We start from the raw sequence: 72,089 nt of genomic DNA on the forward strand, positions 1-72,089 counted from the left end.
GCCCAGGGCCCCACTCCTCAGTGCGCCCTCAGAGAACAGTACCCAGTTACTCCCGTCTGCCTAACCTCCGGCCGTGCTCCGAGCCCACCGAGCCTGTGGCTGGTTCAAGGCAACACCGAGCTGTGAGCTTACTGTCAGCTCTGTCTCTGTAGCCGGCTTTCCTGTTCCAATACCCGCAAGCTCTGCAACACTCAGACACCCCCGATCCTTCTGTGACCCTGCAGGACCTGAGGCCACGCTGACCCCACGTGGGCTTCGCCCCGGTTTAGCCTCTGGAGCAATATCCCTCAGTGGAGCATACTTTTAAAAGTCCTGATTTTGTGCTCCGTTGCTCCGCCACTTGCCGGGAGCCGGACCCTCCCCCCGGGATCTATCTTCCTGTCGCTTTGGATTCACTTCTCTGCCGGTCCTACCTTTCAGAAAGTGGTTGTTTTTCTGTTTCCAGAATTGCTGTTCTTCTTCTCTTTGATCTGCCGATGGATTTGCAGGTGTTTGCCATCTTTAGATAACCTATCTAGCTGATCTCCTGCTAGCTGAAGTAGTCTCAGCCTGCTACTTCTCCGCCATCTTCCATACATCTCATCCCATGATGAGCCTTCTGACCGGCTCACACTTGAGATCTTCCTTGGTGAAAGCTATCTTTGTGGGAAATCTGGATCATTCATCTCTCTAGACACTCCAAGGCCACTGGAAGAGTTCTGGCTCAGTCCCAAGTACAGGGTACATACCAGTAAGTAATGTTGTTTCTTGCCACCAGTTCCTTGTAAAGTATACATCTGTAATAACATGGACAGTGCTTCAAGTGGGTTTGTGTCCCCAAGAATACACCGGTGACTGCTTATAAAGGAATACTACTTGGGAAGATGATTTTTTTTTAAATATTTTTTATTTATTTATTTGACAGAGAGAAATCACAAGTAGATAGAGAGGCAGGCAGAGAGGAAGAGAAGCAGGTTCCCTGCTGAGCAGAGAGCCCGATGCGGGACTCAATCCCAAGACCCTGAGATCATGACCTGAGCCGAAGGGAGCGGCTTAACCCACTGAGCCACCCAGGTGCCCCGGGAAGATGATTTTTAAGGCTCCATTTAAAAGCAACAGATTTGGGGCGCCAGGGTGGCTCAGTGGGTTAAAGCCTTTGCTTCCGGCTCAGATCATGATCCCAGGATCCTGGGATGGAGCCCCGCATCAAGCCCCACATTGAGCTTTGCATCGAGCCCCGCATTGAGCCTGGCATCAGGCTCTCTGCTCAGCAGGGAGCCTGCTTCCTCCTCTCTCTCTCTCTCTGCCTGCCTCTCTGCCTACTTGTGATCTCTGTCTGTCAAATAAATAAATAAAATCTTTAAAAGCAACAATTTTTAAAAAGCAACAATTTAAGATAACAAGAAAAATTTAAAGCTGCTTTATTTTGAAGGATTTTCAAAATTAAACATTGTAAAATTCTTCAAGAATTTGGTTGAAAATATTTTCTCTCATCAAAAATGCAAAACCTTCTGGAGGAAATGATACCCTGGGTTTTCTAGCACAAATCAATGCCAAATGAAGGCCATAAACCGTGTTTTGTTATGCATTTGGCACCAGCTCCAAATATCTTAAACAAACAATGTCACTGTACTCCAGACCCACAAAACTTACTTCTCTTGAAATTTCTGATTGTCAATTACAGAAAAGTAGAAATGCTAGGGATTAGCAAGTCCCTATCATGGTGGTAAGAGAAACAAATAAATTATGAAAAAACAGAAATCGTTTGAATATTCCAAGCACTTGTTTTCCCCAGCCACTGCTTAGGACAGCCGTTTTGCCTTGCCCGTGTGCTCAAAGGAACCTGTTTTGATTATCAATCTCAGACTAATGAAAGTGTTCAGAGCTGGCTTTGGCACGGGTAGTGTTGCAGAGGGTGGAGAGGGTAGGTCAAGAACCCTACAAATCCCAATAGTGGGAACAATAAAGAATTCTAGGCACCAAATCCTATGCCTTTATCAGAATACTTGTCACTTTTCAGTGTCACTGCCATTTCTAAATAAATACTAGTTTCCCCTATTGGTGGAGCTTTATGGGCTAAGAACATGGCGATGGGTTCCAGTCCTGTAGAATATACTTTCATGGTTGTTTCTGTGGTCAGAAAGTCAAAGGCCCTGTATATGACCATATTCCAATTCAACTCGAATTCAACTTGAAGTTCAATTCAAAGTCACAGGTTTAAAAAGCATGTTTAGAAATAATAAGCATCAAGAAAGCAATATTACCAAACTATCTTATACCATAAAAAGTCTCAAATGACTGATTTCTGACCTTTGCTCAGAAGAAACCTAACTCAAAAGAAAATATTTTTAAAGTAAATATTTCAATAATTGCCAGTGATAGAAATGAGTTATAATATAAAAACCTGACCTGAGAGTTTAATAATGCTATGCTCACTTCCTTTTGTCTATAATGCATGTGGCTACCTCTCTTCCAAGAATGTGCAAATTGAATAATGGTTCATGCGTAGCTTGTCTGAGCACTAATCACTGATGAACACCACTTCTTCCACCTGAACCTGAATTTGGACCCCAGCAGGGATGCCTGGCAACCCTGGAGATACTGTTAAGAATCAGTATGGCACCATCAGCAGGCAGGCTTTCTCCTCTGTGTGCCTGGGTTGAGCTGGATTATCTTTCTTTTGAAAGAAAACTCTGTCATTTATATACTAGTTTTACACTGCAGCTTTATATCTAGAAAGCTGAGATGTCTTCTTTTTAGCATACTGCACACCAGAAAGTCAGCCCTTTTTGCAAACGCCTGCCCCAGCAAGTGGGCCCACAATTATAATTGCAATGGCATGAATAGTAGAGTTCTGAGCAAAAGTGAGCGAAATTATTGGCCAAGGCTTATGGATTTCATTTGAGGCTTGTGTGGCACTTCAATTTTCCATTAAATTTTCCTTCTAGGAATGGCTTTGCTAAACATATTCAGGTTGTCTTCAGTGCTTAATATTACTATTTCTTAGTATTAAATGTTACTGATAATTAGCAGAAGTGACTGACCTCACTCTTAGAAATAACTGAAACTTGCAAGAAAGAGAGGGGTTTTGGGGGCGCCTGGGTGGCTCAGTGGGTTAAGCCTCTGCTTTCGGTTCAGGTCATGATCCCAGAGTCCTGGGATTGAGCCCCGCATCGGGCTCTCTACTTAGCAGGGAACCTGCTTCCCTTCCTCTCTCTGCCTGCCTCTCTGCCTACTTGTGATCTCTGTCCGTCAAATAAATAAATAAAATCTTAAAAAAAAAAAAAAGAGGGTTTTTTTTTCTCCTCATTTATGTTAAATATATAAATTCTGTTTGAAAACCTCTTTGCCAGGGCACCTGGGTGGCTCAGTGGGTTAAGCCTCTGCCTTCGGCTCAGGTTGTGATCTCAGGGTTCTGGGATCGAGTCCCGCATCGGGCTCTCTGCTCCGCAGGGAGCCTTCTTCCTCCTCTCTCTCTCTCTCTGCTTGCCTCTCTGTCCACTTGTGATCTCTCTCGGTCAAATAAATAAAATCTTATTAAAAAAAATTAAAAATTTAAAAAAAAACCTCTTTGCCTTCTGAGAGCATTGAGGAGCCAGCCAATCAGTGCATCCTCTGATTTGTTGACCTGTTTAGTATTCACTCATTCATTCAGTCATTCAGTAAATATGTAGGAAAGAACTACCAACCAAATGTTCTTAGGGAATGACTAAAAATCAAGACCTACTAATAAAATCTTGCTAGAAAGACAATGTTTGCACAATGGATTGCTGATCTGTTAGAAATAAAAAGGATTATTCTTGGTTTCAACACAGATTCCATGAGGGCATTATAAATCTAAATGTGAATACTAGTGGCCTTTACCATGTACTTTTTGATCAATATCCAAAGTCTCTTTAATTTGTACAGCCAGATTTTACGGATTGATCCTTAAAATTATCATAGGTAGATGATTAAATTTTCATTTCAAAGAAATATCACTTTGCTACTACTTCTATAGGTTTTGCAATAAAGAGAATCTTTTGAAATGAAAAAAGCAGCTGTTGGTTAGGTTTTCCTGGTATTCTTGTAATAAATTCTTAAGAACATATACTAAAACCAATGTGGATATCATATATATTCACCATATATGACTAAATCTATCAACTATCTCTTAGTAACTAGCAATAAAAATTCTGTTGTGGTCTCTTTAATCTGGAAGTGCTTACAGTTTTATGAAACTTACTGATTCAGACATTATTTTTAACAAATATATTCCGAGTGCTGGGAAAATTGGACAGTTATGTACAGAAGAATGAAACTTGACCATTCTCTTATACTATACACAAAGATAAACTCAAAATGGATGAAAGATCTCAATGTGAGGCAAGAATCCATCAAGATCCTAGAGAAGAACATAGGAAGTAACCTCTTTGACATCAGCCACAGCAACTTCTTTCAAGGCACGTCCCCAAAGGCAAGAGAAACAAAAGCAAAAATGAACTTTTGGGACTTCATCAAGATAAAAAGCTTCCACAGAGCAAAGGAAACAGTCAACAAAACAAAGAGGCAACCCACGGAATGGGAGAAGATATTCACAAATGACACTACAAAGGGCTGATATCCAAAATCTATAAAGAACTTCTGAAACTCAACACCCAGAAAACATAATCAAGTAAAAAAATAGGCAGAAGACATGAACACACATTTCTCCAATGAAGGCATACAAATGGCTAGCAGACACATGAAAAAATGTTCATCATTAACCATTAGGGAAACTCAAATCAAAACCACATCAAGATACCATCTTACACCAGTTAGAATGACAAAATTTAGCAAGGCAAGAAACAACAAATGTTGGAGAGGATGTGGAGAAAGGGGAAATTTCTTGCCTGTTCATGGGAATGCAAGTTGGTACAGTCATTTTCGAAAACAGTGTGGCGATTTCTCAAAAAATTAAAAATAGAGCTACCCTCTCACCTGGAAATTGCACTACTGGGTATTTACCCCAAAGATACAGAGGTAGTGAAAAGAAGGGCCATATGTACCCCAATGTTCATAGCAGCAATGTCCACAATAGCCAAACTATGGAAAGATCCGAGATGCCTTCAACAGATGAATGAATAAAGATGTGGTCCATATATACAATGGAATATTATGCAACCATCAGAAAGGAAGAATATCCAACTTTTGCATCAACATGGATGGGACTGGAGGAGATTATGCTGAGTGAAATAAGTCAAGCAGAGAAAGTCAATTATCATATGGTTTCACTTATTTGTGGAACATAAAGAATAACATGGAGGACATTAGGAGAAGGAAAGGAAAAGTGAAGTGGGGAAATCGGGGGGGGGATGAACTATGAAAGACTATGGACTCTGAGAAACAAACTTAGGCTTTTAGAGGGGAAGAGGGGTGGGGGAATGGGTGAGGCTGGTGGTGGGTATTAAGGAGGGCACATATTGCTTGGAGCACTGGGTAGGTACTGTACAGAAACAATGAATCTTGGAACACTACATCAAAAACTATTGATGTACTGTATGGTGACTAACATAACACAATAAAAAATATATATACCAAGGATGTGCTATGGGGCAGGCATTATATTAGCCCTGAGGATCTAATTCCAAACTACACAGCCATTTTCTCTGCCTTCATAGGACTTAGAATTCTGAGGGTTGTAAGCATAATTTTTTCCCTAATTTTCTCTCTATGAAAATAACCACAGAATAGTTTCCTTTTTAAGAAAACAAGAGAACCAACAATCAGGCGACTCTGAAAGTCACCTACAACTCTCATGTGCTTGGATATTCTGCTTTGGTCCTCTATACTGAGGACATTACTTCTAGTTTTATACAAGAGGACACTCAGAGAGATGATCTATAGGAAGAAGTCCTGGATCTTCAAACAAAAAAGAAAAAAAACAAAACCAAAACAGAAAACAAACAAAACAAAAACTTTATCACTCATGTTCTCTTGTAGTGTGAAGGACAATACCTTTGAAATTCAACTCTCCTTTCCTCTACCTCCATTCTCCATTATGTTCCCTTGATAAGTCATCCCTCTGAATGGGTTTTTTTTTTTTTTTCCAATTGTCAGGAGCATTCCTGCTGTGTCTGGGCACCAACCTTTTCTTTGGTATTTAATTAATTTCATGCATTTGACCTAACTAAGAAGCTGGACTGTACTTCTAGTGCACTTGAGTTGACAGAATTAAATAAAACCCTAGCCACAGAAGCACGAGAATGACGCTTCTATACCATGAAAGCCAAAGTTTCTCATTAGCATTGGCAGAAATTCATTGTCTAAATAAGAAACAGAACAAAAGTCCTCGCATGACGATGGTAGAGACCACAGTGCAAATGGAAGAAGAGAGGCTGCAGAGAGAATTCATACAGAGGGAGGCTGGGAAGACCAGCAGAATCTGAGCTGAGTCTGAAGAGAAGTCCAATGGGAAGGATTTTAATCATCCCAACTCATCATTATCACCCTATCACCACTTCGGAAATTTGTATAATTGCTCAGGCCGGCGTCCCTCTGAGTGAAGAGAGTAAAAAGAAATCAAGTTTATTTTGTAACTAAAGATCAGAAATAGCTTTGCAATTGTCCTTTCCCAAGTCACATGTAAATCACTCAACTGTGTATCCCCATTGCTTTGCCAGGATCTAACTTAGTTAAAATGACTAGGCATAAACACCAATTGAGATGGAAAAAAATCCTTTCCTCTCATGAAAATCAGCTTGGTCTGCTGGTCTCACTGTCTGAATCCGCTGCTTAGCTCACTCCAGGATGCTCAGCCTTTGAGAACACAATTAAAGCATGGCTGTCAATCTTTGTTCCCATAGAAACGAAGGAGGGGAAGGTAGATAGACCCTGACACTCTATAACATCCAGCTCCCAGCTGGTGACTTGAACACACTGTCCAGCAATGCAGGTTCTGTCCTTCCCATGGGGGCAGATTTGAGGAGCCTCGAGTTCTAGACCAGCATTCTTCCCACAACCCTGGGGTCTGCACCACCTCACACTCCAAGAGGAGTTTTGTTGTTGTTGGCAATTTCCTCTCACTTTCTACAGATAAAGCGACTCTTAACTGATGAATGGAAGTGAGTTTCCATTTCATTCTGTATTACTCCCTTGAGAGATTTGGCGACAGGCCTGGATTCTTCAGGTGGGCCGCCTGCTCTCTGCTTTGTGCCAGTGGCCCCAAATGAGCTAGAAAGATAAATAGGTAGTCATTCCCCCTTTCAGATATTCAGCATGACATGATACCACCATGGATAGCAAAGACTTTGACTCCCTGACCAATGGCAGAGATGTGTTTTGGGAATTTGGGAATGCTGCTTCCCTAGCCAAGGAGCACAAGAATTCAGGAATGTGGTGGTTGTTTTTAGTGGCTCATACATTTAAGCATTAAGCCTGTTTGTCCCTATACCAACTCTAAAACTGCTTTAGTTGCCTAACTCTGGAAATGAGAATTCTGTGCATTTCTATATGTGTCAGATTATATTTGGTTTCTTTTCCAACCACCGGATAAAGCGTTTCTTCAAAACGAGCTACTGGCCTTTTGCTTGTCTAGTGATTGAACTTCAGGGATAGAAGCTGCATTCATTCTTTTCCTTCCTTACCCAATAAATGTTTATTAAACAGCTCCTATGTGCCACATGCTAAAGAAAAGACTCTAAAAGAATGGGTCCTAAGGAGCCACCTCTTTAGAAAGGTCCAAGAAAGATGTTTGCTATTTAAGATCTACAAGAAATTCCACAAACTCTTGAACAACTGCTCTAGAAGTGATCCTACAAAGACTGAGAAATTCTTTCTATGGTCCAAAACTGTTCTTGATGCAAGACCCAACTTCCTGGCTTGAATGAAGATAGAGTGAGAGTTTCAGCATAATTTGTGGAACGGTCCTCTGTTTACTCCTAGGCATTCGGTCACCAATTCCCTTTCTTACATTGCTCAAAAACGTCTATAATACTTTTGCCTTTATTTATGGGACCATTCTCTTATTCCTTTAATCAGCTTGACTGCTCTTATTCAACAAACATTCAGTAAATGTTCAGGCAAGTCTGCAGAGAAGAGGAATAATTGTATCTTTAAAGAAGAGGAAAGATTTAAGCAGACTGCAAGGAATGGCCCTGTAGGAGAGGGGGCAGCATAGGCAGAGGCACAGAAGTAGGGGAGATTAATAAATTGAGTGAGGATGGGGTGAGCTGTGAAATGGAAGAAGAAAGACAAGTTAGGAGAACTCTGAGATAATCTACCTCTTCCCTGGAGACTCTTCATTTTCTTTCAAGACCTTCAGGTAGCTTTTGTCAAGGATCTTTTTTTTTTTTTTTTAAGATTTTATTTATTTATTTGACAGGATCTTTTAATTGTAAGCAAAAAAAGTTATATTTGTGCTCATGCAATAAAAGAAAATTTATGATAAAGAATCAGGGGTATTCGAGTGAACCTGAAGGTGGGATAAGAAAGAAAGAAAGAAAGAAAGAAAGAAAGAAAGAAAGAAAGAAAGGAAGGAAGGGAGAAAAAAGAAAAGAAAGAAAGTAGAGAGAGAGAAAGGGAGAAAGAACGAAAGAAAGGGAGGAAGAGAGAAAGAGAGAGAGGAAATAGTTATTCTCTCTTTCCCTCCCCCCACACCACACATTCTTCTCCTTATTCCTGCCCATCTAAGTCATCTTCCCTCTACAGTTCTTTCTCAGCTCTCCATGTGCTTGGCTGCCCCCACAGCTCCTAACCATACAGACCCCTATTCCCAGAAGAGAGCAGGTAGGGTCCCTATAACTTAATTCCAATCATCAGGACAGATAACTCAATCAACCCTGGAGCAGACAGGGCTAAGTTATGCAAAAGTGGCTCTACATCCAGATGTGGGTAAGTGGGCTCATTGTCAAAGAACACACGAGTGTGGCAATAGACACCAGATGGAAATACACATGTGTGAAAATACACATGTCCCCTGAAAAGGGGACTGAAGATGATGCACTCTTTCAATGCAATGTTCCAGTCACCTTGGCAAGGCAGCCTGGGTGGGCAAGATGCTTGTGTGAGGCTCAGTGAAGAAGAAACCAAACATAAGTGCCAGAAGTGTGAGGGCCCCAAACCATGAGAAACAATGGAAGGAAGTGTAGCTGCTTTCCTAGAGAAGCAAAGACTTCAGGAAGCTCTGCCACTGTTGCCTCTCTTCAAATGCCACACAGGCTCTGAAGAAGACAGATGTCTCTCCAGGAGAAAGAACCAGATCAGGGATGTAACATCCTGGAAATGGTACAGTGGCCCTGGAGTTAGTGAAGTCTCTATTAAGGAAGGGATTGCCAAAATGTGGACACACCATTTTACATGATATTCATAGAGATAATTTTAAGTTTCAAGTGGAGGATGAATTAGATAACCTGTTTTTACATGTAGACCTGTAATCGGGTGGCCTTCTAATCCTCCAACCGTATGATTTTTCTCATCAGTCAAGTCCTAATTGGGAATACACAAGAAAGAATTTTTCAACAAGAGACCCTGAAGAAGAGCTCTTAACACTGACAGGCAGGGATCTAGGTGACACATGCTAGTTCAACATTTGTCAGAGTCCCTGTGTGGAACTCTAGCACCCATGGGATGTTTATGAGAATTTATAAAAGGAGGGCTTCATTGTCAAATAAAATACTAGTTTAAACAAAGCAAAACAGGCTTCTTTACCTCAGGACATCCTAGACCCTTTATAGACTTAATGTTTTATGAACCTCCAACAAGTGAGATACATTAAACAATATTTCCCCAGCCTATCTGATCACATGACCACACCACATGGTCCATTCAGTCCCATGAAACAGAGTTGGGGTAATGGTAGTCTAGCTCTGTTGCTTGATTCTTACCCTTATTGAGGGTCATACCCCTTGGAGGACAAAACAAAATCTACTAGACACTCTTCTCACCAACAACAAAAAATGAGCGTACATACATACATGCACATCAAATTTTGCATATAACTTCAGGGGGTCATAGGTTTTCCTGGCCCCCAAGTGATATATCCCCATCCTAGATAATCCAATTTTCTGAATCATTTTCTCTTCATTCTTACACCCCACAATGTTCATAGGGTGGAGGCACAAATCTTTCTTATTGCATAGGATGTGTTAGTCTGATGCATTTCTCGCTGGATATGCCTCAGTGCTATTCTTTGGTGTGTATACCGGAAAGAAGGCATGACTCTTGCTCTTTCTGCCACACCTCAAAGTTTATCTTCCCTCAGCTGGACTCTCACTCAGTGTTCGAGGTCTTTCCAAACCAGAAGTCCTATTTAACTTGATAAATGGAGAGAATTTTAAAATAATGTCTCATGTTAGTAAAATTAATTTTCAACAACAACAAAAAAAAAACTAAAGAACTAAGTGTGAGTGCTTTTTTTATTCTACTATGCAGATCTTCAGGAATTTTATTCTTTATGAAAACATGATCTTAAGAGAGGAGAGGCCTCTCCTCATTTTTTTTTTTAAAGATTTTACTTATTTATTTGACACTCAGAGATCACAAGTAGACAGAGAGGCAGGCAGAGAGAGAGGAGAAAGCAGGCTCAGAGAGCGCAGTACGGGGCTCGATCCCAGGACCCTGGGATCAAGGCAGAGGCTTTAACCTACTGAGCCACTCAGGTGCCCCGGCCTCTCCTCATTTTTAATAAAAGACTGCTTCATGACCCCAGCTCTAGTGTCACTAGGAAAATAAAATATTTGGGGATAGATATAATATGAACAAGTAAAAGAGCAAAGAGCAAACATCAGATTAAATGAGCTAAATTATTATAAAACTTCCCAGGTGAAAAGAATAGGCTTATCATTTCTGTATTCAGTCCTATAAAAAAGGAAGTTTCAAAATGGGCACTTAAAAGGGCTGATTCCAGTGCATGCATGTGGAAGACAGATATATTACTTCTTGTGCATCTGTAATTAATTTTATAATTGAAGTTTATGAATATCCCATTTGAAAAACAAATGGTTTATATCAATGGAAATGATTTAGTTTTTATTTTTATCAAAGTTAATACATGTTAATAATTCTTTTTCAGAGTAATAGCTGTTTGCACATTATAAGCACATGTCTCAGGTTTTCCTTATAAGGATATCCGATGGAAAATTTTTTTTTCTCCTTGGCCCTCTTATAGTCAGCATATTTCCGTTCATACGAGAAGAAAGTAGTTATTTGAAGTCCATGAAGAAATGTCTGTTTGACTAACAGATGTCTGTGCTGGAGTAAGCAGGAAGTCTTAACAGTTCCTTCCCAACACAAAGGCCCACTCATGATAAAAGAAAAGACCAAACAGCTTGGAAATAAATAAGGCAATTTCTATTCCAATGAACATCTGTCCTAAGCCAGCCAGGAAGGTAGAACCAAGAAAATCCCTGGTATCCCATACTTAAGTACATTTCTTTTCTTTTACCCCTTTCCTACTCATTCAGCAACCATCTTCAACATTATTGAAAAATCAGCCAAAATATTGTTTTATTTTTTCCACCACCAATATTTTCATCTGGAATGCTTATCAGTCAGCCTCTACCTATAAGGAAGCAGGTTTTCTCTGAAAGAGATGAATGCTGTGAGCTGGAGATGAATCTAAAATCCAGTTTAGTCTTATGCGATATTATATGTCAAATATATCTCAATACAGCTGGAAGAAAAAAAAATAAAATAAAATCCAGATTAGCCACTGGTGTTTATTTAGCACCACTATCTGCTATTCACTGTCTACTCACTGCAAATACAAAGGTATGCATGGTGGGCATCCCTTTTCAGTAAAGACAACTAATAAATGTGTAATCAAAGAGGGAAGTGGGTTAATTTTAGAAAGTGATTTTTAAAAATAGGGTGTTTTGAAAGAAAGTGGCCAGGAGAACAAAGAGAGGAGGTTAATGTGCAGTGGATAACATGTGTGGGTGATGTGTGAGCAGCAGCAAGAATGGCACAGAATGGCCACCTTCCATAGATCTAGGGCACAGTGTTCCAGAAAGGGAAAACAGCAAGTACCAAGGACTTGAGGTGGAAACAGGCTTGGTCTTGCCCAAATGGCTGGAGTGTAGTGAACATGGGAAAGGTGAAAAGAGATGCCAAGTGGACAGTATAGCCTTAGCTTTTCCGCCATAAAGGAAAAAGACAAATTTGACCATAAATACAGTCAAATGATATCCCAAACCATTAGGTTAGTGAACAAAATAATTACCCCAGAGAGGGTATAAATTTGTCACCTACAAAAAATGCAAGCATATAATGGTGAGCTTTGAAGTAAATGTTCCAGAAAGGGACTTCATAATAAAGTGCAGACTAGACCAGTCTCCCATCAGCAGGTACTGTCTTCCTTTTTAGGGGTAAGTGCTGCCCAGAAAGTAACTCCCTCCATTCCTTTTCTCAGGTAGCAAATGCCCTTTCATCCATCACCTTCTTTGCACCCTGGAATCTGGGTGTTCTATATCACTAGAGTGATAAGAAGAACCAAGATCTGGCCTTGAAGGATTGTTCTGGAAGTCTGCCAAACCACTGGATCATTTCCCAGTGTTCTGCAGAATGATCACATTGTTTCCAGGTACAGCCAACATGGGTTATTATGGGAGAGCCAGTTCACCCTAGATGAATTAATGAATTCTGACACCATACTTCAGGTTACTGTCTTTTGCTAACCTTTCTGTAGTCTCTGAAAAATTGATATGAGATAAAATCTGGTATTCTCCTCCTCTGTATTAGACCAGGCTCTGTTCCACTCCAAGTGGCAACCGCCAGAGGGAAGAAAAACTACCAGATGACCAAAGAATAAAGAGGGAGATTTCTACCAAGGAAACATCTACAATTTCCACAGAACAAATATATGTAAACATAAGTAAAAGCAGGCAATGTGTGTGTAACATAGTCTAGTTCAATAGTCTAGAACTGATTCAATAGTCTAGTTCAAATATATATTTTTATATAATTTACATATAAACATATGTAGAAATTATGTGTAATGCACGTGTATGTATGTGTGTATCTCTGTGTGTGTATATATATATTTTTTTCCTACAACATAAAATTTAAAATAGGAGAATAAGACGGTCTTAAAAATTTTTTTCCAGAATCAGTGTATAAAAGTCTAGTTTTCTTTATCTAACTAGTAAAGTGATTTTACATGTCATTAGGTCCATAAATCGAACTCATTTCCATTCTTAAACAAAATAAAAAACTCTCTTCAACTTGTCTGCTGCTGTTTCTGTTCCATTGTTCATTTGGATCTGTGTTACTCATTTCAGGCAAACAGCACTTACAGAGCAGTAATCATATCTGTTTAACACAAATGTGTTAATGAATATCTTCAGACATTGCTTTGTTTTCACACTTACGACTCTTTTAATTATGAAAATAGGCCAATATTATTGTGACATTTGATTTATTCAAGATAAAAAGAAATACCAAGCTGATTATCTTTGGAGCAGAGTTTAGTGGTTGTCACTATAGTTGTTTACTTTTTCTTTCATTAATTAAATATTATTTAGGAATGGAATAATTAAAGCCCAGACAATAAATTTCCCATAGACTAGCAATTTGTAGGCAAAAACCTGTAAGAATCTAAATTTTATGATGTTCCAATTTATTTTCATCATTAGATTTGCTCCTTTTTTCCAAAAAGGGGGCAATAAAATAATGGGCTTTAACCCAGTTTCTATGATTTCACTATTGCTTTAGATTATGCCTTAATTCATGAGCCTCGATTAAAAAATTAGCACCTTTAAAGATATTTTTGATAGTGTGAGTGGTATATCAGTTGAGCAAAGAAATATTTAATGAGTTACAAGACAGAAATTCATACAACTTGAATACCAACCATTAGAAAGACTAAACCACTGGCTTACAGGCTTCAAGACTGCATTAGTTCTGGAATAACTAACTTGCTATCGAAGGCCTCTAATTAACAACTGGTGTGTTCCTTGACTCAATTAAGTTCACAGATACTTGGTCTTTCATTATCTTTTAAACAAATACCGATATTTCTCAGTTACCAAGTTTCCTTGTAAAATTAGTCATTTTAATGCCCTAAAACAAAGTTTCCTTAATACCTTTAATAAACTGTACATCAAAATAATTTTACAGAATAGAAGCCTCTTTAGATCCTTGTTCTGGATAGATAATACACAAATAATGGTAATTAATCTGAATAGAGAAAAGTTTAAAAAAAATAGCACTGTCCCTGAGAACTACCATGCAATAGTGTGTATGGGAAAAAAACCACCTCTGTATATTACTATTTCAGCTAACCCACATCTGTAAATCCAGAGAGCTAGTTGCCATATGTCTTTCTAACTGAAAAAGGCAAAAGACAACTGGCTGCCATATGCTTTTTACAAAGAAATTGTAAACAGGTTACTCAATATGGGCCACATATATAGGATCTACACATGAATGCCCTAGGAATGGACTTGGCCCAAAGTCTCCTTAAGCTAAAAAGCTTCAGGCATCATAATATTCCCACATGTCCACTGTATAATGAAACAGATGACAGCTTTTATCCTGAAGATTGTTTGGTACTAAGAATGAGATTGGGCAATGGGCAGTTCAGGCAACCATCCAAAGGAGTTCTTGTGGCTTATACATGTGTATATGTATATAAAAGATGTATACTAATGTTCCTTGAACACCGTTAATAATGTACTAAAGGCTCTAGAAATACAATGTATCACTCTCCACTTCACAACACATGCAAACGCACAGTCACACAGGAATATCTATATGGCCAAAGAAGTCAAGAAATTTCTTACCAAGGTTATTTAAAGTCTTTGTTATAAACAACAAAGTGACAGTTCCTTTATCAAGATGACTTCTCTTTCCTCTACTGTGGCTGAGGTTTACGAAACAGAAATTATTGGGACCTAATGCTTTAAGGAGAGAGCTCTGAGGGGCCAGAATAAGAAAGAGAACATGAAGAGAGACCATTTCAGCCTGTTCTGTCCTCAACAGTGGGAGAGAAAGATAAAGAGTGTTCCTGAGGTTTCTACTTTGTCTATTTTAGCTCCACAGAGTAGAAAACCTAAGAAAGATTTAGGCAAAGGTCCAGCTAAGAATAAATAGCACCCATTTACTTGGAGAGGTCTGTGTCTTGTCTTCCTGAGAACTTAGGACAGCCACTGAAAAGGATCTAGAGACACATGGTTATTAGTGTTGCAATTTATGCATCCATCCCCTCCCCCACCGCCCCCCATCATCCATTCACCCAATATTAACTGAGGTCCTACTAGAGGTCCAGAACTGTATTAAGAAAAGAGAAAGATGGTTTGGACAAGAATTTTGCCATCAAATATAGAAATAAATATAAAGAATTACCAATTCTAACACAAAAGTCATAATGAAAAATATCAAAGAGAAAACTACAAATAAAATACTAAATAATTAAGAAAGAAAGATGCTTCCAGCTTGAGAATGATAAATGATTAAGGATGGTCTTATGAAGAAGACAGCATCCGAACAAACTGTGAAACAAATCGGCATAGTTGGTTTTAAGAATAAACACACACGGGGCACCTGGGTGGCTCTGTCAGTTAAGCGTCTGCCTTCAGCTCAGGTCATGATCCTGGAGTCCCAGGATCCAGTCTCACATCAGGCTCCCTGCTCAGGAGCGAATCTGCTTCTTCCTCTGACCCTCCCCTTTCTTGTGCTCTCTCGCTCTCTCTCTCTTTCTCTTTCTCAAATAAATAAATAAGATCTTTAAAAAGAAAAAAAAAGAATATACACAAAGAGAATGCACTACCAGGCTAATCAATAGAACCGGGCAACTTTGGTGTAAAAAAGTCCCAGTGGTGTGGCCCTAATGATAGAACTGCCAGAAGAGTCTGCACTGCCATGATCAGTTGTTTCAAAGTGGACAATATCCCATATGACCTTCCATCCACCTTCTACACAGAGAATGGCATCTCATCAAGAATCTGTTGTAATCCATCTATTTTACAGAGCAATACTGTGCTCAGGGACTCTTTAAGAAAAGGAAGCAGCATTGGAATTTGTTTCGAAACCTTTGTTGGGGGAAAAATATCAACTTTATATACTTTAACCACTAAAATGTTTTCAAGGTCAAGCTGAGCACATAAACCTCAAATAAAAATTCGAAGGGAGAGGTTCCCTAACGGGAGCAAAGGAGCAAAGGAAGCATGGAGTGTATCGCTGCAACAACTGCTCCTTCCGTCTGCCCTGGCTTCATGACGGTCAGAGGACAAGGGGAGGTTGTGTAATTGTGTATATAAATCCTGGGTGAGGATGAGACAGGTCAGGGGAAGCAAGAGGCAGGGGTGGCCCATTTTCCTCATCTGCTCAACATAAGCTTGTGAGGAAACACGCTGACTCTTTTAATAATATCAATGAAAGACAAACATCAGGGGAACAGGCATTGAGGCTATGAGGTCCAGCTGGTCCCTCCAACAGGGAGATTCCCGCCCCCCTCCTGCCATTGCCAACCTTGCAGAACCTGGACATGTGTTTGTTAAGAGAAGGGGTTTTATGTGTGATTGCAGCAGGAGCCTGCACAAGACATCTCTAAGGGAAAGGTGAATTTCCGGGGTCAAGGCTCCCTTCCAGTGTGAACACTTTCCCCCAGTGATCATTTTAGAGAATCTGGGTTTGGGCTTTATTAAGGGAGAAAAAGAGTTTGCTTAAAAATGAAATAGATGAATGTCTGAAAACATGGAAAATAGTAAAAGGATATTTCATTTCTCATCCCGGCTTGGACATGCGTTATTCAAAGCTCTCTTTGTTCCAAGTAAATGAAAACAATTCAAACTACCTTAGCATGCATGGGGAGTTTATTGGCTCATTAAGACAAAAGTCCAAGGGTATTCTGGCCTCAGCCATGGCTGAATCCAGGTGCTCAATTTTTCATGAAGCCGCTTCCCTGCGACTTGACTCGGCTTTCCTCTACGCTGGCTCCACTCTCTGGCAGGATAACCCAGTATAGTGACATGATGGAGGCCAAAAGCTTCAGGTCATTTTTCTATCCTCTCAACAACCCTCGACAGAGTTTCTCTTTTTCCAAATATTTCCAAGAACTGAGTCACCTTCACTCTGACTGGGTCACATGCCCATCCCTGAGCCAGTCACTGTGGCTAGAAGAATGTAAATTTCCCGGGTGGCCAACCCTGGAGCTTGGTGTTAGCTCCGCCCATGTAACATGATCTCACAGAGTCTGAGGGGCAGCTTCCCATGAAAAATCAGACTGTTTTTACCAGAAACAGGGTGAATGGACACCATCCAGGTAAATCGCCTCTGCAGTTTAAAGCAGCATAGTGGGCATTTGAGAAAGCGCTCATTCATTTTTGAAGGGTAGTTCTGATGGAGCCCACAGATAGCATCTGTATCCTTCATGATAAACAGTTCTTGATCCGTTCCCAGCACCCACTGGTCATCCTGAAGTTGACTGGAGTTATCAAAGCTCCATCAACCTCATCCTCAAAGACACAGAATAGGGGGACCAATAGCAATCAGCCAAAACTTGAGGATGCTTAGTCTCAGTTCTTCTGCTGGCTTGAAGTTACATGCCCAGAAAGTAAAACAACTATTAAATTCTTCAGCTTGGGGGCACCTGGGTGGCTCAGTGGGTTAAGCCTCTGCCTTCAGCTCAGGTCATGATCTCAGGGTCCTGGGATCGAGCTCCACATTGGGTTCTCTGCTCTGCAGGGAGCCTTCTTCCTCCTCTCTCTCTGCTTACTTGTGATCTTTCTCTCTGTGTGTGTCAAATAAATAAATAATCTTAACAAAAAAATTCTTCAGCTTTCTCCACCACCCCTTCCCCAAAATAAGAAAGAAAGAAAGAAGAAAAAAAAAAAAAAAAAAATAAAAGAAGAAAAAAAAAAAAAAAAAAAAAGATTGCTCCAAAAGACATTTTACTGAAATGAAAAACATTTCAAATATACTGTCATCACTCTTAAAAGCCTTCTCACCTGGGCCAAGTAACAATGTATGCCAGATGAGTGAAAAAGAAAAATGCCAATTTTATTGATTTTACCACCTCATACTCTTTTCAGATCTGTGAAAAATGCTTAAGGAATGAGTAATTTTTTTTTTTTTTATAATTCTCTACAAGTCTGTTCTACATCAAAGATTATTTTGGGGGGAGGGTGTTACCCAGATACAGAACAGAATACATAAGCTGAGACAGTCTGATTGATCTTCACTATTCCTGGTATAATAAAGTATTGGGGGATATAACAAATAAAACTCTCCAAATTTGCAGCTTGGTGGCCAAGCTACGAAACAGTCAAGCTAGCATCTTGTTGGTCTCTCATAGGTGTCTTGATATATGAATTTGAAGAAGTAAGAAGCCAGCCCCTTGTTCATTTCTCTTTATTTGTAGCATCCAGGTTGACCCAATTCCCACCCTTAATCTGAACCAAAATAGATAACTGCTACCTAGTGTTATATGACTTGTGAGCATTGCCTCAGATGCATAAGCATGAAAGAATGTATGGGTGGGGCAGAATAAAATGGAGTGGTATGAAATATACCCTGCCTACCTGTTCATAATCCCCTGGCCCTCTAAGTGGAAAGAACTGAGAATACAGACAAGGGCCACGAACAAAAAGGATAGAAGTAGGTTCATCCTTTTACCCCCAAGAAGACTTTTTTGGATATCTTCCTCTCCAAAAAAGAAAAGGAATGATCTTGTTTAATCCTCCAGCATTGGTGAGGCACCCTAAAAATCCTCTAGTGTAATGGTTTTTAAATTATGTATCATGGATCCCCCGGATCCCATTTGAAGAAGAAATTATTTTCATATCTGCACATTAAATTTGTGCTTATCCTACCATTTCCTGCCTCACCAGTCCTCTCCTCCCAGACGATATAATGCCAGATAGAACTTGGAATTCAAGCCTCAGAAAACAATGAGAAAGTTTCCACAGTCCTGGAAAGTCTAATGAGCTGTGAGCTAGAACACAGAAAGAGTCATGGTCACATGAATCTAGTTTTTGTACCCTCACTTTGAGCCTCATTGCCAGTCTGGCTCTTTGTTTAGGTGACCTTTGGCCCCTGGAGTCAATGTTTGTCTTCTAAATGGTATTTCAACACTAACATCTGGTGATGTCCCTCCGCTTGACATTTGTGAAGCAGATGCTTCCAGTGGCCTGGATTGTGCCTTCTGGGTCAGTGTTTTCAATAATGCCCTCTGGCATTGATCTCTGTGGTACCTCTCCCCAGGTAAGAAAAGAAATGCCACTGGGAAATGGCTGAGAGAGAACACTTCAGAGCATCTGGAGGCAATCTTGGAATATAAAACCCCAGAAGTTCTTGTATAAAGAAATACCCAGAGGTAGGAAATAGAGACAAATATCAAGTCCTTGGTATTTTTTTGAAGTTGTACTTTAAATAATCTAGCAGTTTGAGCCTGACAAACATATACTTCATTTTAAGTAATCTCTTTACAGGTTTCTTTCTCACCATTCAGGGTTGTCTCTCTTGAGACTTTGAAGTAATAGAGAATAGAATCTGTTTCTGAGAAAAGCAAGTGCTCTCTCCCCTTTCATCCCCTCTTGCCTTCCATGAGCACATACTTCGTAACTTAATAAGCAGCTCCTCTCAATTGGGCCTAGAGAAAACTTCCAGGACTCTTGTAAACTAAAGGAGAAATTCGGACAGCCTACATTTGGACAATGGTGTCTTTAAAAATTAAGGATCTGCCCCAAGATTTCTAAAAATCTTTCAAAAGTAGTAAGCAGGTCAATGAGAATTATTTGTTTCAACTTGATGAAGATTTTTGATCTCTAATATTGTCTCAAGATGTCCTCTTATTGTCACCAGTAGGCAGCAACATGCATATAACCACCTATAGAGAAGCAGAAATCTTTTCAAACTACTCAGGAGTTTAGTACAGGCAAGGTATTCATGAGTATCCTCGTAATACTTACCATATTTCTATTTGACTTCTCTTTCCAAAGAGTTTAGAATCCACCATCCTCTCATTCATTCACCTTCATGAAAGCTCTGCTGTTCCAGTGGTCAACAAGGGCAGAGAGATGAGCAATGCACAAACTAGCAGGAAGGGGAGTGGTAGGCAGAACTCTAAGATGACCCCCAATGATTCACACCCTTGTATAAATCCCTCTTCTAAGTGCACATGGAATTTTTCATTTGCTTCTAATCGACTGAATATGGCAGAGGTGACCAGATATCACTTCCATGGTTATATTATGCTATATGACAAAGGCGAAAATCAGCTGACTTTAAGTTAATAAAAGGAGATTCATCTGGACTATGCCTAACCTAACCAAGTGAGTCTTTAAAAAAAGGGTCTAGATTAGGCAACCCAAGTGAGAGAGATTCTCTTTCTGGCTTGGAAGAAATAAGCTGTCATGTTATTAACTTAAGCTACCATAAGTTGTGAGAGGGCTTGCAAGAGACCCACATAGCAAGGAACTGAGGGCGGCCTCTAGGAGCTGAGAATGGTCCTTGGCCAACAACTAGCAAGAAAGCAGGAACATCAACTATACAAATACAAGGGAATTAATATAGATGCAAATAAACCAAATTAGCTTAGAAGCACGTTCTTCCCCAGTCAAATCTCCAGATAAGAATGCAACCTGGTTTACATCTTAATTTTCGTCCTGTGAAACCTTGAGCAGAGAATCCAGATAAGTCATGACCAGGCTATTGATCTGTAAGAACCATAGGATAATAAATGGGCATTGTTTGAAGCTGCTGAAGTTGCTGCTAACTTGTTACACAGCAGTTGAAAACTACAGGATAAATGACAAACAGCTAAGATCTCACATTTTGCTTCTCCCATCCACTGTGAGGTTTGGATATATCTCTTCCCTTAAGAATCAGCAGTCTATGGGATACCAGAGAATGACTCTACCTCAAAACATGGATGGATGGGGTGCTTGGGTGGCTCAATAGGTTAAAGCCTCTGCCTTCGGCTCAGGTCATGATCCCAGGGTCCTGGGATCGAGCCCCACATCGGGCTCTCTGCTCAGCAGGGAGCCTGCTTTCCGTCTCCCCCCGCCACCCCCCAGCCTCTGCTGCCTCTCTGCCTACTTATGATCTCTGTCTGTCAAAAAAATAAATAAAATCTTTTTTAAAAAATGCATGGATGGATGAATGGTTAAATAGATACATACAGAGAGATATACACACATAATAAGTACTTACTATAATGCCATAATCTCTCATGAATGCTTTAAATATTTTATTTAAATATTTAAATTTAGCTGAAGGATTAGAGTTAGAATGGTATAGGTACTTTTAATGCCAGAAATGGACTCAACCCGGTGGACTAAAAGAAAGGAAGAAAGAAAAAAAAAAAAAAAAAAAACCCACAAAGCAAGGATAAAGATACATGGATTCACCCCTCACAAGGTCATAGGTCAAGATGTATGTCCCAGTCTCTATAACTCTCCAAGAAGGATATGAATGTTATAAAAAGCAGGGAGGACAAGCTAGATGGTATAATCAATCTATTCAGATGAATTTAATTGCAGTTTAATCAAGAGTTCATCAAATCATGATATAAGTAATATTAACATTTTTTCCAGTTGCTGCCTTTGAGCTGACAGTGGGCAAGTCTGTATTTACACGTGGGTATGAAATACACATAGGGGAATGAGAATGTTTTAAAGCTCTCAACCACAACCTATTAAAGGGTCATGAGTCAACAATCAGAAAAGTGTAAAAGCTCCTTCTGATATGGAGCCATTTGTTGTATGAGCTGTGAATTTCAGTATTTTAAAGGAAATGGCTGGGTTTTTGTTGTTTTTTTTTAAAGAGTGATAGATATAACTTACTCAAAACAAACCAGATGCAGTACAGTAGTAAGGATAATACTAACTGCTAAACAGCTGACCTCCAAATCTCAGTTATTTCTCACTCACCTAAGATTTAATTGGCAGGGCAATGGGTAGGGGTTATACTCCACACAATCCTTCAGAGACCCAGAGGGGCAAGTCCCTACTGTCTTGGACCCGTGATTTCTGAGGCTGGTCTGAACATCATGAACATGGGGGAAGAGTAAGGGTGAGCATCCTGGAAACAAAGTACCTAACTTCAACCCTCATTCCATTGGCCCCAATTCAGGCAATGAACCTTCCTAACTTCAGAGGAGACTAGGATAAATACTTAAACTCATTCTACCACCATCCTCTGATCTCTTGCAAGTGATCCCCTTTGGAGGACCCCAGGCCAATCTAGAGTAGGCAAGTATCCATAAGATTATGTCTATAAAAGTCATTTTCCGGGGCGCCTGGGTGGCTCAGTGGGTTAAGCCTCTGCCTTCAGCTCAGGTCATGATCCCAGGGTCCTGGGATCGAGCCCCGCATTGGGCTTTCTGCTCTGCAGGGAGCCTGCTTCCTCCTCTCTCTGCCTGCCTCTCTGCCTACTTGTGATCTCTGTCTGTCAAATAAATTAATAAAATATTTTTTTTAAAAAGTCATTTTCCCATGACACAGGCCACATTAGAGAATGGCAGTAAGTGAATTTAGAGGGACCACTGAAGGATATCTAGCACAAGATAGTATATGAATACAAAGACTAGTAAAAGTCAATCCTGTGAGTGAAAACACCTAACTTCCATGGTTTTCACTAAATCAGCAAATAATTGGAGATGCTCTTGAAGAAAAACTAGGTCATTGGTAGACATTGACTCTGAGTTGGGATTTTGAATGTGGAAAGCATGAGAGACTAGAAGTCAGAAAAAAACGACTTCTAGTCCTACTCTACTTCATAATAGCTCCAAGATCTCAGACAAGTCACTCAATTTGGCCATGGTCATATATCTGTAAAAATTTATAATAATCACAGCTTTATCAGCCCTAATCATAGACTTGATCTGAGAAGATCCAATGAGATCACATACTTGAAAGCACTTTAAATTAGAAACACAAGTCACAAATAATACTGGTTTTTGTTATGTGGTAATTGTTGTCATTACTCAAATTATGGTTCTGGTTTGTGAGAAATGAGTGATCCTGATTAAACTGTCACTCTCCCAGTGACTTTTAAACTGAATGTGAACCAGAAACATCAGTCAACTTCAATGTAAAATTCACCTCTCCCATGAATCTTTTGAGAGACTTCCCTTGGGTAGTCTGGATGGAATATTCCCTTCTGCCCTGGCACTGTCATTTTACAGATCTCCTTAAACCAAAGAAACCCACAGACTAAAGAAAGCTATCCATAACAGGGACCTTACTCTCAGGTTTACCAGGAGATCTGGAGGTTGGGAAATAAAACCTGAAAACCTACCCCCTTCCTTCCCACTCTATAGAAGAAGACCGGAAATGAGAAAGGAGTATAGGAAAGTCAAGTCTGTGGGCAGTCCAGTGTTCATGGTGAGGTGGTTCTCTTCTCTCCCTCAAGGTTGTCTCTCTCCACCCCTATTCCAAAGGGAACTGAGGCAGTATCTGAGAATCAACAGAACACCAGGGATGCCTACAGAAAGTGAAGACTTTACTCTGTTCCATGGTTGTGCTTCTAATTCCACTGAATATTTGCTAATCTGCCTCATCCCTGACTAATGTAGGAGAGTGATGGGGTAAGTCCAAGGAGAGAACAAGAACTGGAAAGAGAAGACAGGACAGACAGAGAAGGGACAGCAGTGGAGTAGCCTCCATTGCCACCATTTGATGTATGATCTCTATGTCTAATGCATCTTGATTGTCTCCAAGGCAAAGAAAATGGCCTGTTAAACCACTGAAATCTCAATTTTATATTTTCACTCAAATCAACATTAAGAAATTTCACCTCTCTATAAATCCATTAGAGGAAGATTGGTGACAGTGTGTAAGCTGAGCCTATCCCACTTTATTTCAGTCATCAGGGCTCCTTTCTCCCTATATGAAATATTTACTGTTGGTAGGAAGTAAAAATGGTCTTTAAAGGAAAACTTCTAACTTTATTGGAGAAACATTTTGTAATAGGAGCAAAAAATTATGATCTTGTCACAAAAGCCTCACTGGCTTCCTCTGTCATTTAAGTTCATCTCTCACTATCAGAAATATTAGCAGACACTTAAAAATAAACTTAGATTAAAACCCTTTTTTAATTCTGCTTATTAAATTTGGGGCACTTTTTCACATTGACTGTTTTAAAGCTGAATTATATTTAAAAATCTTTCTCTTGCAAAAAAAGAATCTAGCTTAAAAACTGCTAGAATTAATAAGAGAATTCAATAGGGTGGTCAAATATAACTATGTAAAATCAATAGCTTTTATTTATAACTAGCAATAAATCCCTAGAAAAGAAAATATAGAAAAATATTCTGTTCACAGCAATGATAACAATTTTAAATAACTAAAGAATAAGTTATAAAGAATGGCTCAGGACCAACAACTATAAAGCAACAAAGTCTCACTGAAGGACATAAACAAGGATCTGTGCAACTGGAAATGTTTTTAGATGCAAGGACTTAACATCACAAAAATATGACCTCTACCAAAATTAACAGATAATTTAAATCAAATTAAAAGCTTAACAGCGGGCGCCTGGGTGGCTCAGTGGGTTAAAGCCTCTGCTTTCGGCTCAGGTCATGATCCCAGGGTCCTGGGATCGAGTCCCGCATCGGGCTCTCTGCTCAGCAGGGAGCCTGCTTCCCCCTCTCTCTCTGCCTGCCTCTCTGCCTACTTGTGATCTGTCTCTGTCAAAGAAATAAATAAAATTTAAAAAAAATTAAAAAAAATAAAAAATAAAAAATAAATAAAAGCTTAACAGCATGATAGTATGCAGAGTACCAGGGACCTTCTCTTAGAAAAACTAGTGAAAAAAATTGCTTTTTTAAAAATTTTAATTCTCTAAAAATGGGCCTAAGGACATATAGCAAATGAAGAAACATCTACTCAAGAAAATCTGGAACCAAGCCGGCAACCTCCCTTCATCCTCCAAAGCTCAGCAAAACAGAAACAGACTGTTAGGGCCACGAACACAGGGCTTCCCTTTCCCTGAGGTCTGAGTCATAGGGATATCTTCCCCAGAGGTGCAGGTTGTCAAAAGGTTTCTCGTCCTTTTGTCCAGCCTCCAGCTGCCCAGGCTAAGTTCTTCTCTTCTATCTACCATCCCCACTGGTGGGGTGAATCATATAGTAGATAAATTATATCTCATTAAAGATGTTTGTAAAAACAAAATAAGTGGAAGAATATATGCCCAAGAATAACCAAGAAAAGTATGAAAAGGAAGTACATGACTCGCCAGATACCAGAACTTAATATAAGGCTACTATAATTAAGTCAACATGATATGGGTACAGGGATAAACAGATCTGAATTGAGATCAAGAAATGAATCCCTATGTGTTAGAAGATTTAATATAAGGCAATGTATTTCAACTCAGTGGGCATAAATGAATTATTTTGTCAATAGTGCTAGTATGAGTGGCTAGATATCTGGAAGGAAAAATACACTGGACTTATATATTACTCCACAGATAAAAAAAAAAACAAATTTCAAATATATTGAAGACTTAAATGAAAAAAAAAATTGCAATAATATCCAGGAGACCCCATGTACAACTTATGGTTAGGGAGGTCTTAACCAACACTGAAAGCCCCAATGCTATAAAAGAAAAATAGATATATATATTCTGTATAGCAAAAATACTATAGACTTAAAAGACAAAAGTTACAGAAAGCAAATCTACATGGTTAACAAATGTAATAAAATTCTCGCATTCAACAGTAGTCAGGTAATTAAGGTAACAAGGGAGCATCAGTTACATTTCTCAGAACAGAAAAACTTTAATAGAGGGGTAACCTATCATACTTAAGGTCAATGAAGAAAATAATATGTTCTTACTTTGCTGGTGAAAATGTTATTATGGCCCTTAGAGCAGTCTGGCAAAATCTATTGAAACTTAATAGACATATATCCATTTGGCTGAGTCATTCCATTCCTTAGAACCTATGAAAAGCACAAAAACAAATGGAATATACGAGGCTGACTGTTGTAGTTTTCCCATCAGTTGTAGAACTTCTATCAGTAAGTATTAAATAATTTATGGTATGTGGACATCATGAATTAAACATGTACCAGATGACTTACAGGGATTTCTAAAAAGTATTCTGAGAAAAGTGGGACACAGAAAATTGGATATAATAAATTCCTAGTTTCATCTTTAAGCAACTAAAACTACATAGGAATAAATACATATATTTCTCTTTGTGCATATATACATTTTTATTTAATTGTAAAAGCACAGAGAAAAAAAAATATGGGAGATTATAAACCAGGTTATCATTGTGGGTTACAGCCCAAGGCCTGGTGACTGGGGAAAAGAGGGGATGAGTGAAAAAAGGAAAAGAAATCATAAAAAGGACCATGGCAACAAAAATATGTGTGTAACAGCCTCCCATTTATATACATATTTTAAACTGTATTTATGCATACAGATGTAACTTTGAAAATAATGCATTTGACAAATGCTGTAGAAATGCTAATTCTATTAGGGCATAGCTCAATGGCCAGAAAGGAAAACAAACTCTCTATGGTTGTATGTTCAATGGAAGCATCTGATTCTATCCTCCCAGATCAGCTGTCTTTTGTCAGTGTCATGGGAACCTGAGTGTTCCTACCTTGACATCTGAAATTACACACAGTAGTTGCCTTAGTTCATTGTTTTCTCCTCACTAAACCCAACCCTTCACCCTCTCCTGCCTTCAGTAGCTGTCTATCATTATAGCTACTTGCTTCTGTGTCTTTAGTCCCCTCCTCAAATCTCTTTGCCCCAAGCTTCTCCTCTACCTGACAACTCCTTTCACATGCAGATTTCACAAGAGTGAACTGCTTTCATCATCCACTGAGGACTTTCAAATCTTGATTCCCAGCCCAGATTCTTCTTCCTAACCCCGGCCTCCTATTTCCAACAACTCCACCAAGTTTATCTCAAGGTATTTCAGGCTCATTGTGTCTTTATTAGTCTTCCAGGACTGCCATAACAGAATACCACAGACCAGGTGGTTTTAACAATAAAAATTTATTTTCTCAAAGTTCTGGAGGCTGAAAGATCAAGATCGTCGGCAAGTTTGGTTTCTCCTGAGGCCTCTCTCCTTGATTTGCCCTCACACGGCCTTTCCACTGTTCATTCACATCCTTATTATCTCTTCCTCCGCTGGGGACTCCATTCACACTGGATTAGGGTCCAACTCTAATGGTTTCATTTTAACTTAATCACTTCTTTAAAAAGTCCTGTTTCCACGTATAGTCACATTCTGACGTTATGGGGATTATGATTTCAACATATGAGTTTGGGGGGCACAATTCAGCCCATCATGATGTCCAAAACAGACCTCATTCCCACTTTAAACAGCAAACACGCTTTTCCTCTTCTATTTCCCTGTCACAGACAAGGTGTCAACCCAGGATCCAGAGCTAGAAACCCCAGAGTTATCTTCTGAAGTTATCTGATAGAAGACTGTCCCTGTGCCTAATGCCCATCCACTTCTTCCCCAAATGTAGCCTCCATGTTTCCATCATCACTGGCATGGCCAGAGGTGCCCATCATCCTTTTAGATTATTGCAACAACTCCAAACCTTCTTTTCTGGCAACCAGCCTGCCTACATTCAAACTAGCCTCTACTTTTCTACTAGAACAATCTAGCTACCTTTTAAAATGAAACCTAATGCCACACCCTGTTTAGAAACTTCCACTCCCTATTGTCCATGGGAAGAAATCCAATTCCTTTGCTTGGCATAAAGATTTGCCCACTACCTGTCCTCCACCTAGGGCTTCATCTGATTTCCCAGCACTTCATCGACTTGTAGCTTGTGTTCCAACAAAACTCAGTGTAGTTGCCGTAAATATATCATGTCCTTTCTTCCCTGTCCCTAAAATGCAATTCCTTCTCTTTTCCGGCAGGTAAGGTTCTAGTCACTCTTTGCGGCCCAGTCTTTCTGTATTCACAGTTAGTCAGACCCTCTTCTATCCCCCCAGGCTGTCTTATCTATTTCATACACATTTATTCAATTATTGTAGTGTTTCTTCTTACATTTCCTTCTTCCCCACCAGCCTGTATATGTCTCAAAGATGGAGACTCTACTTACTTGGCACTCATTAAGTGTTTGTGCCATGAGTGATTCACTTGGACCCGTGTGCTAAGCTCCTCAAACTCCACACGTCCAAAGTGAAACTCATAGTCACCCCTTTCATGTCGCTCCTCTTTCTAGCATCCATGTTCCTACCATGGATCTCACCATTTCTCTTGGCTACATAGTACTCAAATCTTGGTCTCTTCTTGGACAGCACCTCTGCTTTTATTCCCAAAATAAAATCAGTTACCAAAGTGTAGGAGTTTGTTCCTCAAAAAGTCTCTCTGTTTCCACCAGAAACCAAGTCCATACTATCCTCAGACTACATTTACATTTCTGCCCTGTCTTAGGTGACATGCTTTCAGCTTCTCTCACTGCATATCCACTGAATGCTGCTTCTGGAAAGGTTTCCTTAAACACTACCTTTAAAGTGTTATTGTGGTGAATCCCTACTGCCTAAACAGTTTATTTCCAACTCCTCACTCTGGCACTCAGAGAAATAGAACTGCTGATCTGTCCTCACTTCCTCCAACTGCCCATCATAGACTCTTGGTATATCATCTCATTCCCTTGCTAAGGTCTTCCTCACTTTCCATGCCCTACTCTTTCTTCAATACCCTGCTCATTCATTCATTCCTTATTTACTGGGAACCCTCTCTATGCTAGCCACTGTAGTAGGCTTTGATGATGAAACAGAAAGAAGCAAGATTCATGACCAGTTGTGCTCAGATTTTACTCAGCTTAAAAAAATAGTTAAAGCACCAAGTTAAAATGAAGATTCCTATACCAAACCCCTCTGCCCCAAAATTCATATCTGTAGATATAAGAGTGGGGCCAAAAGGTTCATGTTTGCCAAATACCTAGGACTCTAAGTAAGATAGTGGTATAAACTAACAGTTACAATATACATAATAGCCATGCATGATGTAAACATTAGTTATCATGGGACCACACTATACTCATATTAACTAGACAAAGAAGATGGGTGTGAAGAGACTGAAGGGGAGAAATTTACACGAAGAGGAAACAACCTGTGCAAAGCAAAGTTTGAAAAGTCTGAAGCCAATTAGAGTGCTAAAAAAGAGCTCAAAAAGTTGGATCAAAGAGTCCAGGGGGAAAGATGGGAGATGATCCACAAGGTTGACCATCCAGGGAAAACCTGTCCCGAAGACAATGGGTCTTCATCAGGGGAGTGATAGGATTCTTGGCCCTGTGTGAGCTCCCTCTTTTCCTTTCCAACAGTTCTTTCCCCAACGCTCGTTAGTTTTCTCATGTGCAGATGCTTATTAGTACTCAGCTGAACACTCAAGGGGGACTCTCTGCAGATCCCTGGAATTCTCCTTCTGTGCAGCTTTCTTTTGACACTCTGCCCTGAGAACTTTTTTTTTTTTTTTTTTTTTTTGGTGGATATTCTTTTTTTTCTCTTTTTAATTTAAACTCTATTTTGTTTTTTCCAGTGTTGCAAGATTCACTGTTTATGCATCACACCCAATGCTCCCTGCTCCATGCCCTGAGAACTTTAGTTATTTTCCTGGTCTCCATCCCCAGCCACATTTCCTCAATTCAGAGAATCCCACCAGGTTCTACTTGGGTTCCCCCTCCCTGCACCATGGCTTCACATCTCTCTCAAGGCAAGAAGGTAGAGCAGTCAAGGCTCATCTCATTGATTCCTGCTTCTTAGAGATCACTGGCCTTCTTGGCCCAATTCCCCCTGTTTTGAAACATATGTTTTCATATATTGTGTCTGTTTTGTTTTAGGGGGGGTTGCTTTAGTAGGAGGATAAATCTGATTCCTGTTATTACATCTTAACTGGAAATGGTAGTTCAACTCCATATTTCTAAATAAAAGGCTTATCCTAATATTTCTCAATTTATACATTATAGGCATTATTGGCTATTTTCTTAACTAATCATAGAGATCTTTCTCCCAGAGTCTTCTCAAGACAGCACTCTTGTGCTCTTAGTTCTAACCAACATATTAGAGTTAGCAAACAAGTTTAAACATTTTGGATATCCTAGGACTAAGTGTTATAGTGCCTTCCAGGTCTAAAATTCTATGTGATTCTGGTTAGAAGATTAAATGAAAGTCAGAAGTTATTAAAGCCAATAGGAAACAGTTTATAGTAAAAACTTGCTAAGTGTTAAAGTTATAACTGTGATTAAATAAAGTTTTGAAAAAGATCCATAAAGTCATTCACTTTTATCATCTAATATTAAGAGTAGTAGGAGTCATACACTGAGTTGAGAAGTGTTAGAGAAAATACAGATGAAAAGAGATGCTGTTTGTATAGTTTCTCACTTTCCACTCAACAACAATGTAGAGGAAGAATTACAAAATGAGGACTCTATCTCTAGGGTCTTAACTTCATCCATACAAAATACCAAAGATTTGCCACCTGAGGGAGTGCATGGACCGAAATCCACCAAGAAGTCCTATGGTTGATTTCAAATATAAGTGTTAATAATGATTGTCACAGATTTTACTAATCATGCACATGTCCAGATTAAATATTCATTTAATTCTTTGAAAAAGAGAGAGAAGAGGGGACCTGGGTGGCTCAGTTGGTTAAGTTTCTGCCTTCAGCTCAGGTTCCTATCACAGGGTTCTGGGATTGAGGCATGCTTTGGGGCTCTGTGCTCAGCGGAAAGTCTGTTTCTCCCTTCCCCTCTGCCATTCTCCACCAGAACGCATGCTCTCTTTTACTATTTCTCCAACTCTCTCTCTCAAATAAATAAAATCTTAAAAAAAAAAAAAAAGAAAAGAAAAAAAAGAAAGGAAAAGGGAGAAAAGCAAATCTTCAAAGAATAACTGATTGTAGGTAAGCATCACTTAAAAGCTCTCATTTTGTTTGATAAAACAATTTGCCTATATATGAGAAGAAGAAAAAAAAAACCTTGGAGAGTACAAATTAGGTAGAAATTTTCCATATAGATAAAGCTGGGAAAACTAGACAAACAGTAACAACAAGCACAGTGGATCACATACTAAACAGGAAAAGGAAACTTTCCCAACAACTGTTGCACTGTTAAGAGGAAAATGCTGTTCCACGCACTCCCTTCCTCTCTGGCCCAACACCATGGGCACCGTGGAGCCTCAGTCTGTGGGGGGAGGAGGTAACCTGCCCCCTGGAACGCCCCTCCCCCTAGACAGGCCTGACCAACTGGTGGTGCTGGAGGAGGAAGAAATGATGGGGAGGAACTATGGAGAGGAGATTCTTGAACACCCTCTCAATTCTCTCTCCTTTTGGAGGAAAGCTGGACGTGTCTCCTTGTGGAGTTCACTTGCCATTGTAAAACCAAATGGGATCAGGACTCTGGTAGTTGCCTCTTTGAGGCTAACTCGAGGCAGGACTTTAAAAGAAGGGCTGGGAAGAATCTAAGCTCTGTTTCCCAACCAAGCCCTCAGGGGATTTACTTGTGACAGGGGTGTGGGGCAGAAGCTCTCTTCAGGAATGAGGAGCGTACATTTGACCTGAACATCCCCAAAGCCGAGCCCCCATCTCTGTAGCAGGTAGGTGAATCAAAAGGATTCAACTTCCCCTCCCCCAACACCCCACTACAGCCGGAACTGAGAAGCAGAAGGGAGAAAGAGAAATTCTTTGTACACTTTTCATGAAGTCCCAATTCATTTGTATGCCTTGTTAGGGATTAAGATGATTCCTGCTCATGCCTGCTGACGTACATCCAAGATTATCCTGCTAAATCTCCAGAAATGCCAACTGGGAAACAAATGACAATTGTTCTCTTAAAAGACCTTTGTTTGACTGAATGGCTGTGATGGTCTGTTGGGCTCATTCGAGTGCCAGCCTGGACACAACACTGCAAACAGGAAGAAAGCAAACCTCTGCAGCACCACACAAGGGCCACTGTTGCTCCAGCTCCACAAGCCCAATGGCTGGCCTGTTAGCTAACTGCTGAAGCAGGATGCCAGAACCAAGCGCAGGGTGGGCCAGCACCCAAGGGCAGAGCCCTAGCCATGCCAGGTCTCAGCACAGAAATGGGCAGAAGCTTCAGCCCTTGAGGCCAGTCATGCCCAGAGTTGGTATCGGGGTTGCTGAGAAAATCCCAAGTCTTGGCTCAGAGAACTGGAGGTAGCATGGCAGGGAGGCCTTGAGGAGGCCCCTCAGGTGGTGCCTACACTTCTGCGCAGCAGAAGGCCAAGGTCTGGCTGGCTAGCAACCACTGGCCATCTAAGCTCCCTCTTCCATCCCATACATCCCCTCCTTTTCAAGGTTGTCCTCAGAGCTCACTTCCCTGAGTAAAACTCAGGACTTCCTGGAGAGACAAGGACAGGGAGAAAAAAGAGAGATAGACCACAGTGCTATTTCCCTTATGTCTAGCACATCACTTGCCTTGGGTCCCTGACCCTTGTCACAGTACTCCCCTCAGCCCCGGAACGGGATCCTAGACTCCCCTCCGAGCAGCCATGTGAGACCCAATCCTCCTTCCCAGTATGAGGGATGCTCAGAGATTGGCCCTGACTGTCTTCCCATCTTCTCATTATCCTGATCAATGTGGGAAGCCCTAGCCTCATTGACAGCCTCATCCCAGGAGCCAAGGAGAGGGTCTTCAATTTGAGGAAACTCTTACAGCTCTATCCATCTGCTTTTCTAGTGTAAAGACTTGGCCATTAGAGAACAAATTAAAACATCTATTTAAAGAGATATTGTATTTTCACTGGCATTTGGGATCTCAATTTCTGTGCTGCCAGGTTTGTTTTTAAACTTCTTATTTTGTAAGGGCATAGCTAAGATAAAAAGGCAAAAAGAAAATATATTCTTTATTTTAACTACTGTATGTCCATTAAATCTGCTTCAAATCATCTGTTTTCGTTATTGTACAAAGCCAATTGACAGGAATGTGCAGGGCGTAAGAGCCAAAAGAAGTATAAAGATTTATCTTAAACACACAGCTTTTCTCTCAGAACTGGTCTTAGGACCCAGGGACAATGTCATGGGCCCACAGCAGTCCTAGGGTGGCACAAGAAAAAAAGCCAGGACAGAGCAATGCAGTGAAGGTTTTTGCAAAATTCACCCTCCTAGATCCCCAGGTTCTAAAGGAACTCGTTTCCCAAATGCCCTCAAGGATCCAGCTAGCATCATCAGCCTGACAAAGTTGAGCCCCGGGGGACAGCATCCCTGATGAAGGTCCAGAATGGTAAGATGGAGGTTTAGACCTCCGGAGTCAGGCTGCTGCATTTCACTCCCTCCCGCCGCAAGTTCAGGAAAGTTACTAAATGTCTCAAAGCTTCCACTTCCCTGTGCATAAAATGGAGAGAATAACAGCTATCACTGAGCCCACACTCTGTGCCAGGCTCTGTTCTGAACTCCCCCTGTTTTCAACGCATCCATCTTTATTAACAATCCTAAGTCCTTCATCCATATTAACCTATTTGCTCTTCACAACAGTCATAGGAGGTAGGTTCTATGATTATCTCCATTTTACAGCTGAGGAAACTGAGGCTCAGAGAGATTAAGTACCTCATTAAAAGATGGCCTGGCATTTAGTAATTACTCAACAAACGTTAGCAATGGTTATAAGCATTAAGGATTTCACCACCTTGAGCAGGTCAGGAGGAGATGCTGAGTAGGCAAAGCAAGATCATATGCTATTTTGTCTCCTCTTAGCTTCACTCCTTAGTTCCAAATTCTCACATAAATTTGCTGTAAGCCACTTACCTTCTTTACTAAGTCTCTCTTCTACTTTTCCAGTGCACGCACACGCGCGATCACACGTGCACGCACATGAGCTTTCTCATATACATGCACTTAAGCTCAACATACATGCAAATATCCTGCCAGGCCGCAGAGACATTCTGGCAACCCTAACCTAGCCTGAGATTTAGGGCTACTGTGATTCACTAGAAACTGTAGGTGGCCAGCTTAGCTTGATTCCTCTGTGGCCTGGCTGGATTTGATCAGCCAACTCAAGAGTTATCTTGACTTTAGAGGGTTTAGAAATACTCTCTGGGCTTTTCCTTACCGAGTAGACCTGCAGCAATAGTAAGACTTCAAACTACAGGCATCACCCAAGTGTTAACGCCCGAGGCAGCAACTGGGTGCGCTCCACCACTCTTCCTAGCCCAGCCGATGATGCTCCTTTCCTGGGGCTGCCAGAGTGGGCTCCTGGGAAGACTGGAGTATTCTCTGTCAAGCGAACGAAGACCGGCTCAGAACAGAACATCACACACAGATGTGTTTTAATGGGTGCAGGAGGAGTCCTTAGCAGATACCTGGTTAAGACCCACCATCATCGTAAAAATGACATCTTGGGGCTCACAGAGCTGGATGGGGCTTCCCAGAGGTAGCAAATCAAAAAGGGGCCTGGAGCTGAGATCTCTTTATTCACAGTTTGGGTTTCTTTCCACTATGCCTCACGCTGGCTTCGCCTATTTCATCAAAATGTACATTTCACACTCTGCCTACTTAGCATTTCTCCATGTGGACTAGAGGAGCCTGGGAATGGGAGCCAAAGAAGGAAAAGGGAGAGAAGACACGCCTGTAGTAGTGTTAAAAAATGTTCGACAACGGGTCTTAAGGAAAAGGCATTTTGATTCCCAAACTAAAAAGAAGAATGTCAAATCTCTAAAATGTAGTCACATTCCCACAATCGTCTTTAATGAGAAAGTAGAGAAATCACTCAGGTAGTGAATGTCTTTCCAGAATGTTCTTCATGAGCGGGCACACAACTTCAGTCCTGAAAAATTAAATCTTTATTCTGTGCTTGTGCCTCCTTTAACTGAACTCTTCACAGATGGACTGCAGAGCCGTGCGTGTGTCTGGACCTTCAGGGATGGGGAACAGGGCTTTGCTTCCTGCACCATCTGGTTCACTGTTCCCAGCTCCAGCCTGGATTCCCACCACAGCCGAGTAATCAGAAGAAATCAGAAGAACACCTCAGGGAAAAGAATCTAGGACTCAGACTTAACTTCCTCCAAGGAGGATCAAACACTGAAGACTGTTCCTTTTCAAGTTTTATTAATCCTGGTTCATAATTTCCACCACATCATTAGTCATTTCCTATTTCTGAAGGGCTGGCAGCAGTCGCCAAGGCATCAGGCAGTAAATGGCCAGATAACTGTGCCACCTGTGTGCCGTATTGACAGTTACCCACAACCGCATCTGGGTGAGAGGCTAATGTGCTTTTTCTAAAAGGCAAGCCATTTAGAAGTGCAGCCCAGTTTTTGATCTCTTGCTAAATACTTTTATCCACATCGTCTCCCCATCTGGGCCTGGAAGTCATCATGTGACCTGCGGTGCTTTGAAAAGAAGGCAGCAAGGCAAGAACAGCAGATCTGCCATAACCCCTGAGCAGCAGGAGTTCTCGAACCCCTCCCAAGAAAGGGGGCCAATCCCTGTCTCTAGTAAGGAAAACTCCAGGAGCTGAAGTGTAAAGAAAGAATGGAAAGTGACAAGAATTATGTCCACAAGAAACCTTCTTTACAAAGAGACAGATGAAATATAACTTATAAAGAACTTGAGAGCTGACTAGTAAGATGAATTCCATGGGGGTTATTCCCAGTTCATAATGGCACAAAGGTAGACACACGGCCAAGTGACTTCTCAATATCCTGACTCCCTAAGGTAGAGAGAGGGTCTCTCTAATACAAAAGCCCTTGGGAAACAGAGCAACAGGCAGGCAGAGTCTGGGGGGAGCCCTACCTCTAATACAAACCTAGCAATGCAGGGATACAGGCTTCATTCAGTTCTGGCTCCAAAGGGAGGGCTAACAATAGAAAGACCTTCCTATCAGCTTGTTGGCCAAGTCCCTGGCTAGTGACTATCCAAACTGTCTGGAGAGCTAAGGTTAGTGCTCAGAAACTTCTGAGCCTGCATTTCCACCACTGAACATGCCCACATGAAGGACTGGAAGGGAAATACAAATAAAGCTCATCTGAGGAGATTTTAATTTTTAAAAGGCTAAACCCTAATACCTGGCTCTTAAATAGCATTTCCATCTGGATAATCACAAGCACTTTGCCAAAAGTTGGGTAATCACAACCCTGCTAAGCAAAACCGGAAGTTCCCAAGCTTAATTGCATCTCTCATGAAGGACAGAAAACAAGACAGCAAGTTAAGGGGGATGTATAACTCTTTCCTCATTACCATTCAAAACAGAGGAGTGGTCTCTTCTTGGAGAACTACAGCCTTGAGCGCCATTCTGAGTATTACAACTGAGCCAGGACAAGTGTTCGTGTAGGCAACCCCCCCCCCACCTTCACCACCCTGTCTGCCAATGGTCGTGCCAGGAGGTGGCAAAAATGCAGTCCCCCGGAGTGTAGTATCACAACTATAGAACAGGCGTGGAAAAGTCGGAGAAATGGAATCCTCTCTTCTTTTTTCCTTATACTTAACACGGGACCCCGCTGTTACCAGTCTCAAGGGACAAAAAGCATCACAACCCATCCCGTTACATTTTCAGGAGCGTGTTCTATACATCTGGCCTCTTTGGACATCCTGGATACTTTGCTGAAATGATTAATATTCAAATTGGGAGTTTTTCTTTTTAACTACATACACACACATACATGATTACATGCATACCCATAACGCATACATTTATTTTAAATCCTCAGATTCCATTCTGATTTTTCCCCTCTGGATTTTATGTTGTAATCAGTAGTCTACCTGTTAGCCACTTGATAAAGTATCAGAAAGGAGAAAATGCCATTTCTTACCTCCTGATTAATTCCAATTTCCCTCAACTTAAGAGTTTTATCCTCTTGTCTGGTTTTCCTACCAAAGGCTACTTAAAGTCTAAAGCATAATTTGCCTGAGTGGCACCCCAGTTGTCAAGAGCAGACTTGCAATTCCCTTCTGTAACTGAATATTCATTAAATTCTCATCAGTCCCCTAGCTTCCCTGCTCATATCTGCTCTAGCAAATCCAGAATTGAGAGTTAACCCTTCTGCTTCACTATTTAAAAATAAATCTGGGAGACGAAAAGGAGAAGAGAGTTGGGGGAAATCGGAGGGGGAGACAACCATGAGAGACTGTGGGCTCTGAGGAACTAAGAGGGTTCTGGAGGGGAGGAAGGTTGGGTGAGCCAGGTGGTGGGTATTGTGGAGGGCATGTACTGCATGGAGCACTGGGTGTGGTGCATAAACAATGAACTCTGGAACACTGAAAAGAAATTTTAAAAAATAAATAATTTTTTTTTAAAAAATGTAAATCTTCCTCCGTAATATAGGCCCTTCTGAGGAGCTGAGCATCTTAGCTCTTCCAAAGAACCTAATCTGAATGAGGTTAGCACAGCAAAAAGAACCATCTAGCAGATTCTGTTATGAACAATGTCTCCTCAAAGGCCTCTAAATCACTCTGAGGGAGTTGCTACCGCCATGTGCTCCCCTCTCCAAAACCTCTTCCCAGGGCTCCCCCACCCCCACCGCAATTGCTGTGGTAGCTAAAACCAGGGTTGATTTTTATCTACGTGGCAACCTCAGGCTCCCACAAGTTCCAAACTGATCAGGTGGCCTTCAGAAATGCCCCCACCCCTTCTTAAAAGGGCTCAGCCAAGCTCTGTATGATCAAGAGAGAAAACAATCCCTTATCATGTCGGAAGTAATACTTGCGGTTATCTAAAGCAACGGTAATCATATCATACACTTTATCTGTGACTGCCTTTTTCCTTCCAAGGGTAGGAATAGAAACTTCTTCTCCTTCATAATGAGCACTATTGAAACTCCAGCAGGCAGACTCTGCTTTTGGCGAGGCGCCACTCCCTAGCATAAGCATGTAATCATCTCAAAAAATGTAACATGGCAGAGAACAGGTACAAGTACTTTCTGGAAATATTATTTGTAAAGGGATGACTTGATAACAGGGATTGTTTGCGTTAGGGCCTTTTTGGTCTGCATGGTTAACAAGAACTTGCAGTTGCAGTGCCAGCCAGGTTCGTCTGATAGGACTTCATGGAGGGTTTCAGCAGATAGGGCCCAGGAATCAATACGGACCTTTTCCCTCATAAGTGCTGCTACTCCACGAGAGAAAAGCATTCTGCTATTTAATCCATCATGGTTCCTTTTGATAGATGCCGTAGCTGTCAGTGCACCACATCAAAACATGTGCTCTATCAGATTCACAGCACTAGGGAAGTCTTTGAAATAAAACTATCCAACAGCGTCATTTACTGAAGATGACAATCCAACCGCAGTCTCTGTGACTCATCAGAGAGGCAAATACGACAGCACTGGGTGTACTCAACAGCCAAGGGCCCTACAGGTCAAGCCCTCTGAGGAGGGAACCACCCCTGTCTAGAAGAACACATTTTTGGGAGAAAAGTAAAATGTACTTTCCTTTCAAAAGAGGGAGAATTTTCCATTTGTGCTGCTCAGATGGGAAACCCGGAGCACAGTGCCACAGAGTTCAGCAAATATTGGCCCAAAAGAGTGAAGGATATGTGGGCGCCTGGGTGGCTCAGTGGGTTAAAGCCTCTGCCTTCGGCTCAGATCATGATGCCAGGGTCCTGGGCTCAAGCCCCGCATTGGGCTCCCTGCTCAGCGGGGAGCCTGCTTCCCTTCCTCTCTGCCTGCCTGTCTGCCTACTTGTGATCTCTCTCCCTCTCTCTCTCTGTCAAATAAAAAAATAAAATCTTAAGAAAAAAAAAATGAAGGATATGGATTTGGGTTTTCCTCATACTTCCCCCCGCCCCTGGGAATGTGTTCCAGTGCCCCTTGTCCTGTCCCACTGACTTGCCTCTCACTGCAGTTTTTGTCCCTGCTTCCCCCACTAACTATAGGATACTGATGCAGGATCCAAGAGGTAAAATCAGCTCCATTTGCCCACACAGTGTTACTTCAGTGAATGAATTTGCTAAGGGTAAAATAAAGTATTTTAATGCCTAAGTCTGTTGTGAATTTGTTTTGTTTTGTCTAGTAAGTAGGCTCCATGCCCAACATGGGTCTTGAACTCATGACCCTAAGATCAAGAGTTGCATGTTCTACTGACTGAGCTAGCCAGGCACCCCAGTTGTAGTTTTATATCTCCTTTACTGGGCTACTATCTTTGCCTTCCTGTAATGTACATATATTACAAAAAGACATTATGTATAATGCAAAAATTATCCAAAGTACTTGCTTTGCTTTAGAAGGGAACTGTACAAATCAAATTTATACAAATATGAGTTAAGCTAAAGCATAAGACCCTGTAGTAAAATCTACAGAGTGTTTTTGAAGTATTTCTGCTGTATGTAGAAATTTTTCTATTGGATTTCTACTTAATTAAAAATAGGGTTTATCTTATGTAAGTGTTAATTATTAAATTATGTGCAATTTTAGAGACCAATTGCAATTTAGAGACCAGGCTATTGAAACATGTAAAGGGCAGTTATTGAAAGGTAATCTTAATCAGCTGTTGTTAACCTCCATTCAACAAATAAGAAGCAAAAAATTTTAAATATATTGAAAAATTAAATCAAAGGAAAACCTCTTGCCAATGAAAAATGGTAAATAACTAAACTCCACAATAAATGTCTGAAATTTCTATTACCAGGAAGCTCTAAGTTCACACCGCCTTGGATGGTTTAAAAATTGTGTTGAAGTCTTGAGGAATTATTTTGGATTGCTTATTGTTGTCCCTTCCAACAACATGGGCCTTGAGTCAGCGCATACACCTGCATGTGGCTCCCCATCAGGGAGTTCACAGTCAGAAGCAAACCATAGGGAATGGACTTGATGGCATTAAATGTCATGTTCATAGTAAACAAAATATACACACTTTTCTCCAAACGAAATAAGGCTGCAACAAGCACGCAGATTAAGAGCCAGTATCAAAGCCCGGTGAGAAAACAGATTACCAATAAGATTTCTGATCTATAGAGAAATACAGAAGGTAAAGGTGCTCCTGAAAATAAAAGTTATCTGTTCCTAAACCCTGCTTCTTTGCTTGGAGCTATTTCTTCAGAAAGAAACTGCTTCCTTCCCTAACCATATAAAACAATCCCCGAAGTTATTAATAGTGTTCATGGCCCGGAGGCATCACTTGGTTCCCCCACCACAAGCCCAACCATGTGTTACTATATTAAAAAATGTGAAAAAGTAATTATGGGGTATGGGAGCCAGTGTCTGCAGACACAACCTGCCAAAGAGGAAGTGACAGGAAACTTATGCTCCTTGTTGCTGCTCAAGCACTGCCCAGGCTCCAGGCTCAGAAGAGAGCAATCTGTTCCAAGAAATAAGAGAAGATCCTGCCTTGGTGAATCAGAAATATCCCTGTTTCTGAATATACAGTAGACTGGTTTCCATTCCCAGGTCCCCTTAGTTGGTCAGACTTTCCAGCCACGTGGTGAGACCACTCACGGCATCCTCCCTGGGCAACTCAGCCAGCTGCCTACCTCAGCTCCCATTGGACTGGGTAGATTGGGACATGCAAGGTTCTAGACTTTGTAGGGGAGCTGGGAGACCACTCAAACTGGCCCGTGGAATCCTGTCTTACCACTCTCAGATCCCTATTTCTGCCACCTTGTCCTAAAAATCAGCTTCACTGTTCCTCTCCCCACCTCCACCCCTGGTTCCTTGCCTTAATATACAATGGGATGATCCATCTAATAATGACTTCTGAACTGGTGTCCATACATTGACAACTCCCTCAGCTGTCCCCTTGGAGAATGGACTCTGTCACCATTAGAGCACCCATGTTTTCTAGCCCTGGGAGCAAAGAAGAAAAGTCTTCCAAATATCTGCTCCAGAGAGCAAAAATTCATCAGGGAGAAAAGTCCACATTTCTGGTAGAAAGGCAGTTTTCCCAAGAGGTCTCAGCTTAAGAAACATTTATCGAGAGAAATTACATTTCCTCCCCAGGACCTCCATCTGCCTCTGGTCTAATCTACAAAAGGAATTCCCTTCTGATGTCTCAGGGAAAAGGAGACAAGAGCCAACCTTCACAAGACAGTCTTGGAAATTTCCTGCTATCTCAACAAGGCTTCACTTGGAAGTAAGTAATTGTTGCTATATCTTTATTCAACCTGACCACCTAAATGCAGCACTTCCAAAGAAGCAAAAATTTATGCACAGAGTGTCTTCTAAAAATCGGTTTACAGAAATCATTTTCAAATAAACTTTTAAAGATAAGAGGAGTCATAGATGACTGAGAATGCAGAGGATAATGATGTCGGGAAAATGTCCTCACTGCCTCTTTAATATAACGAAATAAATCGCATTAATCATTAACATGTTTCCCTAATGGGTAATAATTGCAAACATGAAATGTAGTTCTATATTACAAACACACCAAACTTGAGATCCTAGTTCACATTCTGCAGTTTGGGGCTATGAGTGGATACTGAAAATTCCCTAAAAAACCTCCCTTCAAGTTTTTGTTTTGACTCTGGGCAATAGCATATGTGTAGAATTTAAACAGGTATCAATTGATGCAGCCTGAAAGCAGACTTTGAAAATCAGAGAGAAATGTTCTCACAAAGCTAATCCACACAGCTTCCCACATTCAGAACTGGTTTATGGCTTTCTGAGATGCCCTGTGAACCTCCCTGAGAGCCGAAGAAGAGCTCAAAGTCATCTCATCATCTGGCTTTCCGCCTAGAATCTTTGCGTCCTAAATGTCAGTTTCTTCACCACTGTAGTGTCCACAGCGCCACCTGCCGATTATAGGAAGTATCTCGATGGTTCCCCACTTTCCCTTCAGGGATTTGCTTATTTCAAATCAACTGATGAAGACTAGAAAACATACCCTAAGAAATAAGGAACATACCCTAAAGAAATAATAAAAGAATCTATAAGGTGAGCAAGATACCAACTCATAGAAGCTTAACATGGCCCAACATGTTCTCCTGAGGCAAAAGACTGGCTCTTCTAAAGACAATATTTAAAAAGATAAACCTGGTATTCGCAAATATGCTACATGCAGGTTGGCAACAGGGCTCTGTGTGAGAATATTTTTTAGAATATTAGACTAAAGACCTCAAAATTTTTCAAGATTCTATACTTTCTTGTATGCACCAGTCCTGAACTTCTACATTCCCCCTTTCCTATAGATGAGTATCTTCTACTTCTAAAAAGATATGAAATTTGCCCTCATAATTGGTTAGAAAAGAATAAAAGCTTTAACTCAATCCCTTGACTTTGATTCATAGCGGTTCTTTCTCCACCAAAAGTTATAGCACCCCCTCCCACTACCACCCACAATACGGAATCTATGAGCCATTCACACAAATGATAGAGACAAAACAATCGATAGGCACGTGTAAATGCAATGCCCCTTCTCCCACACAACATTTCTGATGGTTCAACTATTTCTCACATGTTAACAATTTTCCATTTGCATCTCAGAACTTAGTTGGGCAAAAGATAAGAGAGGATAACCTTTAGTACCCACAGCTAATGAATATGAATGGGGTGGTTCTTGCAAGCTTTACTGGGGGACAAATTAAATTACAGGGAGAACACTTTTTGTTTCAAGGCTCCCAACAAGCATTAGCTAATCAAGTTTCCTAACAACCCTCTGGGGTCTAGACTGGCTAAGGATCCTTAACCTCCCAGCAGGTAGGCAAAACAAGATGCCCAAAGGTTACCATTTCAACACCATTCTGTGTCATCGATATCCTCAAATCACACTGAAAAGAAAGGTGCTGCAAGATGCTTCTCGCTGACTGTAAGTGCAAAGCAAGAAATATGCCCAAATCAGGAGGCCCTGAGAGCTTGGAAGAGTACGGAACCAACAATAATTTGGTAATGATCTTATCAGAGCAGATGATTTTAGAAATGTAAATCTCTACCTAGCTGTAAGATTTAGATTGCAACTGAGTAATAATTTTAAAGAAATTTCTGTATTTATTGGTTTAAGATTTATTTGAAGAGTTGGTTGGGTTTCTTTTTTTTTTCTCTCTCTCTCCCCTATTCGCTCCTAATTAAAGACTAAATATGGAAACTAGAGATAGAGGATAAATATCACAAATGTGATCTTCAGCCTTGAGCTCTGGCATAGTATTCCATTTTAATTTTGTTTGCATTCACTTTGCTCTCTTTAAAAACATAAACTGGACCCTGACATTTTCCTGTCTCCTACCAAATTCAGGAACTATCACATTTTCTTTTTTTTTTTCTAAGTCTATAAACTTCAAAATATTTTCTGCCAAGTTGGCAAAGCTCCAATCAGCCCTTCACCACTGCAATTAAAGTGATTTTCCATCCGAATATAACCCTGACAAGAGAGACATTATAAGAGCTCTACATAAGTCTATTTTAATAGAGAAGTTCCCTCACTGAGTGTACTTTTATACTCATCAAAAACATGTATACATCCTCACAAATATTCAGATTATTCTAGGAATTGTGAGTCAAAATGACAGCGGCAGTCACTATCTAAAAGGGAAGCTGAATTTAGGATCCTCCTTTGAAAGCAAGCAGTACCTAGAAAGAAGAAAAAGGTGGGGGGGGGCTTTTTATTTCTTTTAAAGTTGATGTAACATAAAACAAACTAAACCCATGGTAGAGCCAGACAAAGTCAAACAATATATCAGTTTCGAGGAGATGGTACAGCAGGGAATGCTTTGTTACAAAGCATTATTCTTATGTCATCACTGCTTCCAGAAAATGCTCAAAGCTGCAACATTTGTTCACTTAGTACAGGATCCGCTTCTCAGATGAGGAGGGCCTTAGGAACAGTACACTTAGCACTCACAGTTATTTGACCTATTTTACTAATGTGTTTGGGAAGGAGGTTAATTAACAGTGGATGGCTATATCCTTAAGCTTAATTTTTCCAACAGCCCTGCTCATAAAAGGAAAAATTGAGTATGTATTGAAGGAAGCAAGCAATTAAGTTGCACAAATAGTGAGCTCATTGAACTGCAGCTGACTTCTATCATGTCAAAGAACAACTAAACACAGAAGCAATAAAAAGATTGTTGCCACGACCACCACTGAGAACCGACTGGCAATAAAGATGAATAACTTCCTACTTGAAGATTACTTGATTAAAGCTCTTTAGAAACCAAATGTTACACATAGGCATACATGGAGCAAAATATTTTAATGCGTGTTTGGCAGGTTCAGAAACATTTTATAGTCAATTTTAAATGAAGGTTTATACAACAACAGTAAACTCCACTTGAAACAGCCTTTCCAACTGCTGCTCTTGCAAGCAAGCTGCTGTGTTCCTGGAGAAATCTTGAACTGTACTGTGGGATGAAAGTCCCATAGCTCACAGAGTAAGGGGAGGGTGATGGGGAGCGGCATTCCACAGGACTGGGTCCTCTGAAACCAAACCCAAGAGCAGAGCCAGAGAAGCCCATTCAGATGGCTGTGACCCTTGAAGGCAAGTAAACAGACTCCCTGTAGCAATAACCAGGAAATCTCTCTCTCCCCAGCAGCACTCTGCTCCCCTGCCCACCTCCCAGAGCTCGGAAAGGTCAAGTTTTAGCCCAAGCTGCCCTTCAAAATAGTGTCCTCACATCCAGGAGTTCAATACGGGTTGGCATCAGAACTGGCTCCCAGGACTATCAGTGTCAGCGAGGTGGGACAGGCATGATTTGACAAGGAAAATGTGTCTCACAGAGGATTCCGCTCTCAACTTACAAGTGTCTATGGACGTGTCTGGAGAATATCAGCCTCTTTGAGGGCTAGACCCCAGCACTTACCTGCTGCCTTTAGGAGGGAGTACCATGAAGAATTAGAAAAGACGAAAAGGATGAGGATTTTGCCATGAAAGCTGCTCATGAGCTAACATTTAATAGAAAAAAAAAATAAGAAGAAGCTGTTCTTTGCATTGCTGCCCTCAAACCCACTATTGTGGAGAATTAAAGCCAGTCAGTCTATCACAAATAAACCAGTCCACCGCCTCATCTCAGTTCTGTCCCCACTGCTACTCCATCTCTCAAAGACTGAGGAGGGCTGGTGCTAGGCTTTTCTTCTGACCATCCCCCCCCCCATAGGGATTTAAAGGATCCTTGAGATCAGAGCTTTGGGATTCTGAGTGGGTCTCCCCCTTCCTCGGCTCCAGCCCTCCCTTTCCTCACTCAGAAACTTTGCGGTGAACTTCGATGGGTCTCCTCTTCTTTTTGTTCCACGCAGCACCCTTCAGTGTGCTAGGTAAATGCTATGTGTTTAATGCATGCTTTGGGGCTAGAAGCAGTAGGAAACATTGATGTTGATGTCCTTTTTGAAGATTTATTTTATCTTAGCTATTCTTGTTGAAATAATCAAGGGAATCAAAACTAGAGAAGCAAGTTTGTGCCACAATGTTAAAAAAAAAAAAAAAAAAAGATGAAGAAGAAAGAAAGAAAAAAAGCATAACATTCTCAATTTTCTTAGATGGGAAAATAGGACCTAAAATGGCCTGAAGAAGTTGTTAAGCACATGAACCACATGGTCCCTTAACCTCACAATCTGATTAGACAGATCTACCCTTTACACACTATTTTCTAGAGATTTAGAGCTGAATTTGCTGCCAGAATTTTTATATATTTGATTTGGGGAATTCTAACTACAAACCAAGTTCATACTGTAAACTTCGGAAGAGCTTTATCAATTTAAAGTAGATGTTTGTAATTTTAGTAACACTCTTCCTCACCACCTTTAAAGAGGACTAGTTTATTGTATATGTGGCATGCAAATCTGATAAGAAATAAGTTAGGAAAGAGTTTGAATATCTATATTAATTATATTCCAATTTCATTTGCAGGAAGAAAATTCAGGGATATCCTCCCTCCCTTCCTTCCATTCCAGTGTTTCCACCTTAAAGCCTTGCATGGGCTTTGAACTCCAGGTACTCGAATAAGACTTTCTAATCCTGTGCACTAAATTTCTGGAGATGGAATGAACTGTATGGCACCGGAAGGGGGGTGGAGAAAGGAAGTAACTGTTCAGAGATGGGAACCGTCTGTTCTCTGGAAACCCCTCCAGGCTTAGGTTCACTATCCAAACTCCAAAGTCCAAGACTTCAGTCCCCCTGCGTGAAGAGAACAGAAAAATGCCGAGGAAAGCCCACGGTTTCCTTCCCCATGGAAGAGAAGAAGCAGCAGAGGTAGCAGACGTCCATGTGCAGCCATCACTTCCTCAGGGGCTGGTGTCTGTTTCCACCCACTGGGATGGAATCTGGCAACTTCATAACCGGCAGGAGACACATGATCCAAGAATCCAGTTTGGCTCCAATTCTAGCCTCTAAAGGCCAGTTCTGTCTACCTCTGAGAATCCTTATAAGCATTAGTAAGGATTTCAAATAGCCTCATCCTCAAGGGTATGGCCAGAGAAAGAGGAGTTAGGTCAAAGAGTCCATCTTGATTAAATCTCAAGATACTCTTGAGAAATACCTTGAGATTAGGTAAAATAGAAATACATTCAGAAGTGAGAGAGTAAAAACACACATTTTCTTCTCCTTCTTAGAGGAGTCAGAGAGTGTCAAGACCCTAAATCAAAAGCAAAAGAGGGTGTAATTCTAAAACGGAATCTAGAGCAAATGGCCATAACAAGTTTGTTCTTCAAGAAACAAAAGAAATGGTGCGTATAACCAAAGTGTATTTAAAACACCAATTTAAATACGACTGCCTTCTTCAACCTTCCTCTCTTGAATTTCCTTATCTCGGTTCTTGGTTTCTCCATTTACCAACAACCCTAAAGTAGAAGTTTCTGTCATTTATGTATCCCACCACATTCAATTCTAGTCTTAGTAGGTCTCTTGAATTCTTCTCTTGCTTCTGCTTCTACTATCAACGTCCTATAACATGTCATGTATATCTGCGTTATTAGAATAGCCCCCAATGGGTCTCCCACCACTTGCTTTCTCTACTCCAAGTTATTTGTCACATCCCTCACAGTTAACTTCTAAAGGTACAGTTATAACTGTGGTGCACCCTCTCAGTCAAAAAGCTTTTACTAGTTTTCTATTTTCTTTTAGAATAAAGTCCAAATATCTGAGCATAGCATTCAAGCCTGCTAATAAATAGAAAGCATTCTGTACTTCAACAGTAACCTGCCACTTCTCCTCACACACAGCTACTACTCTACCCAGAATGGATTCATCTCCTTTTTTGAATCTTGTCATGAGCTTTCACACATCTAAAACACTGTGCTTTTCCTCTAGCTTATTTCTTCAAATTCTGCTCCTGCCCTAAAGACTAATTCAAATGCTACCTCCTCCAGGAAGCCCTACCCAATTCCAAGGCAAAAAAAATTGTTCCCTCCTCAGAGCACATATAACCCTTCATTTCAATATTTCTCCCAATCTGACTTGTATTCACTATTGTAGAATTTTCCATCTCTTCCTAAAGGATAGAGACAGCAGTTAATCCCTCTAAAGATGGTCTTGGGTGCCTAGCATTGGGCCTTAAATAAGGTAGGCATTTCATGAATGGTTCTTGTACTGAACTGACCAGTAGAGAAATGATTTTCACTAAAAGCTGAACCATAGATAAAAGACCAAACGAAGAATCACAATCAAGGAAGACTTGGAGAAAGAAAGGAACCTCAGTAAATGCTACTCTGACTGAGGCCCATGAATAAGTCTTTCATAAAAGAATAGAGATGGCCTAACCCATTGTTTTGTAACATTTTTGTATTCACACATTTTTGAGAAGGGTTGACTATTGTTGAGAATTGCCCTGACCAAATGGGGAAACCACCTTTTTTTCAGCAATAGAGGCTTAAATCTGCATTTAAAAGAATCTGATAAAGGCTCAACAGATAAACATCACAATAAAATATTATGTATAAGAAATATATAAATATACAACATATATATATATACACATACACATAAACATCTAAGATATTACTTCATTTAAACATCTCTACACAGAGAGATCTAATGACGTCTTAATAAAACAAATATTTAGTCCACATTTTTGCCATCATTCCAAAGAGGGGAAAAAAGCCAAGAACTGAAACTATCTCCTTAGCCTTATTGGCATTAAGTAATCAAATTCTCTGCTACTCAGAAATCCGAGAAAGGCTCATTGTAGTTCTCATTCTCGCCTGGAATGAAAAAATGAACTCAAACTTCCAAAAGAAAACCATAATTTTCCAACATCTTCTCATACAAGTCTTGCCTCTCCCCTGAAACTTTTGAGTCAACTCTTCCTGAGATGAATCACGTTAAGAAATGAATCTCTTAATTGCACCATATAAGCTAAACAGTAAGCCATGACCTCATCACCCTGGATGTAATAAAAGGGCAGAAAGACTCAGGCATTTCAACAACATCTTAATTCCTGCACTGTTCTGGTTTATTATAAAGCAGGCCTGTGTGCAGGAAGACATTTTTAAAAATGCTTTTATCTCCGGTTTGCATGTTAGCAGATCTCATGGTCTCGTATCTCCACTGACAGAGGTCTGAATGGTCCCAAAGCTAAGCAGGCAGGCCAATGAATTTACCTGAGAAAACAAGAAACCCAATCTTGAAACTGACACTTGGACTCAAGAAGAGCCAGGAGCAGAAGCACATCAAACTCCACAATTATTCCCCAGTCTCAAATTAAAAACAAAACCTGGAACTGAACTGTCAGAATGCCACAGCCAGACTGGACAAGAAGTAACAGGAGGCTGGAGAAGAAATGGGGAGAAACACAAGACTACACACCTTGGCTGGCTCATCACTTTCTGACCCTTGATTTACCAAGAAGTCCTTCTTCAGATGAGTAGAGCATTATTCCTATTTTGCTAGAAGTAGCAATGGTAGGTCCCATCTATATATGGGGACCTCTGAAGTGCATCCCATATAAGCACAAATGTCCATCTACTCTGTACCGGGTACCAATGAAAAATTCTTAAAAGGATGGTCCAGTGAGAAAAAGAAAGTATTCGGGATAATTTGGCAAGAAAGTTCATCTTTGCATTTGGAGAAAATGTATTTATACCACAACTGTAACTCCAAATACAGATATTTCAACAGGAGTTAACACTTGAGCCTGTCAAATCACAAAAATACATTTAACTTGTTTAGGAGGACAGAAATTGCTCCCAGCCTAGAAAGGAAGTACTGAGAAGTACGGCACCAGCAGAATCAGCAGGATTCAACAATTCCATAGGCTCCGCAACAGACCTGGAGTGACTATTCTTTTTCCGTATCATTTCCTAGCCACAGAATGCATCGTTCCAAGTGTTTTTAGATGGTGCTCTCGTTTGCAAAGAGCTGCGAGCTGGCTGTTTCACATTCCCCTGCTTATCGCTGCTGGGAGCCTTGACCAATGGGCCTTCTGTTCTGAGTGTCCCCGTTACAACCGAGCCTTTACCTTTAGACTGGGCTCATGGGAGAGAGTGGCAAAGTTAAAAATCCACCTGGAAGCACACAGCCCTGAGGTCATGATATCAGTCATGCTACAGCCCAGAGAGGAGAGAGATGGAGAACTTCAGTTTCACTGTCTGTAAAAAGGGAATAGCCACTTGAGTTCTGAGACTCCACTCAAAGCAGTGATTTACCAAAAAAAACGCATCTACCGACAGACAAAAAAAAAAAAAAAAAATGCATCTACAGGCAGATGTAATAATTAGGCATATATTTTATGAGAACTGTCCAGGGAGAGTTGAGCAGATTGTTAGCAGAGACCAAGAAGATTTTGCCTCATCATCAAGATTAAATCCCTTTCTGTGACTGTCAACACTAAGCTACAGAGTTTGTCATTGATGTGGCCTTGAAATTACTAAAATTAAGAAAGGTGCTTTGCTCTAATCAACAGTGACACAATGGCACTTCTGAAAAAAAAAAAAGAGAAGTGGGGGGAAGCCTATTGTAAAAATCTTTTACCCAAGTACCTTGAAACAGCTCCTTTCTGGGAAGATCCTGGCATCTTCAGAACAGCACTGCCTCAATTCCAAAGAATTTAAGGAAGACCATACCCCAAGCTCCACATAGTTGTTAAAGTTATGGTATATATCGGGGCACCTGGGTGGCTCAGTGGGTTAAGCCTCTGCCTTGAGCTCAGGTCATGATCCCAGGGTCCTGGGATCAAGCCCTGCATCGGGCTCTCTGCTCAGCAGGGAGCCTGCTTCTCCCTCTCTCTCTCTGCCTGCCTCTCTGCCTACTTGTGATCTGTCTGTCAAATACATAAATAAAAATCTATATTAAAAAAAAGTTATGGTATATACCATTTAACAAAAGCATTGACCCTGGGGCAACATAAACACGTGACACTTTACTTTCTTCCTCTACCTGTTCAATGCTGAAAGGCAGCACAAGGAACAGAGGAAAGGGGTTTCAACTTCCTGCGGTCCCCTTCTTGATAAGAAAGTTCTGCTTTACAAAGTAGGAATGAGGAAAGTGTGTGCATTTCTACAATTTCCAAAACACCTCACGGTTCCTTAAATAGAAAAGAGTGTGTTGAGAATATTTCGAAGCAAAACGGAATAATAACGAAAGTTGAACTTAATTTAAGTACAACATCAGCTGGTACATCTAGAGGAATGAAGGGATGCTAAAGTGAGAGAAAGAGACTAAATATTCAAGACCATGATAACAATCCATGAGCTTACTTTAACGCTAGCCCAGGATGTTTTCTCATCAACCTTTAAGTGCGGAAGAAAACGGCACACATACAAAGCATTGGGGACTGAGATATTCTTGTTTCTCTTTCTGTTTTCACTGTTTACAAAGCGACCTTGAGCAGCCCTCGTTTATCTTCACTGCTGTTTGCTGACTTGTGGTGTTTAGATGGAGTTTTGATACGTGTGTCTTTAGCTGGCCACGAAAAGGCAGCTGGTGCAGAGGCCAGAATCAGGCAGAGAGAAATTGCAGGGCTTATCAAGCCATCCGAGAGGCCTTGTTGTGCTCATCCTTTGTAAACAATAAGACATGTCAGCGTCCCTGGTTGCTGTCATTGCTGACAGTTCTCTAAAGCCCGGTAAGTGTTGAATTCTTTAAAGTCAGGTTGCGCCCGGTGAGAGAAATGATAGCATGAGATGAGGGGGAACTTCACGGACATCTGAGTACCTTGGGAAAAGAAAGGAATTGAGGCTTTTCACTCAGCAACCTAATGAAAACTAGACAAACAGTCTTGCATTTAATATATAGTTTCCACCAATTCATGCTTCTTTTGTTGGGAACAATTCTACCCTCTAGAGGAAAAGAGACAGTTCAAAATAAAGAAATAATTTCTCATTGACAAGGGAGCTTCGAGTAAAGCAATGCTCATGAAAGGCAAAGAAGGAATAAGAAACTGAGTTTATACTGGTAAATTTCCATTGCACAACCATGTCATTGCCTTAACTTCATAGACCCCCAAAACTTTATGTCCTTGAACAAGTAGTCAAATGCAAAAGGACAGAGCTAAATAATCCACCTGGGATAGCCAGAACTGTTATGCAAAACACAAAGAATAAAATACAGGTCTTTAAGGAATGTAAGTGAGAGATTGTGGCAAAGAAGGGAAGGACCTGGAAATAAGTTACTAAAGTAGTCTCTACTGTTTATGGAATAATGAACTTCACATATGCTTCCTTAAAATCCTTAAAAGTATTTTTTGAGCAGAGATCTACTTGTGTAAGTTAATATGATCACACGCACAGAAAAATCCCGAGTCATATCATTACTCATCATTTCTAACCTCAGACTTTTAAAATCTATAAAATGAAGATTAAATTCTTTTGATGGGAATGGATAACATGTGTTGAAATAGAACAAAACCCACCCGAGGTCTCAAAATCCCATTATTACAGCAAGCAGTGATGTGCTATATTCAAGACTAATTTTGCCATGTCCTTAAAGCTATAGATTCTGAGGTTAATAATGTTTCAGAGGAAAGAAAACTTCCAGCATTTCTATCCTCTTCTTCCTAGGAAGATTTCCTAAATGCATTTGCTCCATTAAATGACCTAAAATGTCCAAGAGGACAAAATGTCTTAGATCCACTTGTATAATATTAGAATCCAAAACTGAGAAGACTCATCCTTTCAGTATCAAATGTATCCCTGATCATCCCTACAAACAAGCCCAGAACCTAAGCTTCCATTAATCTAATGGTGCAGTTTTTAACTTGGAGTTTTACTTGGTTCTACATGACAAACACTATTTGATGGTACCAAGTCATAAATTTATCTTCCCAAGTTTGTTCTTCTTCCTTGAGACCGCCAGAGCATATCTTATACAGTTACAGGTTAAGCATCGAGCCTGAGAGTCCGTCTGAATCACAAATGCAGAGAGCAATTTAAGAAAAAACTTTGCAAATTTCTATTAACTAAATAAAAAGTCACTCCTGTTTACCTTATTTTCCTACAAGCAGAAAAACTAAAGGCCTATCGGCATGGCCTAGACAGACACTGCTGAGCCCCTTTCCAAAGAGCGAATGGTAAAAATAAAATAAAATGAAAAAGATTTGCCTGTCATGGGAGTTGGTCAATAAAATGCAACAGTGTTTATTACAACATTTAAAGTCTGTGATTAAGAACACCAAAAGGCCTAAACTAGAAAGGTTTTCAGCCTGTAATTTCCCTGCAGTCCTGGCCTGTACTTCCTTATGAGTTAGCTCAGCAGGGTTTTTTTCCATGTCCATCATCAGCTTGTAATTATTGCCATTCTCAAAGCTATGCCAGATGGGTCTTTAGAAGCAGGCATGCAGCTTGTTTATGAGAGAAAGAGCTGTAATATTACTCTACACAGAGACCTATCTGGTCCCACTCAAAGAGCCCTGCTCCTCCCTCCCCACCCCACCCCCAAACCCACCCCCATGACTATTCTGTCTTCCTCCCCTAGACAGCCCTCTCAGTTTCAGCTCCCTGTCCCAGCTGAATGGCCTGGTGAAGGGCTGTGACCATGGGAGCCAAGAGATATCTGTATCTCTAAGCATATGGCCTCATCGTCACCTTTCACCATTCACATATGGAAATAAGGCCAACACCCAAGGGAAAGAAGCACTGTGGACTCTTTTCCCTGCATATTCTTGTGCAGGGGCTTTATTTAAAACACCAGAACCGCAGGTCTACCTTTCAGAACACCAATCTCCCTAGATACTACAACTGTGCATTCCCTTTCTCTTTTCTAAGAATTCCTCATTGGCTGGGAGTGAAATTCCCAGCAAGATTCTCAAGGACAAACCTTTACTCACTTTGTCTAGAAGGATAAACATTTGTAAGAAGGTTGAGGTCAAGGAGCTGCGCAAAGCAGCACAGGCCAAGGCAAAAGCACCTAACCAGGGGTTCATCTGGTGATAGGCCTGGGGTGTTAGGTATCCCAGAGGGCCAAGCAGAGCTTCAATCAGCAGTTAATGAGGCAAGACCTGCAACAGATAGCCACTTTTAACTTACAAAAGCTTTTAGATGTCTCTGTTTACTTTGATCCATTTCAGTTCATTTGAGCCTGGTTAGGGTGCATTTTCCTTTTTTTTTTTTTTTTTTTTTCCCTCCTTAGATAAACCCTCTGCTCCCACCCCATCTCTACCCCACCTCCCAAACAATAGTATCATTTACCAACTTTATACTTAAGTTTTGAGATCTTCTGTCAAGGTCGGCAACAATTATATAAAACAAAAGGAGAGGAAGACGGGTACCACAGTCTGCTTCTAGAATGGTAATTTCAAAATCCCACCAGTGAAAGACAAACGCAAAGGAGGACCGGGCAGGAAAAGCTGCATTTTCAGACAGATTTAGCTATTTGTTTCTGATTAGGTGAAGTACATGTTCTTTTATCTCTTGTTATTTTACCCATGTGATGACCAGAGAGCTTTCTTTGTTAAACTGTTTCAGAGCGGATAAAAACTAATTCACTGGAATGTGAAATAATCCCGAAAGAAACCGTACCTGATGGTCACAGAGGGCGAGATCACTTTAACTGACCGGAGTTCCCAGGCCCTGGGGCTGGGGCTGGGGCTGGGGCTGGGGCTGGGGCTGGGGCTGGGGCTGGAATTCCCAAACAGGAGGCTGAGAGAGCGCCTGCATGGAGGGATTTGCACGTGGGTCCCCCCTCCTAACAGGGATACTCTCTAGTAATGAGCTTTTAATTAGGCTGGCTTGGTGTCTGACCCCACTGTACCGTGGGCCCGCCCCTAGAGGGCTCCTGCCTACCCACTGGTGCAGATGAAAGTCCTGGAACCCTTCCCAGCATGCCCTGGGCGAGCTCTCTATCCCGGCATGCCCCAGGCCACCCATCTTCCCAGCATGCCCTGAGTGGCTCTTCCTCTGACCTCCCCTCTTTCTCTGTTCATAGTGGCTGATGTACACTCTATTCCTCTTTCTCTTTCTCCTTCCTGTACCACGTCCCAATACACCTTTTCTTTGTTCGGAATATCATATTTGAGGCAGCTGTGTATTTAAAAAGCAAAACAAACGTCAGATCATCTAGCCAACAAAATTAATTTTACAAATACACACAGGTAAGTTTGGTTTGACATATATAGTGCTCAAAAATACACTTTTCTCAAGTGAACCGTATTCCTCTTTTGCACTCCCCGACCATGACCTGAGGTCTGCATTTCCAGGAAGGATTATGAAGATGTAAAAGCTAGTGGAAGGAACAGGATGAAATCTGTCTGCACTTCTACCCTTAAATAAATTGCAACTACTTTTAAATGTTCTCTTTGAAATCTTGTCCAGTGAAGACCCTGAGGAATCATCAGGGAAGCAGAAGTTAGGAAACCCAATTTCTATTTTGAGTCCTTGTTGAAAAGGGAAGGCTAAGTATCCAACACTGATCTCATGTTACCTGCCAAGAAGGTCTTGGGCACTGAAGGTGCCTTATCTCTAGCTCTCACATTAGGACCTCAACAGAAATAATTTACATTTATTTTGCTCTTTACTAAGTCTTTAAAATGAAATTTAGTTTATCACTGAAGAATATTGAACTCTTTGGTTAAAAGACATGAAGTTCAGAGAAAAGAGATCTAGACATCTTAAACTATATTCATGAGAACAACAACAGTAGCAACAGCTAATATTTATTGATGCTTATTAAGTGACAACTACTCTAAATGCTTTAGGATTCTGCATAATTTGTAAAATGTTTAATGTGAAAGCTTACCTAATTCTTGCAGTTAATGATGGTGGCAGTTGCTAAGCTGTAGGCCAAGTTTTTCCTTTCATTCATGGTCTAGAGAGAGATGACACGGGCATGTTGAGTCACTCAAAACAGGCTCAAACCACCCCAAGGAGTTTGCCTGATGAAAGGTTTTCTTTTCCATCAAAGCCACTTCCTGTGTCACATGACCTATATCACTCCAAAGATAATAACACTGCATGCTTCCAGAACACTTTTATCCAAAGATCTCAAAGCATTTTCAAATGTTAATTAAGCCCTCACCATCCTGGAAGATAGCAATGCCAATCTTGCTGTTTAAATACTGTATTCCAGAATACAGGTTGTTCTAATCACTAAGAGGGAAAATGGAGGCCTCTCTGAGCAAATTCAGGGCATAAACCACCACCCAAACATTTACGACACCCAAAATTCTCCTGCCTCTCCTGGGAAGCCACTGCAGCATCTCTATTCTAAATTGTTCCTTACTCCCACTGATTATTTCCACTGGAAGAGCCATATCCAAGAAAAAAAAAAGAAGGTTTTCTAATAGCTTCACTTTGATAAGGATAGAAATGTAGGTAGAAATATATGCAATGTATCTGCAAATATATAAGCACTCTCAACAAAGGTTCATTCTCGACATTCTCAAGCTACATTCCTTTGTTACAATCTTTTTCATTTATCGTGATGACCAGAAGGGGGAAAAACTAACCAACTTTTCTCAAGGCTTCAATATGACTGTTCAGACAAAGTTAGTCTGCCGAGCTGTTTCACAAGCATCCTGGACTGTTCTGATACAGCCAGAGAGCAGTGAGATTTCAGGCAGTTTATGTATCCTTTTATCTGGTAAAAGGAAGGCCATGTGGCAACTAGCATCCTTCAAGACTTGCCCTGCCTCCTTTCCAGTTTCATCTCCCTCCACTCTAACACATGGGCTTTCTCTCCATCCTTCTGAAGGCCCAAAGTTATTGTTGATGTTGTTTTTTCCTACCCCAGGGCCTTTGCACAGGATTTTATTGCTGCCTGGAATGCTTTATCTCCCATTCTTAATAAAAATCCCACTCTTACTTCCCAGATTAAAGGTCACTTCTTCAGAGAAGACTTACCTTCCTGTTATTAAATTAGCTTCTATTATTTTCTTTAACGACAGACTGTGTGGATTATAATATAATGAGATTTTCTCTGTTTAGTTTCTCCCTTCTAAAATATAAACTCCATGAAAACAGGGACTTTGTCTGTTCTGTTTAGCAGGTCATGACTCATGATGGGCACTTTGAAAGCCCTCAGAAAATATCTGTTGAGTAAACTGAGTGGGTGATTCTTTTCAACCTGGTTTATTAGTCACATATTTCTCTTGAAGGGATATTATAGGATCTAGAGGACAAGAGAAAATAGATATCAGAAGTTTGGTTGTCATCATTTACATTCTTAGTTTCTATCAAAATTTGGAATAGCAAAAAATCTTAGAACTATTTGAGTAAATATGAAGCAAAGTAGGTGTTTTACCTACATGGCCTTACTTACCACTCACAACATCCTTGACAGATGGAAGCTACTATTCTTCTCATTTTGTGGTCATGAGGACTAAGTAATTTTTCCATCTCTCTAAATCTCCTCATTCCACATATTTATTTACTGAGCACCCATTGTTTGCCAGGCACTGCAGTGGTAGAGAAATGAACAAGACAGTCATGGCCTCCCAATTGGAGCTTTTGTCCTTGATCCCCCAAAGCATTCTTAGCACAGTGCATTCTGGCATGTAGTTGGTGCTCAATAAACATTCACAGTGTGAATCAGGGTTTAAAAAAAAAAAAAGATTCAAGAACTACAATCAAATCCCTTTAGAGTTTGAAAGGTCCCGCAAAACTGCTACAATACTGGTACTCATTACATAACTTTCCCAGGGGACATATGATTTGCCATTCATTCTGTAAAGACAGAGAGTGCAAAAGGAGGTCACGAATCACTCCAACGTTCTAATAAAAAATACAATGATCGATGATGAGAGTTTTAATTAATGGTGCCACATTGCAGCCAAAATGATCTTTCTAAAACACAAATTAGAAAATCAGATCATGTCTCTCCCATGATTTACTATCTCATAGGGCTTCCCAAAGGCCTTGGGATAGAGTCCAATCTCCCCATCTCCTCCATGTGGCTGACAAGAGCTTGACTCCCTCTTTAGAATCATGTCTCTTTACTGACTTCACTTGCTACTTTGCAGTCTTTGTGAAAAAAAAACAAAAACTAAACAACAACAAAAAATTTAACTCCTCCAACACCTTTAGGCCTTGCACAAGCTGTTCCATCTTTTAGTAACACCTTCCCTGCATTCACACCATCACTACCATTCTTTGTGTCAAGGGGAAGGTTTATTTGTATGTGGGATTTTTATTGCAGTGTTCTCAGGAATAATACCTATGAAGGGAGGGATACAGGATTGGGTAGAAGGAAAAACTGAACTGCTATATGAGTTCACTGGTCCTAGGAGGAGCTCTGGAACTGAGATGGGGCTTCAAAGAAGTTCACATTAAGGCAAGAAGGTTCACCTTTTATCCCAGTTGCCCCTGGAGATAGAGATAACCTTAAATAAGGAGGCTTTCCTTCAGTGAAAGGCGATTTCTAGGGCAGGACCTCAGCTAAGAACATCAGAAGATGACACTACTGCCAGCAGGGAATGAGTGTTCCAGTCCCTAAAGAGGTCCCTATACAGCACACCACAACATACACTGCAGTCTGGCTACTCAGGTCATCTTTCTGCTCTCAACTGAAATATCTCCTCCTCCAGGAAGTCTCTCCTAATTTCCTAAGCCTGGGAGAAATGCTCCTACAAAGCACCTGTTGCTTGCCCACTATGGCATGCTTCACTTTATATTATAATCATTTGCTTAGGGGCATGAATTATATCTAGCTTCTCCTCAGAAATCACACAAACAAGAAGAGAGTGGAATGAAATATTTAAGATGATGAGAGAAAAAAAATCACCAATCTAGAATAATGTACCATACAAAATTATCTTTTAAAAGTGAAGGAGAGGGACACTTGGGTGGTTGGTTAAATGTCTGCCTTCAGCTCAGGTCATGACCCTGGGTCCTGGGATCAAATCCTGAACCGGGCTCTCTGCTCAGTGGAGAGTCAGCTCCTCCCTCTCCCTGTGCCTCCTCCCTGCTATTCATGCTCTCTCTCTTTCCCAAATAAATGAAACAAAATCATTTGTCTATTTGTCTATATTCCCCCAATAAAATATAAACCACATTAAAAAAAGACATGGTGTTTATCTTATTAGCATTCTATCTACTAATATATAACTAATCACAAACAAATCCAAAAAATGAATGACAAAAGATTCCATTTTGAGTTTTTTAAAAAATGTTACACAAATACCAAAAAAGTCTGAAAGACCATTCACCAAAATATCACCCCTTGTGGCAAGATGAGGTGTGATTTTTTTAATTCCATCATTATGCCTGTATCTAAATTTTTATAAGCACATTGGACTTTTTAAACTTTTTAAAAAGTTGTCATTTTGAAGGAAAAAAAACATGATTCTTACTTTAATAATAACTAGCATCAGCAGACTCATCCCATAAAGTTATTTTTTACTATAATTTATAGTTCATGAAGCAATTTTGTATTCAGTGATTTTGTTTAATCTTGACAAAAAGTCAACAAGAGAAAAAAAGGCAAGTATGACATTCTGATTCCTACTGGGTTGCAAAATAAAGCCAACACTCTCAAACAGAAATGAGAAAATGTGCCCTCACAGCCTGGGAACCCAACTGTCTAATATTTCCTCTTCTCCAACATGTTCATTTTTGATGAGGTCTTGCCAGGCTTTTGGAAAAACAGTGATACGGGAAGACCATACATAGGCTCTCCCTCACTATCTGCCCTGAGTCTCACTGGCTACATTCTCTGTCTCACTTTTCTCACCGCCCCCCACCCCGCCCAGTCCTATTCATAAAAGAGAATATAATGCCTCTCCTGTGACCTTATTTTCATCATTTGTTTGCACAAGCCTAATCTACAAGGCCAGCTGAAGTTGAAAGCCCTGGTTTTCCCCTTACATCTCATGTTCCCTCCTTCTCTCCTATAATGATAACACTTCACATATGTATAGCACTTTCCAGAAGGCTTCCACATACATCACCTCACTGGATCCTCCCAACAAACCTTTGAGGTCTGCATATCAGATACTATTACCCCATTTTAGTGATAAGGAAACCAAAACACAGAGAGGTTACGTGACTTGCCAAAAATCACAGTTAGTTACTGATAAAGACAGAACTAGAATCTGGGTCCTTACAGAAAAGCCCAGAACCCTCTACATTTTTGCTTTGATCTCCTAGTCTAGCATGTGACCCATTGATAGGGCCCTGCAGAATCTAAAGCTGGTTACAAACCAAACTGATGAGAGCGAGATTATGGGTTCAATTTCTGAGCAGGCCAGTTGGGATCCCTGCATTGGAGTGGGCTAATGCAAGGAGCCAACCTGCAAAGGAAAGGCCTAAGTTACAAAAGGGACTAATCAAGAATGTGTATATGATTCCATTGCCATGGTGGCTTAAATACCTTAAGTACTTATTCTTTTAAGCCCACATAAATATATAAAATAACTATTTCCTTAAATATACAATATTTCTGTAATTATCACTTTCTGTGACAATTCTGTGACAATAGTTTTCTTGGGATAGTCCCAATTTCTACCTATTGCCATGGTGCAATTAATGGCTCTCCCCTTCTCTCAAAAATAAATAAATAAATAAATAAAGTCCCAATATGGAGGATAATTTATATGGTCACCCCATATACATTTAACAGAGAACAAATGTGCAACTTCAGTAGACACCAAACAGTATTGATTTTCAAAGTGGCAAGCCCCAAACATTGTAAGAAGGGCTTGCTGTTATTGAAATACACTGCTGGAAACCTTCCCAGTGTTAAATGGCCTTCCCTGAAGACACAGTAAGACACACATCCCTTTGTGTTCCACTAAGCTCAAGTTTTAAAATGTAGTGAAATTCTGGCTAGCTTCAATCCATTTGCTAAATGATTCTGGTTTTTCTGCACCTCATTCCCTCACCTGATATTATATCTTTGTTTCATTGCTTATCAGAAGTGTCCCTTTCCACATTCATTTTTTTAAATGGGAAGAAACAAATTACAATTCACTGTTTTTGGCTTAAAATTATAATGCCTCCTACATTTCCCAAAGGAATCCTGTCGAGGGAATGGCCTAGAACAATAGCTGTTTGCCAAAAGGTAGGAGTTAAGATTTTCACAGTAATTTCAACTCAAGCCTTTGTGGGGTTTTGTTTTGTTTTGTTTTTCCAACTCAAGCCTTCAAGCTTGTGTTTTTCCTCCATCTGAAATGGTAAGGAGAACACCTGCTCTTGAGTTACTGAAAAACCAGAGAAGATGCTGTGTGAGTCACACCATTGATGAACAATTGTATTTTGCTCTCCTTTGAAGTCCCAATACTGCCTCAACATACAGACCCGGTCCTCACTCTCAGGAAGCTTACAGTCTCATTTCAAAGGACAGATACAAGACAGTACATAATTAAATGCTAAGAATGTACATTCAAAAAGCAGTATTCGTCAGCCTAAGGAAAAAGTGGTATGGATTGGAGTAGTTAGCAAACAAGTTGATGATGTTATTCCTAATATTTTCCTAATATTTTTCCTAAGGTACATCTTATAGACACCTCAAGAAAATGATCTGAAGGGTATGTACCCACTTTCTCAAGGTCTCCATGGGTTCCTAATAAACATTCAGCTGAATTTTTCTGAATTTTGGACTTGGGTCCTAAATGACTCTGCCGGGCACTTCATAGAAGTTTTTCTCTTTGTTTTCATTTTTTTTTTCCTCTTTTCTTTTTTTAAACGAATCCAATTCGGTCATCTGAGCAAGCAAAGATGGTGAAATCTGTATTATTTTGAGAGAGATTCTTTAAGCCCTTTTTACAAAGATCTGCCTTCCCCTATCATTGTAACAAGCATAATCAGACTGAAGTTCTTTCTGCAGTATACATATATAAAGATAATTTCTAAAAAGACATGAGCAAAGACATTCCAGTAGAAAACAGACAGGAAGAGACAGAATAACCTCAGATTCTTTGAAGCAAGAATTTAGCTATTCTAGAGCTCCCTTACAATCATTAACCATCCAGCATGCAGCATGAGCACCTACTGGTTCCCAAGCCAGGCACTAGGACCATCTCTGCACTGCATGCATACCTGAACTGAGAAAGTACGTCAATAGAGCCCATTACTAGACACTGGACCGGGCTCGTTACACAGGCTAAACTTTAAATTATCTTCCCAGTTAGACCCATTTTACAGATGAAGAAACAAATGCTCAGAGAAAACACTATGCCCCAGGTTGCAAAGCGGTAAAGTAGGATTTGACCAGGGTTTGGGCGTTTCCAAGTCTCTGCTCTTTTTACCAGCCCAGGTTTCCTTTGTTCTCATTTTAATTGAGAGCCCCGTTAGCTGGCACAGCTCGAGAGAGGGATCTGATATCTGGATGTTTTTTCCACCAGATCCTCCCAGAAGAAGATGTCCTAACTTCAGTGCAACAGAAACCTGAGTGATAACATCAGATTTTGCCAGAATGGAGTTACATCCTGGCTGTCATACAGAAACCCAGGCCCCCGACGGTGAGCACACTATTATGTCACATTCTTTCAACAGCTCCAGGAGAACAGAGGAAAACAATGATGTGGGTAATTTAAAATAATAGAGGATTAAAAAAAAGAAATCTTTGTATCTGTCTTTTGAGTTAATTATATAATTATTTGAGTTCCTATCCACAGTTTTCAAACTTTAAATTACAATTACTCTGTAGTTATTGGAACAATGTTAGCTGAGTCTTAGAGCAAGTCAGCCAAGAAAATACCAGGCAGCTGAGAAAGAATTCGGGCCCAGCTTCCATGGTGCCAAAATGCGGGTGGCCATCAGACAGGTCACTAACTTGTCTGGCCCTGCGCTTCCTCAAGAAGAAAATAAAGGGGCTGGGCTAGAAGACGGATTTATTTATTCAGTAAATACTCATTAGTAACAGTCTTGGCCCTCGGGTTGTTTACAGTCTCCTGGGAGAGATAGATAGGACACACTTTTTTAATACAGTGTGATAACTGTCGTAAAAAGGTAAATAGGAGTGAGATGGCCGTGCATTGTTCACTTGCAGGTACAGGAGAGGGGTACACTGTAGAGCAAGGGGCATGTAAAGCAAAGGCATAAAACACCAAAGGCAAAGGGTGCCTATGCAGAGGGGGAGCAGGAATGGGGACCCAGGCGAATGGAACAGTGAGGTCAAAGGCCTTCCAGGGGCTGCCATGGTCCCTTTAGAAACCACAACTGGCTTACCATGTCCGGTTTGTGCAAAGGCAGCTGGGAGTGGACATACAGGAGATGCACAGGGAGTCAAGGGACGGACCCATCAGCAGCGGCCTCGTACAACACCAAAAAGAGTTTCAACTTGATTCATTTCTTCGGAAACTATTTCTTGATCTTACTGTGGGGCAGGCATTTTTTTCTAGCTTTTGGGGTTACCAGAATAGTAATAGGAGAAACAGGTTCCTGTTTTTACAGAGCAAAATAAGAATCCATTCCCAGGTTAAAGTAGGGAAATGACATGATCAGAGTTTTAGAAAGACCGCACTGGCTGGCAAGGAGGAACAGCTTGAAGAAGGATAAGCCTCTTTCAGCCATAAAATTCTGACTCTGTGATTTAAAACTTGGCGTACAATAAATTCTAAAAAAAATCTCCATGTTAATATTTACATTATATATGAATATCTAATTACATTCTTTTTCTCATATATATGAAATCTTATATAAATCTTTGGGTCACAGATTTCTTTGCAAGTGTTCAATAAATTGAGCGGGTTCTTTCTCCTGTTGTATGATCAGACACGGTAACATTTATTTGGTGGGAAAGGAGAAAGACCCATCACATAATGCACACTGAGGGCATACCAGAGGCAATGCGGAGGAGTAGGTATTAGTAATTCCCACTCTACAGATGAGGAACACTGAGTCTCAAATTTCATCAACTTTAAATGCCATTTGGTGAGAACATGATAAAGCCGAAATTCAAATCGGATTTTCTGGTTGGTTGGCTTGTCGTACATCAAAGTTCATCCTGTTTTATGTCCCAAAGCATAATTATCACATAGTCACCATTCTCCCTGACCTCTTGGAAGACTAGTCAACAATGAACTCATGGGTAAGGCTAACCCATGAGCTGGTTGGCTCAGTATAGTTATTTTTCATGTAGACATTGACTATTTTCAAATAAATTGCAAAACTCCTGATGTGCAGAGACCAAATGCAGCTCAAAACTCTTCAGTGAGTTTACAGAAAACAGAACTCAAATCTAGTCTCTCAAATGTGTCAGATATTGAAAGCAGGAGTTTGAGTTAAGGAGAAGGTAGCAGTCTCCTTGGAGTGGACATGCACAGGTAGGGAAGAGAGAACCAAGCCTTGAGAAATATTGAGTACTTCCTAGAAAGCTGTTTTCCAGTACAAGAAATACTGCTTTCAAGCACAAGAATTCCCTGAGCTTCCTGAAAATAAACCAAAAATAAATAATAAAAACCACCTCAGGCCTCGGAGCCCATTCCTGCTCTGCTCACTTAGCATTTCCTCTTCCCCTGGCACATTGGCTTCCATCCCCTCCCTATGGAATCCTGGCTCTCATTCAGCAAGGCTGGCGGGTAGGTTTACAAGGCCTCCAGGAGCCTGGTGGCCTCCACACACTTCCTGGTCCCCACCCACCACCTCCAGATCTTCCGGAGTGCCCCGCTTCCTGTCCTGGAGCTAAGCCCCTTACAAGACTCACAGGAGGTGGGACGCTTTCTTTTCAAGCCCCTGAAGGTCTCTGTTTTCTTGCAAGTAAGACACCCACTGTAATTTATAAGTTAGCTATAACCGTTGAGTACAGGAAAGACGGAGCATCTTTTTTGTTCCTTTTGTTTGTTCTCATTTAAAGCATCGTACTCAATCACATCTGTTCACACCCCACTGCGGCACTTGGTCCATTATTTACCCAGAATTTCTAACCCCAGGTTTTCTTTGGGCAGTCTGCACATGGCACACAGTGTTGTGCTTTCTTAAACTAGGGGTGCTAATCCCGTTCCCCTTGCTAGGAAGTGGTTTTTGCAGTGAGCATTAGCAGCAGCAATTCTAGCCCATGAGGTGACAGAAGTCTGCTGATGGGAGAGGACAGTGTCTGAGAAAGGCTACCTTGTGGGGGTGGGGGGGGGGGGGGGAAAGGAAGGAAGGAAGAAAGAAAAAGAAAGAGAGGAGGAAGGAAGGGAGGGAGATGGAGGGAAGGAAGAAGGGAGGGAGAAAAGGAAGGAAGGAAGAGCAGAAGGGAGACAGGAAAGGAGTGAGGAAGGAAGGAAGGAAGGAAGGAAGGAAGGAAGGGAGGGAAAGAGGAAAGAAGTGAGGAAGGATGGAAGGGAGGAGGAACAGAGGGAAGGAAGGGAAGGTGGGGGGAAGGGGCACGTAGGGGAACCTCTAGGTCTGGTAACTGTAAGCATCCTAACCATCGTGCAGCCATGAAAGGAATCCATCTGAGAGCAGAACTGATGGGCTCAAGGTGGCAGAGGAAGAGGGTGTAAAGAACCTGGGTCTTTGAATTTACCAGCTCTAGAGTTCCCTGACGACCAGGCTGCTTCTCATGTGAAGTAAGAACTTTTTCTCATCACTTAAGTCATTTTGAGTCGGGCTTTCTGTGTGGTTGAAGATGACTATGTCCACTGCAGCACTGATGAGTGGGACAACAAACTTATTAGTGTGAGATCAAAAAGCCAAGCATGGGAAGATTGAGCAAGGAAAAAAAAGCTTTTGAGTCAACAGTAGCAATTCTGGAAGCAGTATAATGTCTGTCACTTCAATTGTCTTCCAGTCTGGCCACCCATTGGGTTGGGGGATCACGAATAAATATGGGAAGAACCATTTATTTTTTTTTTTTTTTTTACAATCCCATAAGCAGCATCCTCCCTCCCTTCAGGACCCTGTGTAACAAAACATATCGCAATAGCAGATTCTTCCTTAGTTTAAAACCCAACATCTGACAACACAACAAGCTCTAGGGCTTCAGTGTTGCCCTGCAGTGAGAACCACCAGTGCTCAGTAGACATCCCCGAGAGATGGTGCTGAGAGCGAGAGGAGCAGGGGTATCCTTGGAGCCTGTGGGGCTTGAGAAAGTCCCCCATCCTCCCCAGAGCAGACATGGTGTCCAGCAGGTACAGCCCAGAACCTGTTAGAGGACCATAGTGACCAAGGGCTCACCACACTGTCTAGCCAGATGGTTGCATTTGCTTGTTAGCACAAGTGAGATCCTCTCTGCGGACTCCCAGAGATACTGAGAAGAATATTGCTGGGAACGGGAAACCCAGGGCCTTGTACCAATAGGCAGGAGCAAAGGCAAGGGAAGTTTGAGTGATTGCTGTTTCCATACTTATAGGCAATTAAGAATAAAGTGAGTGAGCAGAGGGAAAGCCTTGGTGGCCCACTAGGAAGGGAGCCAGCCTAATATTTTCATGGAAGTTCCAGCAAACTAATACATTGGAAGTTGAGATAAAGTATGAAAGTACCCATTTTGAGTAGTTTTTCTCGAGTCTATCCAAGAAGGATCATACCCAAAGAGAAAGAAAAGGGTAACGTATTGAGAGGACAAGACTGTATTAACCACATCAACCTTCAGATAACTCTGGTAAACAGAAATCATTGCCTGAAACTTTGCTCAACATTTTTAATCAGAGGAACCAAAAAGGAAAGCACTACTGAGATGCAGTAACAGAATTTTTTTTCAAATTTTATTTACTTATTAGAGAGGGAGATGGGGGGGGCACACGCAGTGGGAGCAGCAAAGGGAGAGGGAGAAGTGGGCTCCCCACAAAGCATGGAGCCTGATGCAGGGGCTCCATCCCAGGACCATGAGATCATGACCAAAGCCAAAGGCAGAGGCTTAACCCACTGAGCCACCCAGGTACCCCAGTCATGGAGGATTTTAAGTTGCACATATTTGGGACAAGTGACCTGGATCTATAACACTAGAAAAATTAAGGACTTAAGCTTCCCTAAAAATCACTTCAAATATGTACTGAACCAATATCATGTGTATTGTGTTCCCAAATCTGCTTCCTTTATTGGCTGTCACCCATGTCACGTAGGGTGTGTGACTTTATAAAAAGACTCAAGGTCATGATAAACAGCATACCACCTCTCACGCTTGCTCTTGATGGACCTTCCCAAAAGAGAAACTGGAAGGTCAAAACCCGTATTTGCCTAACCCTGGAACAGAGAGGGCTGGTGTCTACAGTCAAGAATCCAGTGAACAGAGCAAGAGAAAGCAACATGACGCCATCAAGATGAGACTTCGAAATGGTCTGAGATGACGGAAAACTACTGACAAAATTAGCAAAACCTTCTACTTTAATCTTTTTACCTTTCTAAATGTACAAAATAAATAGCACTTCAGGAAAAGGTTGAGGTCAATGGGAAATAGCATATTCACTTGGAAATGTCCAGTCTGAAAAAAAGCAGGCACTGATCATAGCATGGTCTAGAGCAATGTTCTATAATATGTGCAAATGAACTTTAAAAGAGGTAATTCTTTAAGTACCTAATTACACCAAAAAGAAAGTACTAGTCCCCAGGGCTGGCTTGCGGGGAGTGAGACTTGCATCAGGGTCAGGTTCCAGCAGCTCAATCAGGATCAGGCAGGACTGTTAGAGTCCAGGGAGCAGAAGGCAGAGTCTAGGTGAAAGTATAGAGTCATGTTGAAGAGATCATGTGGAGATAAAACCTGAAAAGTAGAATACAACACAAGATCAAGGAGCTGGCTCCAGGCCAGGAACAAGAAAAGAAGCCAGAAGAGAGAAGGAAGATAAGGGGGGAAGTAGGGTTCAAGGTAGTAGAGTTCAGAAAGTTTGCTGTGTAAAAGTCAGATGCCCAAGAGATCCTTCTACCAGGTCTGGTCACATGCACTCCCGTGGTCATCCTGCCTTAAAGGAATAGGTAAAGGGAAAATGGAATGACTCAAAAGAAAATAAATTCCAGAATAGCTCTGGTCTTTCTGTCTCCACACTCAAGAATCTTGACTCTCCATCTCACTTCTCATACATAAAATGTATGGCCAACAAATAACTCTTAAATATAGACAGGTATCTTATAAACAAATGCATGTTTAAAAATGGAATTTCAAGCAAAGTTTCAAATATGTGGCAAGGGAGGTTTAAAAAGAGGGGGAAAAAATCACTTCGAGTCAAAAAGAGAACAGAAGGAAATAAGCTAAGATTTTTAAGGACCTACTATGGGCCAAGCACAGATTCTCACCACAGTTCTGAAATACCAGTGGCCCTAATCCTTATAGTAGGAAAGTGAGATTCCCATGGTCCCTCCCCCAGATAGTCCAGGAGAGACAGATGCAAGGCCAAATTTGACTCTAAAGCTTCCTCTTGAGAGAACCAGGCGAGTTTCATGCCAAGGAAATGGCATGTGGTCTGAAGCTTGCAAGAGGGCTAGCAGAAGCCAAAGGGAAGTTGCCAGAGTCGAGCCTTCCAGGACAGGAAAAACAGCGAGCAAATGGGGACAGGTAGGAAAGGCAACTGTTGTCAGAAAATGCAGAGTAGAGTTAGTTGGAAACAGCATGCAACAGTGAGAGGCATGGAACAAAGCAGTGTAAGGGTAAGCTGTGATCAGAGCCTGGATATTCTTCCCCACAAATCCGCATATCACCTGGTACTACCTGGTGTTCTCTGGATGCTACCAAGGGTCCCTTCGAGCAAATCACTGCAGGTCCAATTAAAGTTTGTACCTAGTTTTCTGGACCCCTCAGCCTGCCCCAGATCAGCCACAGGGGCCCTCTTGGAGTCAGGAGAAGACTGGAACAAAGGCTCCACCTGGCAAACACCCAGAGGAGACCTCATCCTTGGGCTTTTACGGCGTGTTTTGTTTTCAAAGCCTATTTCAGCTTCTGGAATATCACACTTATTTAAAATTCTATGATCTATAGTGATGAAACTCCTCGGTTCATCCCTGGGGCTCCCAGGCTGTCACATAAACTAGTGTTTTACTTCTAGCTTATACCTCAGAGAGTCTGGAGACTACTGGAGCTTTCACATGTGTCCCTGAGAGGGTCACAGTGTTGCCATCCCTCCGCAGGCTTTCTCTGCAGTCTGTGCCTCTGACCTCTGCGCTCATCTGTTTCCCATGATTCCTACTGGGCCCCAGGGCGGAGCAGTATAACATAGTACAGCATAATTCACTTTTATAGCGCATCCTTCATGCGAGCTATCACAGGGAGCTAATCAAATGCTGACGAGAAAGGGTCTGCTGCAGGGTAAGATTTAAAGGGAGGAACTGATTTAGTGGCTCCGAGGGCAGAAAAGAAACTTCAGATAGATGGGCTAGGCACAGGGAAAGAACAACCCCCGCGGTGGTAAAATGTGGGTGGAGGGAAGTGGCTAAGGCTGAGGAAAAGAACACGGAGGGGTCGAGAAGCAGCTGGCATCCCGAGCAACCACTACCAACACTTTCACAAGCAAAGGTGATGTGGATTTCATTCAGGAGGGTAAATGAATCATGAGGAAGCCTTTGGGTCCAAGGAAGAGAAACCCCAGCCCAAAAGGATTTGAACAACGAGGAGTGTTACGATCTCACATAACAGGCATCCTAAGAGATGGTAGCCAGGTTAATTCGGGGGTCCAACAATGTCATCAAAGTCCCAGACTCTTGTCATCATTCCATTCTGAAGACCACCACATTTCAGATTTGTCCTCAAAACTGGTATTCCCCAGGTCCCGGGGAGGCTGATGCAGTTCCGAACATCACACCTAGCTATGACAACAACCTAGGCGCAACAAAAGGAGGCAACAGAAGAAAGAGAGGCTGTTTCCCAGCTGGTCCACTTTTTTTTTTTTTTTTTTTTGACAGATAGAGATTACAAGTAGGCAGAGAGGCAGGCAGAGAGAGAGAGGAGGAAGCAGGCTCCCCGCGGAGTAGAGAGCCCGATGCGGGGCTCAATCCCAGACCCTGGGATCATGACCTGAGCCAAAGGCAGAGGCTTTAACCCACTGAGCCACCCAGGCATCCCCCCAGCTAGTCAACTTTTAAGAGTGAGGAAATTCATCCCAGAAACCCCCAGAAGACTGAGCCCTGAGGTCACTTTGGCCACCATTGGAGTCTCGTCCCTTTCTAAATCAAACTCTACCAAGAACAGGATTATCATGATTGGCTTAGACCAATCAGGATTCACTTCTAGGTCACATAAGAGAAGGGTGGACCCCCCAAATCAAGGCTTTGCCCATAAGAAAAAGGGAACAATGGCAACTGAGAGGTCAGCCCACCTTAACTCACACAAGATAAGCAAGACGGGCAGTGCATCTATTAACTCCTGGAGAAACAGCATATATCTGATACATAATTACCTACACAATTCAGATTAATTGTTTAGAGTTTAGGAAGATCCTAGTTGAGGAAAAAAGCACCTATACTGAGGAAGAAAATATGAATTTCTAAGCAGAAGGACATATTAGGAAGAGGCAGGCTGGGGGGAGCTGAATTTTGGCTTCATTCTAGAGTGAAATTAAACATATTTAAGGATGGGAAGAAAGTATGTTTGGGATCAAGGATTTCTGCTCTTAGCAGATGAGGCATGGAAAGGGAAAATTTTAATTCTGAATTAAAGAATGTAACGGTAGAGTCAGAGCCTTTGAGAGCAAGAATCTCCTGTTTCTGGAGGCGAAAGGGAGATATGCAAGAATGCATAGCCAAATATCAATCCAGGGACATGCATATGAGAACTTCTGCAAAGTCCAAAGTGAAGGGTTGTAGAAAACCCACGGAACAGGAGGAAGACACATTTTTGGTGAGTGTGGAACCAACTTGAACTTTATGGGTTCTGAGCTTCTTGCTAATACTGAAATTTGGGGGGTTTGAGTTCACTTACTCTGTGCAAAATTAACCTTCCAAGGGCCAAGAAAAAAAATTGGCTCCAAAGATTACTGAACACCAAACTAGCTCTTAAGAAACCACACAGGGATGAGTTAAGTGTAAATGAATCACAAACACACAGATTGAATTTCTCTTAAACTGCACTAGGGTTTAAAGGCCAAGGGAAAAAGCACTTGAGGCAAAAGACATTTTGGCTTTTGCAGAGCCGAAAACATTTTTAATGAGTTTGAAACCATTCAATTAACTTAAGGTTCAGCTGAGTTCTTTCTTCCAAACCTGGTGTTCAGCCTAATGATATCTAAATATATAGCCACCATTCTAGAACTGCCTCACCTTGGAAAGGAAATTGCTTTTTTTTTTTTTTAATATTAACTTCTTGATCCAATGTGATCAAAGGTAACTAAGACAAATATCACGACAATGACAAAATTATTGTTTCCAATGGCTTATAATATAAATGGTAGAACTCAAAGTTCTCTACCCAATGTAGAACACAACATTGACAACCCTCAGAGATAGGACAGGTGAAAATTAAGCAGCGTCTTCTAAAACCTTTCCATTTCAAATGCTAGTGAGTCTATAGCAGAAATTCTTGTGTCTTTTGATCATTTGTGGGAAGTTATTACAAGATGTGCACTAGCCAGGGGTAAATGATAAGAATGTAAAATTATCTGTTTCTTTATCAGTTTACTTCCTGTTTTGAATGAACACTGCTTGGTAATTATCAAGATGTATTAATGCCACACAGGTCATGTCCATACCCTCTTTTCCTCCTCTTTGGAGTAGGTGACTGTCCCCAGAAGTCTGTTTTATTTTGTTTTATTTCATTACTATTAGACTCTTTTTCTCAGATATACACACATCCTTCCTTATAATAGATGCTCAAACACTGAGAGTGAGAATATCATTAATCCTCTCCCTTCTCCACTAGACTCCTCCCCCTTTTGCCTTGCCTACCTCTAGATAAAGCTCCTTCTGCTCTCTTTTTGATCTGCTCAAAATAACCCATAAATAATTGTGGTTAAATACTCCTCAATGGTCTGGCTTAATCTAGGAGTAGAATCTAGAATAGTTGAATAAAAGTAGAGATTCCACATCATTCGGGCAACTGTCCATTAATAAGAGTTGGTGAAGCTGAAATTGAGGGAAGTTTTGTATTTGAAGTTCTACTCTGTTGGGATACGGAGTGCAGGGAGTCTGAGCTAAACTCTAGTTTTGTGATGACACTCCCAATAAAACTCAAGAAAAAGGACATAGATATGTGTGTATATATCTATGTCATACACACTGTGTGCTTGTGTCCCCCAAGGACCAGTGTGATAGGTTATTCTTACTATCCCCACTTACAAATGAGGAGTCTGAATTCCAGAGAAATTAAATAACTAGACCAAGGTCATACTGCTAGGAAGCAGCAGAGGCAGAATCTGAAGATGTCCGTAGGAGCCCAGGTCTGATCTGTTAACTCCCACTTCTCACTGGCTCCAATAAAGCGAAGAAAGATCGCTGGAGCTCTTTGGCTGGGATAAGAATGCAAAAGCTAAAATTTTGTTTTGTTAGTCAGTTAAGGGGAAGGAATGACACTTCAGGGAAAAGAACCCAAGGTTGGGTTTTTTTGTGTGTTTTGTTTTGTTTTGTTTTTATATTTTACAAGAATCCTTGATGAAACCAGAGGGGGGAAAAAATCTTGCTTCTCCTCTCTCCTTCAAACAAGAACCTAAATGGTCCTTCCTAATTCCTGACTTGAGGTGATGGTTTATGCAAGTATTATTAGAGTGGCCTATCTTGTTCAAGAAAAAAAACCTGATGACAAGTGCATTGGGCTCCTCTGTTTCAGAAGCGAAGAATTCCCTGCAGCAGGAGACACTCCCCACATCCCGTGGCAGGGTCGGGGGGGGGGGGGCGATCACAGATTTTGAATTTTAATTTGTGTGGTTGAAGAAAGAAACAGGAAAAGAATATATGACTGACAAAGAAAAGACAACTGGTGAACTTATTTTCATTGCACAAGTCCTGGGAAATTTTCTCTGAGAGCCTAAATAGAGCATTCATCTCCCTGTCCCTTTTGTAGAAGACTCATGCATTTCCACTCCCTCTCTTAAAGCCACTTCCTTCCCCTCCCTCTACCCACTCCCCCCACCCCAAAATAAAACTTTTTTTCCCTCCATCAACAAATTTTCTGGTCACCACAACAACAAGCAGATTCACAAAGCAAATACGTAATTTGGAATGTGACAATTCTCTCATCTGACTCACAGAAAGAAAAAAGAAAAAAAGGTGGCTGCTGCCAA

Source organism: Mustela nigripes, chromosome 13, assembly GCF_022355385.1.
Source record: "Mustela nigripes isolate SB6536 chromosome 13, MUSNIG.SB6536, whole genome shotgun sequence".
Lineage (NCBI taxonomy): Eukaryota > Metazoa > Chordata > Mammalia > Carnivora > Mustelidae > Mustela > Mustela nigripes.